The sequence below is a fragment of the Myotis nattereri genome (genome assembly GCF_964212035.1).
Source record: "Myotis nattereri genome assembly, chromosome: 9".
NCBI classification, from domain to species: domain Eukaryota; kingdom Metazoa; phylum Chordata; class Mammalia; order Chiroptera; family Vespertilionidae; genus Myotis; species Myotis nattereri.
In genome coordinates this window covers 73,226,076-73,298,164 of record NC_138084.1, presented here as the reverse complement: position 1 = coordinate 73,298,164, position 72,089 = coordinate 73,226,076, and positions in this window count along the sequence as shown.

Genomic DNA, 72,089 nt, shown 5'->3' with positions numbered 1-72,089 from the left:
ATTACTCATATTTTTGGTGATATTTTTCCCTTCTTCCTCTTCTTAAATAAGACTGTTTAACATGTCTTGTAATACTGGTTTGGTGGTGATAAATTCCTTTAGTGTTTTCTTGTCCGAGGGGCTCTCTATATGTCCTTCAATTCTAAATGATAGCTTTGCTGGGTAATCTTGGTTGAAGGTCCTTGCTTTTCATCACTTGAATATTCCATGCCAATACCTTCTGGCCTGCAAAGTTTCTGTTGAGAAATCAGTGGTCAGTCTTACAAGAGCTCCCTTGTAGGTAACTAACTGCTTTTCTCTTTCTGTTTTTAAGATGCTATATTATTAAACTTGGGCATTTTACTTATGATGTGTGTTGGTGTGGGCCTCTTTGGGTTGATTTTGTTTGGGACTCTATGTTTCCTGGACTTATATATCTATTTCCTTTGCCAGATTAAGGAAATTTTCCATCATTATTTTTTCTTAAGGTTTTAAATTGATTTGTTGAGAAAGAGAAGGTAGAGGGAGAGAGCAAAACATCAATCAGCTGCCACCTGCACACCCCAGTTCTTGAATCAAGCCCAAAACCTGGACATGTGCTCTGACTGGCAACCTTTAGAGGCATGGGACAAGGCCCAACCAACTGAACAACATTGGTTAGGGTCTATCATTTTTTTGTATATAGGTTTTCAATTCCCTTCTCTCTCTCTCCTGCTGCCAGCACTCTCATGATGCAAATGTCGGTACACTTGAAGTTTTCCCAGAAGCTTCTATGCTATCCTTATTTGGTTTTTGTATTATTTTTTATTTTTGTTATTTTGATCTGGTATTTTTCTGCTTCCGTTTCCTAATCTTCTAAAGCTCTGATTTGATTTTCTGTTTCATTTATTCCACTGTTGATCCCCTATAATGTACTCTTCATTTCTGAGTGGTTCTTTTTTATGTTTCCTATCTCCATTTTTATGTTTCCTAAGCCTTTGTTGAAGTCCTCACTTTGTTGAAGTCTTCTACTATGTTCATTGCACATCATTCTAATAACCAGTGTTTTGACCTCTTTATCTATTATATTCTCTGGAGTTTAGTTCTGTTCTCACATTTGGCATGTTTCTTTATCTTTTTATTTTGGCAGCCTCCTTGTGTTTGTTTCTTTGTATTATGTAGAGCGTTATGTCTCCTAGATTTGTAGAGTGGCCTTATGTTGTAGGTGTCCTGTAGAGTCCAGTAGCACATCCTCCTCATTCACCAAGCTGGGCACTCCAGTTGCAACCCCTCCCACTGTGTGGGCTCTGTACACCCTCCTATCATAGTTGAGCCTTGATAGCTATTGGCACATCAATGGGAAGGATTTACCCCCAGGATGATCAGATGCAAGGACTGGCCATGACCACCATGGAGGAGCTGCTATGCAGGGGCCAACTCTATGGAGCAGGACTTGCTTCAGTGGGGCCCCTGCCTGCTGAGTGTGTGGCTTGTGTAGTTTGTTGAATGGTGTTTTGATATGGTCTAGAGCTGTCCACTGAATGCACTGGGTTGTGCCTGGGACCACCTGACATAAGATGCAAAGCCATCTGTAGATGGCCACTAGTTATGGTAGGTTGGAGGTTCCCAGGAGAGGCCAAGCTGCTAACTAAGGGTGGTTGATCCCAGTGTTAGGTCTGGGGCCACTTAGAAAGAGGTATGGGGCACCCAAAGGCCAGATGCTGCTTGTTTGAGGTATTTTAGGAAAGTCTGAAGTATGAGCCAAACAGGCCATTCATATGGAAAAGCCACTGGAACGAGGTTGGGTGGGCCCAAAATTTGGGTGGATTGGAGTCTCAGGAATCACCAGGGCAGGGCGGACAATATTCTCTAGGTTGATGGAGACTCAGATATGGCACCTGCCTGCTGGCTTTGCTGTGGGGAGGGCTCAGAAAAGGAACAAGGGCCTCTGACAACACTTCTGTCTGGGAGAAAGCTACCCCTGCATTTCTTGCCCTGATTCACCAGGGGTGGGCAAACTTTTTGACTCGAGGGCCACAATGGGTTCTTAAACTGGACCAGAGGGCCGGAACAAAAGCATGGATGGAGTGTTTGTGTGAACTAATATAAATTCAAAGTAAACATCATTACATGAAAGGATACTGTCTTTTTTTTTTTTTTAGTTTTATTCATTTCAAACGGGCCGTAGTTTGCCCACTGCTGTTCTACACACTGTAGTTCTTCCCTGTATGCCCCTGGCACCTTTTGAGTGGCTGCCCTAGTGCTACACCAAGTGAATCCAAATAAGTCCATGTGTGGGCCCGTTAAGAGGAATGCCTAGGACTCCAGCAGCTCTTCATCTCATTCAGCCACAATCTCTGCTGGTTTTTACAGCCAGAAGTTTTGGGGCCTTCTCTTCCCAGCACTAGAGCCTGGGCTAGGATCTCTTGCTTCACAGTAAATATATCCCTCAGGGATCTTTATCTGTCACACATCGGTGTGGGACCAGTCCATTATAATCTCTGCTCCTCCTACCAGTAAGTGGCTTCTTCTTTATATCCTTTTTTGTAGAACTTCTGTCCAGCTAGATTTCAGACAGTTATGGATTATGGTTTTTCTGTAGTGTAGTTGTAATTTTGATGTGGTTATGGGAGGATTGGAGAACCGCATTTACTTATCTACACCACCATCTTATTAAACTCTCTTCAGACTATTCTGAAGCAGGTTATCCCATAACATCACCTAAATCTAGACAACCATACTGAAAAAATAACCTTGCGTAATAGTTTTCAGATTTGCTTAATGACCTTTTGATCACCCTTAGGCAACTGTTTTTCTAATATAATTAGTAATTTATGATTATGCCTGGAGACACTTTTTTCATTTTTACAAACAAGAGATAATCCCTTATCCATAAGGGAATTATTGCCATTACATCAATAATTCAGAGCATGTTCTATGAGTACCAGACCCATACAAATTGTACTGTTATTATGTGGCCCAACCATATTTTGAATCAGACAGTATTTAAAAAAATGCATTTAATTATTATTATATTTAATTTATAAGCTGAGGAAGACTAAAATTAATGAAAGTTGACTGCTTAATTTGAAGTACACCTTTTATGAGTAATTGGCTATTGATTATTTTTAATTTATAGCACCATATTTGAACTATAAAGCATGACTGTCTTTAACTTCAGTGCCTCAGGTAATAAGTAGAAAAATTACTAACATAAGTATGATTAAATTATTCATTTAAAAATGACACCTTGTTATAACCATATAAGTAACAATGGTTTTTCTTTAAATTAAAATTGTACAGCAGTAGATTCAGAATTATCTTAAGCAGCTTTGAATAATTTATTGCAAATTTTAATAATTTAAATAAAAATAAAATATAAATATTTATGATGAAGAGATAATACTGTAAGTCATTTTTTTCAAGAGAAAATATGATATTTTCTTCTTTAGAAATATTTTTTTTTACTTGTTAAAACATAATTAATATATTGTATAAAAGGTCCTCAATCATTCACTATCATGCTTTTATTTGCAATGGTTATTTACAGAACTAATGGAATAGGAAAATATTTCTGAAAGACATATTTAGAAAAATAACAATTACTATTGATCTTCATTAGGGCAAAATCCTATAGTTTAAAGAAAACATGATGTATTTCCTATAGATTATTATTCTTTTGGTCCAGTTAAGGTTATTATTTCTGTTTTTCATTTCCAATGCCAATTACCTTCTCCCACTGCCCAGCAGCACAAAACAAATAAAAATATATACCGTTTTACTCTATTCATGCCCTTCAAGTTCTTCAAACTCTTTAACCAGGGAGCAAACTCTCATCCCACTCCAATGTAAAACCAAGCCAAACAAAACAAAACACCATTTCACTTCTCTAACCCTTTCTCTACTGCGTGTTTTTTTAAATATGTTTTTATTCCTTTTAGAAAGGGGAAAGGAGAAGAAGAGAGATCTAGAAACATGGATAAGAGAGAATCATTAATGGGCTGCCTACTACACTTCTGGGGATCGAGCCTGAAACTCGGCATGTGTCCTGACCTGGAATCAACTGGTGATCTCCTGGTGTGTAGGTTCACACTCAACCACTGAGTCACACTGGCCAGTCTCTAGTGCTATATATATATATATATATATATATATATATATATATATATATAATCTCCAATCTAGACAATTTCAACTATGTGTTTAAATATTCAACTAGCCGAAACCGGTTTGGCTCAGTGGATAGAGCATCAGCCTGCAGACTGAAAGGTCCCAGGTTCGATTTCGGTCAAGGGCATGTACTTGGGTTGCGGGCACATCCCCAGTAGGAGATGTGCAGGAGGCAGCTGATCGATGTTTCTCTCTCATCGATGTTTCTAACTCTCTATCTCTCTCCCTTCCTCTCTGTAAAAAATCAATAAAATATATTTAAAAAATAAATAAATAAATAAATAAATAAATAAATAAATAAATAAATATTCAACTAAATATTCTTTTCTTTTCTTTCTACCTTTCTTTGGTTTTGGTTTCATTGGCACTTCGTCCTGGAAGTCTCTCATGCATTCTTCATCTAGCTCCTTCTCTTACAGTATTAAGCTAGCTTTCAAGACATAGGTAAGTGCTACCAATAGCAGGATTCCATCACCTCCACATCCTGAAATGATCATCTCTAAACTATTATAACACCAAATTTATATCATCTTTCCATACATTTATACAATTGTATTTCATACAATTATAGGCAATAATTTTTGACATAATACCTTTATGAAAATATAATTTACAAACATACAAAGAAACCCTGAACTTATTAACAGTCACTCCTCATTTGCCCCCAACACCATTAATCTATTAGCTCTAGGCAACCATTAATCTATTTTCCATACTTCATCTATTCTGGATATTTTATACAAATAGAATCATTGAATAGGTGGCCATTTGTGACTGGTTTCTTTCAGTTAGCATAATGTTTTCAAGATTTATAAAAGGAATAAAATACCATTGTATGGATAAGCAACAGTTTATTTATCCATGACAATTTGGGTTGCTTCCACTATTTGGCTATCCTACCTAATAAAGTGGTAATATGCAAATTTACCATCACTCCAACACACAAGATGACCACCCCCATGTGGTCAAAGATGGCTGCCCACACGTGGACACATGATGGCCACCACAAGATGGCTGGCAAGGGAGGGCAGTTGTGGGTGATCAGGTCAGCATGGGAGGGCAGTTGGGGGGGACCAGGCCTGCAGGGGAGGGCAGTTGGGGGGGACCAGGCCTGCAGGGGAGGGTAGTTGGGGGTAATCAGGGCTGCAGGGGAGGGCAGTAGGAGGGGACCAGGCCTGCAGTGGTGAGCAGTTAGGGGCAACCAGGCAAGCAAGGGGGGACAGTTAGGGGTGACTGGGCCAGCAGGGAGGGAAGTTGGAGGTGACCAGTCCTGCAGGGGAGGGCACCTGCAGTTAGGAGAAATTGGGCTGGCAGGAGAGCAGTTAGGCATCAACCAGGATGGCAGGGGAGTGGTTAGGGGGTGATCATGCTGGCAGCCAGAAGCGGTTAGGGGCAATCAGGCAGGCAGGCAGGTGAGTGATTGGGAGCCAGCAGTCCTGGATTGTTAGAGGGATGTCCGACTGAAAGGTCCCAGACTGGAGAGGGTTCAGCCTGGGCTGAGGGGCAAACACCTCCCCGTGCATGAATTTCATGCACCAGGCCTCTAGTAATGAATAATTATGCAATGAGTAGTTATGTACAAGTTTTTGTCTGAATATATGGTCTCAGTTCTCTTGAGTATGTAACTAGAAGTAGAATTGTTAGGTTTTATGGTTAACTCTATGCTTAACTTTTTAAGAGACTACCTATTTTAAAAAAAATGGCTGTGAAGTATCATTTTACATCCCCACCAGCAATGTATGAGGAATTTAATTTCTCCATATTTCTTATTTCTTGGTAACAATTTGTATTATCTGTATTTTGTTTTAATTATTGCCATCCTAATGGGTGGGAACTGGTATCTCATTATGGTTTTGACTTGCATTTCCTTGGTGGCTAATGATGTTGAATGTCTTTTCTTGTGGTTTTAAACATTTGTATTACTTCTTTGGAGAACTGTCTATTTAAATCATTTGTCCATTTAAAATTTGTCTTTTTATTATTAGGTGTTAGTGCTCTGTTTATATTCTGGATATGAGTCCCTCATCATACCTTGAATTTTTGAACATTTCATCCCATACTGTGAGCTGTGTATTCACCTTCTTAAAGGATTTCTTTGAATCACAAATGATTCAAATTTTGATAAAGTCCAATTTATGTATTTTTCTTTGTTGCATGTGGTGTTGTGGCTTATCTAACAAGGCTTTGACTAACCCAAGGTAACAAATATTTATTCCAATATTTTCCTCTAAGAGTGTACAATTTTAACTCTTATAATTAGGTCTATGGTCCAGTTTGAGTAAATTTCTGAGTATGTTGTGAAGAAGGGAATTAACTGCATCTTATGCATTTGGATATCCAGTTGTCTGACCACCATTGGTTATAAGGGCTATTTTTTCTCCATTGGATTGTTCCAGAACCTTTGTTAAAAGTCAACTGACGATAAATATAAGAATTTATTTGTGGACACACAATTCTGTCTGATGAATCTATATGTCTATCCCATTCCAATACCACACCTTACTGATTACTATGGTTTCTTATTAGTTTTGAAATCAGGAAATATGAAACAATCAACTTTGGTCTATTTCATCATGATTTTGCCCATTATAAATCCCTTGCATTTTCATATGTGTTTTAGGATCATCTTATCAGGTTTTCACAAATGTGGCAGCTTAATTTTATGTTATTTATTGTTGGTTTACAGAAATACAATTGATTTTTGTTTATTGATATTAGACATTGTAACATCACTGATCTGGTTTTATTATTTTTGTTGGGTAAAAAAAAAAATATTTTTGTAGCAGGTTCCATAGGGTCATCTATATACAAAACTGTGTCATCTGAAAATAGAGATAGTTTTAGTTTAATTTTTTTGCCTAATTGTCTTAGCTAGAACCTCGAGAACAAAATTAAATAGAATAGATGAGAGGTTAGACACTCTTGTCTTATTTTTGTTTGTTTGTTTGTTTGCTATTTAACAATGTTTTATTTTATATTTATGTGAGTCCAAGAGTATTCCAGCAAAAAAATGCAATTATCTCCACTACCATGTGTGGCCTAATATCTGTTTTCAGTAAACTTATTTTTGTACTTTGATAATTATAATTTCTTTCCTGAGTTTATTATAATGTACTAGTGACCCGATGCACGGATTCGTGCACATTGAAAGGAAATTAATTAGAAAGTGGCCAGTGGGGCAGGGCTGGGCGAGATGGGACAGACATGCCGTGGAGCCAACCTCCTGCAGTCCCTCCTTGGCCTGCTGCACATGGGGTGGTCCCATGGCTTGCAGGGCGTCTGCAGAGAAAGCGGTGTCCCTCTGGCCGGTGAGGTCCTTTGGTCTGGCCTGCAGGGATTGGGCCGAAACCAGCTCTCCAACATCCCCCAAGTGGTCCCAGATTACGAGAGGGTGGTTCTCAGGTGATGCACCCCAGAATCAGTCTCCCTCCTTTCTGGTTCTGAGATGCTTTACCCAAGAATCTCCGCTGCCAAGTCATAGCAGCTGGGCAGCTCCTGCATTGAGCATCTGCCCCCTGGTGGTCATTGCACATCATAGTGATGGGTTGGATGGCCAGATGGTTGGACAGTCACTTAGCCTTTTACATATATAAATTTCTTTCACTGTTTTTTTTTTTTCTTAAGCATTTTAGACTTTCACCATTAAGTATGATATTAGCAGGGGGGTTTTTTGTTTGATGTTCTTTATAAAGTTGAGAAATTAGATTCCATTCCTAATTTTTAAAATATTTTAGTATTAAAGAATGTGGGATTTAGTTAAATGCTTTTTTGTGTGTCTATTGAAATGATCATGGGGTTCTTATCCTTTCCCATTGATATGGTGAATTACATTGGTTTACTGTCTATGTAAAATAAATCTAACATTCCTGAGATAAATCCCATTTGACTTGTTGTATAATCCCTTTTATATGTTGTTGGATAAATAGTTTCCTTAATTATATTCTTTTTAGTTCTATCCATTACATAAAATGGAAGTGTCTAATTTTGTTGTTGTTGTTGAATTGTGTCAAATTCTGTTAGTTTTTGGTTCATGTATTTTGAGCTCCATTGTGAAGTACATAAATGTTTATGATTGCATTGAAATATTTGCAGCTCCCTATTAAATAGATAGAACAAGTTATTAGAAAGTCCTTAGAAACCAACTACATTATAATAAATAAATAACAATCTGTTTTTTTCTAAAATAAATTTAAGACATGTAAAATGTATATCTAACATTCATTTAAAATATATTTTTCATTTAAAAATATGCTTTTTATTTCACTTACAAGCATGGGTAAATGGGTTTTGAATATAATGATGAAGAGGGGGAAGTTATCAACTCTAAAATTATATTTACTAGTATGCAATACAGGCAAATTCCTCCTTTGTCTGTATTAGTACTAAAGAAATTGTGATGATATTCTATATAGATGCTCTTATTGTCCCATACTCTTATTATTCTAGGGAGCCCAGCAAGAGGACTTGTAACTCAAACCCTTTGTAACTTCTAATTTGTTAGATCCTAAATAATAAAAGGCTAATATGTACATTTTCTCCTCGACAGCAGTCTGACCTGGAGTGTGGCCAGGGGACGGGGCCAACCAGCCAACCGCCCACGGCCTCTCCCCCCATCTGGCCCCGACCCAATCTCACCCACCCTGATTAGGGGTAGGGCCAGTCCACCAACTGCCCATGGCCCCTCCCCCAGCTGGCCTCAGCCTCTCACCCCAGCTGGCCCTGCTCCTGACCCCCACCCCCCGCCCATTGGGGCAGGCCAGCCGGACCCGACCCATGCACAAATTCATGCACCGGGCCTCTAGTTTTTGAATAATTGGTCACTTTAACATCATAAAACATCCTTTTATGTCTAGTAACTTTATTTTTGTCTTAAAATCTATTTTTCTAATGTTAGTAAGGAACTGCATCTTTCTTATGCTTGCTGTTTGTATGATAGTTTTTCTCTTTTTTAATTTCAACCTATTTATATATGTTTGGATTTAAAGTATGTGTCCTATAGATAGCATATAGTTGGATATTGTTTTTTTACCCAATCTGACAATCTTGGACTTTTAAATGAGATGTTTGACCCATTCAAAGTTGCCATTATTATTGATACTAGAGGTCTGATGCACGAAATCCGTGCAAGAGTAAGCCTTCCTTCCCTCAGCTGCTGTCACCAGCTTCCCTCTGGTACCTGGGACCCAGGCTTCCCTTCAGCCACCGGCAGACACCTCCCAGCCCTGACTTGGTCCAGAAGGTCATCTGGAAGGACGTCTGGTCTAATTAGCATATTATACTTTTATTATTATAGATATGAGGATTTATGCATTCTGTTTTACCTTTTGTTTTCTGTGTGTTTATTTGTACTTTGAAACAAACAAATAGAATTTCCTTTAATCATTCTTTACTTTTTTGTTTTTAAGAGAATATTTTCTAGGGTAACATTTTAATTTCTTTAATGATTTTTCACTAATTGACTTATTGTCTTAACAGTTGCTTTAGGGCTTACCAAATACATCTTAACTTATCAGAATCTCCTTCTGATTTATACTTACTGAGTTCCAGTGAGATATAGAAATGTTAATTTTATAAAACTGTATTTTCTTTTCCCCTTTTTTGTGCTATTATTATATTTTTCATGATTTAAATAATTCCACTACTAGAATTATATACATATTGTGATAAGTACAGTTGCTTTGTAAATAAGTAATGAAAAAAAGAAGGAATATACATTACTACTATCTCTTATTATAAAAATTACCCTTAACAAATCTCTTTTATGTGGTTTCAAATTACTTTCTAGTGACACTTTCTTTGTAACATATTTCTTTATATGTTTTTTAATAAGGTGACTGTTAGTAATAAATTTACTCATGTATATTTTTACTTTTGCTTTGTTTCTTTCTATAACTTTTATCAGTTACTGTTTTTTCACTGAGGAGTGGATACACAGAGCTCCTTATACCATCATTCATTTATTCTTTGTATAATTTCATTTGAATGGTTTTCTGTTACAACTAGTTCTGGTATAATGCAACATGTGCAATCCTGAGAATCACTGCACTATGCATAATCATGCAATAAAAAATACAGAGCTGATAGTAAATGTGAAGTTAAAGGCAAAACCCTCAAAAGCTTCATTATTGATACATTACAAAGAAAAGGTAAGAACATCACAAAAATGATAGCCCAGTTTTACACTTGTTAAATGGCTAAGAAAAAGATAAATACTGCAATAAATATTGCACTTTATCTTGGAGCGGGGGAGGTGATTTTTGTTTGTGTAAATAGATGCCTGCTGGATGGATTGAAGCTGTTAGGTTATTGTGAAGTGGTAGATGAAGAGTTACATAATTTGTAATTGTTTATAGCCTTAAAACTTGAGGCATTTTTTTTTTTTGGTCTTTTTGCCTGTGAGATATACTTCCTTCAAAGCATGTGTTTATAGTAGATAACTGTTTCAATCAAAACTGAAAATGTAGTATGATTTATCACCATCTTCAATTAACTTCTGTATCACTTCTGGAAATTCCTTTGCTGCTTTTAGTCTTCACTTAGCCTGTGCACATCAGCTACAGCTTTGGAAAATTGATTGATTTTTGCAAATACCATACCAGACACTTCTAATACTAATAGGAGCTGCCTCTATGGAGTTTGGCATTTTCTGTTTAAGATATTAATTTATAGATTGTGCTTTTTATTTTATTGTGAGAAAAGTTGTTTCTGATTTTTTAATGTTTGGTCCTCAATGCTTGAGCTCCAAAATCTTTCCATTACTTTTATTTCTTTAGGCCCTATTCTTATTGGCTTTGCAGTGTTTGGAGTTGTTCTAATCATAGGTATGTGTTTTATTATTTTTTAAATTTTTACAAAATTGTCTCTGATGGTCCCCAATGTGGATTCCTTTACACTTGCTGCTTGGGTGCTACCACATGTTCTCCTGTTTCTTTCATAGTAAACTTTAAAAAAATACTTAAAGCTTTTTTTCCCCATGTATTACTTCATATTTTTTCAACCAGGACCCTTATATATGTTTGAGATGTTGAAAGAATGTCCACAAATGTTGAAGAATAGCAAAACACAATCTTTTTAGGATAACTCATGCAGTGAACAGTGAGCTGATAGAAGAGATTTGCAGTATGCAAATGTGCATTTGTGTATTCCTCTAGGCTCAGTTCAGCTGGGTACAGTTTTCTGTATCCATCTAGTAGTTTTTGGAGATCAAGTTTCATATAAGCAAATTCAAATCTATTTCCTTTTTTTCCCCTAAGAGATGAATTGCATTGGGACAAATTGGTCCTCTAAACAAGGGTAATAGCAGAATTGACTGCACTTGCAACCCAAAGGATCTTCGTTGAGATACCTACCTGTGTCTATTTCTGTAGGTAGAAATATGAAATGGCTTTAAAATTATATTTTTTTAAATTTTACTGATATTTGAAAGTTGAATAGATTTTGAGGAGTTTTGGAATATGTAGTGTTAAAGTAAGTGATCATCCTGTAGGAAGAGCTATTTTTTGTTTTATGACTTAGAGACCAGACTCCACAGGTGCCTTCTGTAGTTGCATCAGCTTATCAGTATGTAACGTTAGGTAAATTACAATAATAAGTGATTGCTGCTATTATCTTTAGAGTAATCACTAACTCTTTCAACTGACTTAATGGGGAAAAGCACAGTCTAGAAATACCTAATTTTTAAGTAATTAACAATTGAAGAAAGATTATCTTTAGATAATAAAATTATTGTAATAATACATAATAAATATAAAGTTAATGCAAATAAAGAAACTCTTGCTTATTTTAGCATTTACCCTCTGTTCTGTCTTGTCTCCTCTCAAGCTTATCGTGTTGAAATACATCATAAAGAGAGGGAATAGGAACAACCAATAATAAGTAGGAAACTAAGTCCAATAAAATGAAAGTGTCTTGGTATTGGGATAGGACCTGGCAAACATTTTCTTTAATGAAGCAGATATTAAATATTTAAGGCTCTGTGGGGACCATATAGTTTCTGTTGAAAATATTTAAATCTGCTATTGTAGCTCAAAAACAGCCATAAACAATACAAAACTGAACCACTATGCTCGTGTTCTAATAAAATATTATTTATAAAACAGAAAATAATCCATATTTAGCCCCCTAGCCATAGTTTGATAAACCCTTTCAATAAATCATTTAAATTTAAAGTTTGATTTTAGAATACCTAAATTTCTGCGATAATGCTAATCTGTATCAGAGATGAAAAAATAACTTTATTTCAACAATCCCACATTCAATATTACTAGGTTACCTAGATGGACTTAATAATTCAGACAAAACTCTGCTTTAGGGGTTTTCAAAACTATTAACCTTGACCCTTGCAACTGGACCAAACCTGAGCCTCACCTCCATAGTGGCTAACTGGTCTTGGGATGTGGTCCAGGAATCCATGTAAAAAACAAACACACAAAGTAAAACAGAAAAACTATGTGTAACTCAAAGATGCCAGAAAGAATGAGAACCAAAGCTCTAATTATTAAGTCACATAGTGTTATTGAATCGTTTGTCGATGTTTTAGACTGCCATTTGCTACAGTTTCTACTCTACCACTTCTTATGTTTTGACTTTGGGCACATAACTTAGTATGTCTGTGAGGCAGAGACTAGTAAGCAGTTTTGTCTTCAGTAAAATAGAGATGACTTGGCTACTGCATAGATGGATCTCTAATAATCATTCTATATGACCCTTGTGTTTCAGATTAACTGAGACAATGGGGAATTGTATATGTTGCCATTTTCTAGTGCTTGAGCATATTTTACCTAAAGAGCAACCCAGACTTTATGATTTGACTAATCTAATCTAACTAACCTTAACATTTACAGGGTTTCTCACCTCAGCAATGTTGCCAATTTGAACTGGAAAATTCTTTATTGTGGGGGCTTGTTCTGTGACATGCTGGATGCTGAGAAGCATTCCTGGCTTCTACTCACTAGATGCTAACAGGGCATCTCTCCCTGAAGCTGTGACAATCAAAAATGGCTCTAGACCAGGGGTGGGCAAACTTTTTGACTCGAGGGCCACAATGGGTTCTTAAACTGGACCAGAGGGCCAGAACAAAAGCATGGATGGAGTGTTTGTGTGAACTAATATAAATTCAAAGTAAACATCATTACATAAAAGGGTAGGGTCTTTTTTTTTTTTAGTTTTATTCATTTCAAATGGGCCGGACGGGCCGTAGTTTGCCCACGGCTGCTCTAGACATTGCCAAATATCCAGGGCAAAACATCAATTGAGAAACACTGATATTTGTTCAAATAATATCTGCGGTATTTTATGAGAATATTACACAAATGACAGTGGTTGGCAGTTTCTAGGGTGGCCACCTATGACCCTCACCTCCTTGTACTAGTATTCATGTTCTTATGTAATCTTTCCTTGAGTGTCAGATGGACTTAATGATCTGTTTCTAACCAATTGTCCATGACAAAAGTGATGGAATACCACTTGAGACCCAAAGTTACAAATAGACAACGCATTCTGTCTTATCCACTCTCTCTTGCTCTCTCCCTTGCTCCCTGTGAGGAAAAGCAGTTGCCATAGGTTGTGCAGAGAACCAGGTGAAAAGAAACTGAGGAAGGCCTCCAATCAAAAGACCACAGGCTCTGAATTTGACTAACAACCACTTGAGTGAGCTTGAAAGTGGATCCTCCTTCACATGTCTTGAAATGACTGCAGGCCCAGTGACACCCAGTTTTCTGCCTGTGGAAGACTCAATCAGAGCACCCAGCTTCACTGTGCCTGCAATCTGAGCTCAGGAAACATAACATAGTAAAAATTTGAGTCTTAAAGGGTGAGGTTTTGGGATCTTTTACTATGCAGCTATAACTAATGTGGTGATATGTCATTTAGTTAAACAGAATTTACTAAGAATTATTGGAATCCCTGATTTTGTTTATTTTATAACACAATTTTCAGGGATCTAAGTGACCTAGTGCTCAGCTCTTATGCTTTTTTTTGTTGTTATTTTATAGGTTTTTAAATATTGTATATTTATTTACTGAGGTATAATTCATATGCAATATCCTATTAGCTTCAGGTGTACATAACAATGATTTGATATTTATGTATATTGTGAAATATTCCCCATGATAAGTCCAGTTACTATCCGTCATCATTCAAAATTATTATAATACTAGAAGCCCAGTGCACGAAACTTGTGCCCGGGAGGGGGTTGTCCCTCACCCCAGCCTGCTCCCTCTCTAATCCGGGACCCCTCAGACATCCCTCTCGCAATCCTGGACTGCTGGTTCCTAACCGCTAGGCTGCCTGCTGGCCTGATCCCCCTCACTGCCCTCTACCACCAGCCTGATCCCCCGACCTGCCCTCCCCTGCTGGCCTGATCCCCCAAACTGCCCTCCCCTGCTGGCCTGACCCCTCTAACTGCTCTCCCTTGCCAGCCTGATCCCCCTAACTGCTCTCCCCTGCTGGTCTGATCTCCCTAACTGCTCTCCCCTGCTGGCCTGATCCCCCTAACTGCCTCTGCCTTGGCCCCGCCACCATGGCTTTGTTCAGAAGGACATCGGGTCTAATTAGCATATCACTCTTTTGTTAGTATAGATCAAGGGTCCTCAAACTACGGCCCACGGGCCACATACAAATACAAATATTGTATTTGTTCCCGTTTTGTTTTTTTACTTCAAAATAAGATATGTGCAGTGTGCATAGGAATTTGTTCATAGTTTTTTTTTTTTTTAAAACTATAGTCCAGCCCTCCAACGGTCTGAGGGACAGTGAACTGGCCCCCTGTTTAAAAAGTTTGAGGACCTCTGGTATAGATTATTGAATACATCCTCTATGCCATACATTATGTACCCATGGCATATTTATTTTATAACTGGACATTTATCCCTCTTACTCCCCTTTGCTTATTGTGCCTGCCTCCCACGTCTCTCCTTCTATTGAAACCATGAGTTTGTTTCCTGAATCTATGAATCTGTTTCTGTTTTATTTTGTTTGTTCATATATTTTTATGTACTTTTATTTATTTCAGAGAGGAAGGGAGAGGAAGAGAGAGATTGAAACACCAGCGATGAGAGATAATTATTGATTGGCTGCCTCCTGCACACCCCCTTACTGGGGATTGAGCCCACAACCTAGGCATGTGCCTTTGATGACCCGGATCAAACCTGGGACCCTTCAGTCCGCAGGCCCACACTCTATCCACTGAGCCAAGCCAGCTAGGGCTGTTCATATTTTTTATTTGTCAGTGGTGGGGAGCCTTTATTTCCTTTTCCTAATTTATTTAAGATATCTAATTTATGGTCCACAAGACACATAACCACTAATTGAGGTGGGGGTGGGGATATATAGGAAAAGCCAAGTGTTTGTGCCAAACAGTAAAAGGTGGTGTGCATCATAACAAAACAGCAAGAAGCAATTAGTTTTAGTACGTACTAAGTATGTTGTTTCAGTACAACAACAAAATATGAATTTTAAATGAAAAGAAACCTCTTTGATGAATCTGAAGAAGAAATAGTGCAAATGTAAATTCTTGAATCAAGGAGAGAATACAGAAGTACTCTATGTCAATTTTGATCTCATATTATCAAAAAAGAAAATGATTGCTCATTTACTAAAGATTGGGTCATAGACCTAGCTGGGCAGCAGAGGATTGACTGAGCAGATCTAGGTTGCACATTCCAACTAAAGGTCTGTCTTTAGAACTGGCCCTTCTCAATTTCCTGGGAGATAACTTCTTAGAATATTGTGCCTGATGAGAATTTTTTTAAGTGCCTGAGGCCTTGGGCCATAATGTGCAGGATTGACAGATAGTTTCATCCTAACAATATTATTTATGATGAATACCTGTTTCTGTTGTGGGGGTGGCTAAAGTTTGAGTAGTTAAGGTTTGTCAAGAGGGTGCTGAATGCTTACATGACTGACACCCAAAATAATCTCTGTACTCTAAAGTTTAAGTAAGTTTTCCTAGTTGGCAGTAGTTTTCATGTGCTGTCACACATTGTTGCTAGAAGAATTAAGTGTGTTTCTATATAACTCCATTGGGAGAGACTCCTGAAAACTTGTGTCTTGTTTCTTCTATTCTTTATCTCATGTGCCTTTTCCCTTTCTGATTTGAATCTTCATTCTTTGACTGTAATAAATATTAATGTGAGTATAACAACTTTTCTGAAACCTGTGAATCCTTTTAGCACATCTTCAATTCTGAAAGTGATCCTGGGAATCACTGCTAGAAAGCAAATAGAAGAATTATTATAAATGCATTTATGGTTTCAGCTTTAGATGAAGTACACAGTAAAGTACTGAACAGTAACTTGTGAATTATATCATATCAAAACCACTTCTTGAGGTGTCATAGAAAATAAGTACCAGAATAGCTGTTATCATCCAACGTGATCTCAATTTTCCAAAAAATCAATATCAGAAATTACAGATTCTGAGCACACTCTACAACATGCCAAGGAACAGACTGTGAGCTTAGTTAGAGCAAGAATTATAGAGCAGATGTTTTTATAATTGTGGAACCTAGCATAACACATGACACACAGAAGGTGGTCAGTAATTGTTAAAATGGGTGAGTTCGAAGAATCTAAAAAGAGAAGGGATCCCAGATGCAGAGTCAATATGGAAACATAATCTACACCATCGGCTTTTTAAAGAAGGTAGTATCTTACAAGATTGTCCAAGCAAAGGACAGTCACAAAGATTATCTGGATTCCAGAAAAACTTTTTAAAAAATATTTATTGTTGAAAGGCTTACATATATTCCCTTTTCTCTCCCACTGATCCCTTATAGACAGTCCCCCAACCCCATCCCCAGGCCTCCACCACCTTATTGTTTGTGTCTATGGGTTATGCATACAAGTTCTTCGTTTGACCTCTTCCCACCCACTCACCACCCCCCCACTTTCCCTCTGAGATTCCACAGTTTGTTCCATGAAAACTGTTCAAATCTCTCATGACTTATTTATTTACAAGTTCAAAAAAATGTAGGGCAGATGAGAGAAAAATCAAATGTTATCAGAGTCTGATGACAGCACATTCAGATGATTGAATGATGGTTTTCCCGGAGTGATTACATAGGCCACCATCCTAAGCCTTGTCCTATCTAAGAGTTTTGGATAAGAATAAAAATGTGTGCTTATAAAATCTTCAGATGACAAAAAGCTGGGAGAAATAGCTACGATGCTGTATAACAATCAATATTTGGAAAGCTCTTGACAGCAATTTGTGTGAAAAAATTTCAGGATTTAGTTGAATACCAACTCAAAATAAATCAGCTATGGCAGGCAAGAAAGTTAAATAAATGTGTGTTGTATGTAAATGCAGTAAAATATATATATATATATATATATATATATATATATATATATATATATATATATTCAGTCAGTTTAGCTGTTGAAATAACCTCGTACAAAATCAGTGGAGTTATAGAAGCTCCTTAACATAAGGTTCTTGTTTTTCTATATATGTCAGCTATTCTTACACTTATGATTATTATGATTACCCATGGGGGATATATAATAATAATTTAGGATTCACCAATGTCTAAGAATTCTAGTGTGACCAAGAAAGGTGTTGTCCTAAATGGCTTTATTAGAGCTCACTTCAATAAATATGTATCAACTTGTTTTAAGTGACCCATTTTAGTAAGAGTCGTATGCTGGTGGTTGCTTTAAGGTCAGAGAGGTGGGGGGATGGGATGGATGACCTGCTACAGAGTCACCTGTAGCAGGAAGTGGGAAGCTGGAAGATTACCTAAAATGTTAAGAGTAAAAAAGATCCCTGTGTGAGAAGGGGAAGGGAACAACCCACATTTCACCTTAAAGGCCTCAAAATTAATAAGCAAATAGGTGTGAGAGGAATAAGGAAATATCAAGTTTTTAAATATATGCTGGAGCACTGGAGAAAATTATAGCACATGAAAATGGTCTCTCTGTGCCACCCACCACACTCCATTAAAATCTTTTAGGCTCATAGCCTGGCTCCCTTGCTGCAGAGGACCCTGCAAGGCAAACAGATGAGTACGTGATGACCTTGGCTGCTAAGGGCCTGGGGACGACATCACAGGTGCATCCACCCATTGTCTGCAGAGGCAGCCGGCAGGAAAGCTGTCTGTGACTACGTCAGCAAGTGCAGGGGACAGTTCTTACTCAATGAAGAGTGGCTCTGCTTGTTTTAAAGAGAATAGATCCTGAGAAAGTCAAACCAGCATGGTTGGACTGGATCAACAATCTCTGTCCTAACATGTGACAGCAAATTTGGTTTGTAAATGCTTGGCAAGGGAAGTATGACTTAAAGTCTCAAAAATAATAATAATTATTATTATTTCAATTATAAAATGTTTACAAAGTATTATATGTATAATAAATTATGAATAAAATGTGATTCTCTGTAGGGTTACCCTTTGAAGGTGGTGCTATAATTGCTGTTTCCAGCTGTCTGAATGAAAGTTAAAAGTGCATTTATCCTTACCACATTATTTGAGAGTATGAGAGAACTAAATAGACTTGTTAACCTCCTGGGGCTGAGAGTCTAAGGAGAGAAGAGAAGGAAGTCCAGGTTTTCCCTGCTCTGCAAAAGTAGAGCGTTCCCTATAAAACCATTTCATAAGCTGAGAATGGCTAAATCGAGGAAGCAGGTACTTTAGGACGCATCTTGCTAAGAGATGCAGAAAATAAATCGAGATGAAAGCACAGATGCTCACAGTCACAGATCAAAGCTATGGCAGCTGGACGCTGGGTGCTGAGTATAGTCCGGGTAAGGAGCGTGGCCTTGTCCCCACCCTGCTCCAGGTGTGCGCTGCCTCCACAACAGCGCCCTGCGAAACAAACGCTCAATGCTCTTTTCACTTTTTGCTATTTTGTGACCTTTTTGTAAAAGTGAAAACCCCCCTTTGATATCTTTTGGTGAGCACAAACAGATACTAATGTTTACAAGCAAAGTGGCCTAAAGCAAACTTTTGAAAAGCAGGGGCTACCTGTACATCCTCAATTAAGAAATAGTCACTACCAATAAATTGTAACTAACAAAATCCTACTTTCCTCAGTAATCTGTGTTGGAAGGGAAAGAGGGATAGATGAGAGACAGAGATAGAGGATTGGTTGAGTTCTTTTTAAAATTAAATTACCTTATAATGTCATCAAATCACCGTTAAACAAGGTAACTCCAAAAAAAAGAATTCTCAGTACTTCGCTGTAGCGGATTTGCCTGTTAGCACAGAAAGGGAATGGGATTTGGAAAAAGAAGAGAAATGTATAAATAGCTTAGTTTAAAAAAATACTAGTGAATTTTTACAGAATTAAGTGTTGTCCGAAAGGATTCATTTCAACCTTGTCTTAGACTCATTCCTTGGAAACAAACAGCTGGTGATTCCCAGGCCAGAGGTTTATGGTGAGTTTCTTAGGAATGGCACCTTAGGAGCTGAGGAAAGAAGAACTGGGTGAAGGGAGAATTTGAACTGTAGCCCAGTTACCATAGAGGCCCTAGCTCAGTGATTCTCAACCTTGGCTGCACATTAGAATCACCTGGGAATCTTTTTAAAATCCTGATTTCTGGGCCTCATCCTCGGGAAATTCTGTTTCTTTGTTATGGGGTGAGGCCACAACATTAGTAACAGAGAAACAGAATTTCCAGAGGATGAGGCCCAGAAATCAGGATTTTAAAAAGATTCCCAGGTGATTCTAATGTGCAGCCAAGGTTGAGAGCCACTGCCCTAGCTCCGTGGTCAGCAAACTGCGGCTCACGAGCCACATGCGGTTCTTTGGCCCCTTGAGTGTGGCTCTTCCTAAGCCTTAGGAGCACCCTAATTAAGTTAATAACAACGCACCTACCTATATAGTTTAAGTTTAAAAAGTTTGGCTCTCAAAAGAAATTTCAATCGTTGTTCTGTTGATATTTGGCTCTGTTGACTAATGAGTTTGCCGACCACTGCCCTAGCTGCTCCTGTTGTGTCTAAATCAGGGAATGAGATGCAAGACACCTTAATAAGCCAATTAATAAGGAGTCGTTTATTGTGTGTGGCCCAGAGGGAGGTGTTTCTTCCAAATCTCTGAGCAACACATACAGGAAGTTTCCCGTATTTATACTTTTTGAGCTTCTTTGTCTGCAGATTTCACAAAGAGCTCTGTGTGGATTATTGTTACAGACAGTTGTAACCTTGAATACACAATGAGTTAGTAAGTGGCATAAGAATATGGGAATTATTATCAGTATTAGTCTATATTAGTCTATTACATTGGATGGCTAGCTTGCAAGGTCAGACAGTTAAGTTTTTATCTTTTTCTATTATTCAAACTAAAAACGAAGTCATTTTATAGAATAAGAGACTGTCTTAAAATGACAGAGTTTACAATGACAGAGTATACAGGACTAGGGACTATCTAACAATAGCAGAGTTTCAAACAGCAGTTTTTTTGTTTGTTTGTTTGTTTTTGTTTTGTGTTTTTTATACAAGATGGAGGAGGTTACTATGCTTCAATCCCAAATGGAGGTTGTAGTAGCCTTTCTGAGCTGTAATAAGTTGATGGCAAGGGCTCCAAGCATTGCACCTGGCCCCACTATGCAGTTGTTGGATATGGGCTGCCCCTGGGTAAACAATGCAACAGTGAGCGAGGGAGCTTTCTTTCACTGAAAGCAATTTCAGGGAAGGGATATTTGAGCAATCAGTGGTCAGCAGCTGGGAAATATGTGTTGAAGGTTGGGGTAAAGGAGGGACCACCTGGCCTGGACATTGCAGCATCCACTCTAAGCATCTAGATAAATCCCATTACATTATCATTCAACTCTCCCAAAATTTGCATGTTTAGACAGAATGTTCATCAGCTTCAAAGAGCCATAACTCAGCCTCTCAAAATTCAGCAAGATACTCAAGCATAGACTTGGTAATCAAAAAGCATTTGGAGGTAGTTTAGAAGATGAATTGCAGGGGGAAAAGGTAGAGATTTTGAAAAGAAGAATCTTGTCACAGGAAACAATAGTGGAGCCAACATCTGTAGGTTTGTGCACAGAGATAATGCAGGAAGAAAACTGCTTGGGGAAAAAAAAAATTCTAGACCAATTTTTAAAGGTGCAACAGACAAATTACAGAAGATAGAATTAAAATTGATTCAGCCCATGGGGTTTGCCTCTATTCCACCTAAATAATACTGAAGAGCCAGGAGCAGGCATAATGAGAATTCATAATTTCTCAGCTGAAGGAAAGCCACAAAAGTCATCAGAATGATAAACCTACAAAGAGAGAGAGAGAGAGAGATGTGATTTATTTTTTATAAAACTCCTCAGTGCAACTCAAAATTAAAGTGAACTTTTCTTAGAGGCCAAGGAATAGAGAAGTAAAGAAGGCCTTTGGGAAAGATAGAAATTCCCAGAAAAATAACAGATCGTCTAAAAAAAAAACAACCATGTATCACCTCAAATGTTCCCTAGAAAAAGATTTAGTTCATGCAACCCCTAATTAAAGATTGTATATCTGGATAGAAGATTGATATCTTTGATTTGCAAATGCATATGAATGATCGTGAAATACATTTTTAGGGTGTTTTTAAACTGTGGAATTGTTGCAGACTTCTCTTTGTTGTAGGATTACATAATTAGCCCAGCGGTGTTGCTCAGTGGTCGTGCATCACAGTTAGATTCCTGGTCAGGGCACATGCCCAGGTTTGAGGCCCTGTTCCATAGAAGGAGCCGTGCAGGAGGCAGCCAATCTATGATTCTATCTCATCATTGATGTTTCAATCTCTCTACCTTTCTCTCTGAAATCAATAAAAATATATTTTAAAATACATAATTAGACATCCAAATTTATACTTAATAAGCACTAGGATCTTCTTGCAAATGGGGTTATGTGAGGATAACTGCATCTTACAAATTTACAGGAGCACAGAAATCCCAAAGAGTGGTTAGTGGAAGAAAGATGCTGAAGTGTAGTTTCCATGGGGTAAAGTAGTTAATTTTATTGTCTCTGGAGCCTGGATGCCTGCCTGGATTCAGATCCCACATTTACCACATACTAGGTTAGTTCAAACAAGTTACTTAGACTCAAGACTCAGTTTCCAGATCTGTAAAATGGGAAATATTCTTTGTAATTGCCTCAAAGGACTGTTAAGAATATTCAACACTCTAATGAATGCTTGGAGCTTATTAGTGTATAGCATATTTAATTATTTCATTCATGACAACTATTATTGTTATTGTTATTAATTTTTGTAATGAGCAAAAACATTATCAAACTTCTTTAGAAGAGAAATATCTGAGAATGATAGTAAGTGTAGTTATTGAAGGGGTTTGTGAGAGTTTTGTGAATAGAATCAATTAGGTTTCAGTAAAAGAAAGTTGGCATATTTCTCCTTTTGAAATTCGTTTCTATCATTATTTTGAGAAAGCCCATATGTATGCAAGCACACGCGCAGTACTTTGATGGAGTAATGGTTTGATGGTCCTCAAGGTTCTTCACATTTAACTATAATAGTAAACAGTGACGAGTTGCTGCTATGTGGCCGGTGCTGTTTTAAGTAAAGATTTATCTCCTCTAACAATTAAAAGAAATTATTTTTCTTTTTTCACTCATACTAATTTGTTAAAAGAGAAGTATGTTTGATTTCTCACTACGTAGTATACATTCTAACAGAAATTAAAATATAAAACTAAAATAACTGCCTTGGCCAGTGTGTCTGAGTGGTTAGAGTGTAGGCCTGCATACCAAAGGGTCATGGGTTAGATTCCCAGTCAAGGACTCTTACCTGAGTTGCAGGTTCATCCTTGCCCCAGTCAAGAGTTTTACTGGAGGCAACCAATCAATGTGTTTCCAATCTCTCACATCCATGTTTCTCTCTCTCTGCCTCACCCTTCCTCCCTTTCACTCTCTCAAAAATCAATGGAAAAGTATTATTGGGTGAGGATTAACAATTACATACATTGAGTGGCCAGATTATTATGACCACCTGATGTCTGTAGGCAAATTAGCTATAACTTCGCACTGAAGTTGCTAGAGGTCCAGGCCATTATAAATAGGGAAGCAGGTTGTTTACTATGACAGTAGAAGTGATTTTTTTCTAAAGATATGGGTAAACAATGCAATTTAACAGCCTTTAAACGTTAATATATATATATATATATATGTATATATATATATATGTATATATATATATATATATATATATATATGTATATATATATATATGTATATATATATATATATATATATATATATATATATATATATATATAAAATAAAGTAGGGGTCCAGTGCACGAATTTGTGCACCTTGAAAGGAGCTGTGGGCCACAAGACTGGTGGGCACAGGGGTGGGTCTTGGGCCATCCTCCGTGGCCCAGCCCAGCCCCTCCTGCTGCAGCCCCCAGTCCCCTGTCAGCCAACAGCCATGCTCCTACTGCCACCACTCCCATGCACTGACAGCGCTAGCTCTGCTCACCTCTCAAGAGCAGGGGGAGGTGGAGAAGCCCTCAAGCGTGATTGGGGCTGGCAGCCACCGCTCTCACCCACTGATGGCACTGAGAGATCAGGACTGGTGCTGGACACCGGGAGTAGATGCTAGCACCGGGTGGGGTGGGACTGCGGCACACAGGAACAAAGAATTTTCAATAACCGCCAGATGCTGGCCCCAATGACAGTGACTGGCGCCCTGCCTTGGTCTGGCGCCCCTGCTCACCTGCTCCACCATCCAACCAAGGCCAACGCTTGCCATGTTCTGGGCACCACCTGGTGGTTAGCGCACGTCATAGTGATCAGTTGTTCAGTTGTTCCACTGTTTGCTCTATTTGCATATTAGGGTTTTATATAGATAGATAATAACTTGATAAATGAACTACCTATATTATAATTTGTTTTTACAGTAAACTTCATATTAATTGATTTAAAAGGTGTGTTTTTTCTCTGGACTCTTCTGTTTCATTGATCTGTTTACTTGTTCTTATGCCATTATTATGCTGTTTTGATTACTATGTCTTTGTAGTATAGTTTGATATTAGGTAGTGTGATAACTCCAATTTTGTTCTTGTTTCTCAAATTGAGTGATTCAGGGTTTTTTGTCCTCCCATATATGTTTTTGAAACATTTGTTCTAGGTACATAAGATGTGACAGAGGTATTTCAATAGGAATTGTGTTGAATTTATGGATTGCTTTGGGTAGTATGGACATTTTAATGATGTTCATTCTTTCTATCCATGAACACAGCATATGCTTCCACTTATTTGTATCTTCCTCAATCTTTTTCTTTAGTATCATAATTTTATAAGTACAGGTCTTTTACTTCCTTGGTTAAATTTATTTTTAGGTAACTTATTTTTTGTTGCAAAAGTAGATGCTATTGTTTTCTTAATTTCTCATTCTGATAATTCTTTATTGTTGTATAAAATTGTCATAGATTTCTGAATATTAATTTTTTATCCTGATACTTTACCAAATCATTTATCAATTTTCATACTTTTATGTGGATCTTTGGGGTTTTCTATATACAGTATCATGCCATCTATGGCTACTAGGAATGACAGTTTTACTTCCTTCTTTCCAATTTAGATGCCTTTTATTTCTTTATCTTGTTTGATTGCTATGACTAAGACTTCCAGTATTATCTAGAATAATAAAAGCATAATATGCTAATTAGACCAGACAGCCAAATGACCTCCAGACATCATTCCGGATGTTCTTCCTGACAAAGCCACTGCGGTGCGGGCCGAAGCAGATGCAGTTAGGGGCAATCAGGCAGGCAGGTGAACAGTTAGGGGTGATCAGGCAAGCAGACAGAGTGATTAGGAGCAATCAGGCAGGCAGGTGAGCAGTTAGTGGTGACCAGTTACTTATTTATTGCCACTTTATTCTTTCTTTAAGTATATTTTTATTGATTTCATAGAGGAAAGGAGAGGGAGAGAGATATAGAAATATCAATGATGAGAGAAAATCATTGATAGGCTACCTCCTGGACACACACCCCTGGGAATTGAGCCCACAATTCGGGTATATGCCCTGACTTGGAATTGAACTGTGACTTCCTATTTCATAGGTTGAGGATGAACCACAGAGTCACGCCAGCTAGGTGCCATTTTATTTCTTACTAGAGGCTTGGTGCACGGATTTGTGCACTAGTGGGGTCCCTCGGCCTGGCCTACAGGGATCAGGCCGAAACTGGCTCTTTGACATCCCCCAAGGGGTCCCAGATTGCAAGAGGACAGTTCTTGAGTGATGCACCCTGGAATCGGGCTTTCTCCTCTCTGGTTCCAGGTGCGTTGCCTGAGAACCGCAGCTGCCAAGTCGCCACAGCTCAGCAGCTCCTGTGTTGAGTGTTGCCCTCTGGTGGTCATTGCACATCATAGCTACCAGTCAGACAGTCGAATGGTTGGACAGTCACTTATGCTTTTATATATATAGACTAGAGGCCTGGTGCACAAAAATTTGTGCACTCGGGGGTGGGGGGTCCCTCAGTCTTGCCTGTGCCCTCTCGCAGTCTGGGACCCCTTGGGGGATGACCACCTGCTGGTTTAGGCCCACTCCCTGGGGAATTGGGCCTAAGCTGGCAGTCAGACATCCCTCTGGCAGCCCGGTAGCCCTCGGGGGATGTCCACTTGCCAGCGGGGAGCAGGCCTAAGCTGCAGTTGGACATTCTTAGCACTGCTGAGGAGGTGGGAGAGGCTCCCACCACCACCACTGTACTGGCAGCCATCAGCCTGGCTTGTGGCTGAGCAGAGCTCCCTCTGTGGGAGCGCACTGACCACCAGGGGGTAGCTCCTGCATTGAGTGTTTGCCCCTGGTGGTCAGTGTGTGTCATAGTGACAGTCATTCCCAGCCTTTCTGCTGTTAGGGTCAGTTTGCATATTACCCTTTTATTATATAGGATAGAGGCCTGGGCATGGGTGGGGGCCAACTGGTTTGCCCTGAAGAGTGTCCCGGATCAGGGTGGGGGCTCCTGCTGGGGTGCTTGGCCAGCCTGGGTGAGGGGCTGATGGCTGTTTGCAGGCTGGCCACACCCCCTTTAGGGTGGGTGGTCCCCATTGGGGTGCCTGGCCAGTCTGGGTGAGGGGCTGAGGGCCATTTTCAGGCTGGCCAAGCCACCGGCGACAGAAGCTCCCAGCCTCTCCTTTTTTCCTTTTTTTTTTATTCTGGGATTTATTTACCTTCTATAATTGAAACTTTGTTGCCTTCAGTGGAGCTCAGAGCTGGCCAGGAAGCTTGGCTTCCTCCATCACTGGAGCAACCAAGCCTCCTGCTCGCTTCAGCTCCGTGGCTGCTGACTGCCATCTTGGTTGGGTTAATTTACATATATTTACTCTGATTGGCTGGTGGGCATGGCTTAAGGGATAGCGAAGGTATGGTCAATTTGCATGTTTGTCTTTTATTAGATTAGATAGATACCTATATTACTCTCTATTGCTTTTCTTCTGTCTTTTTCTTAAAGCAGACTCTTTATCATTTATTGCTATACTGTTTTGGAATGAGCTCCTTTCATTTTATTTTTTGTTGTTTTCTCTGGGAAGCACTTTATTTTGACTTCAGTTTTAAATGATAGCCTTGCGGGACAGAGTAAAGTAGTTTTGGTTGTAGGTACTTGCTTTTGCTTTTGCTTTTCATCATTTTGAATATCTATACTAATAAAAGGGTAATATGCTAATTAGACCAGATAGACCGGGCATCTTCCGATCATCCAGTCTTCCTTCCAGACAAAGCCACAATGGTGGGGGCCGAAGCAGAGGTGGTTAAGGGCAATTAGGCCGGCAGGGGAGGGCAGTTAGGGGCAATCAGGCCAGTAGGGGAGGGCAGTTAGGGGCAATCAGGCAGGCAGACAGGTGAGCACTTAGGAGCCAGCGGTACTGAATTGGAGAGGGTGCAGGCTGGGCTGAGGGACCTGCCCCCCCCCTGCACAAATTTTGTGCACTGGGCCTCCAGTTTCATATAAAACCTTACTGGCCTGAAGTGTTTCTGATGAGAAATCAGGTTGCAGCCTTATGGGAGCTCTCTTGAAGAAAGCTTACTATCTCTCTCTTGCTGTTTTTAAGATTCTCTTTTTGTCTTTAACCTTTGCCATTTTAATTATGATGTGTCTTGGTGTGAGTCTCTTTGGGTTTTTCTTGATAGGGACTCTCTGCGCTTCCTGAACTTGTGTGACTTTTTCTTCATCGGGTTAAGGATGTTTTTAGCCACTATTTCTTTAAACAGGTCCTCAGTCCTTTCCTCTCTCTCTTCCTTCTGGTACTCCTATGAATCCAATGTTGTTATGCTTGATGCTGTCCTAGAGGTCCCTTAAACTTTCCTCATTTTCTTTTAAATTCTCTTTTCTTTTTGTTGGTCTGCTTGGGTGCCTTCTGTTATATTGTTTTCTAAATCACTAATTTAATCCTCTTCTTCACCTAACCTGCTGTTGATTCCTTCTAGTGCATTTTTATTTCAGATATTGTAATATTTATCTCTGACTGGTTCTTTTTATTGTTTCTATGCCCTACTTAGTGTTTATTATCTTTTTGTTTAAGTTTCATTGAAATTGTTCATTCTTCCCCGAAGGTCCTTGAGCATCCTTATAACTATTGATTTAAACTCTACATCTGGTGTCTTGCTTGCTTCCCTTTCATTTAATTTTTTTTCTGGGTATTTCTCTTATTCTTTCATTTGGTGCATATCTCTTTGCTTCCCTATTTCATATACATTTTTTGTGTTTGACTCTGTATTAGGTTGACCTGCTATGACTCCCAAGCTTGTTATAAATTCTTTCTGATGTAGGTACCCTATGGGTCTCAGTAGCACCATCTTCTAGGTCACCTGAGCTATGTGCTACACAAATGTTTCTTGTGTGGATTATGTACCCCCTCCTGTTAGTCTTGAATGTTGTTGGCCCATTTGTGTGTGGAGTTAACCCTCAGGTTGACTGACTATAAGGATGGAACTAGTTCACCATATATGAGTCACTGTTCAGGAAATTTCCCCAAGGCAGAGTTGTTCTCAGCAGGATTCCCCCGTTGGCTGTGCCATGTGTGTGACTAGTGAGGTTTGAAACCCACCACTGGTTGTATTGTTTCTGAGTCCACTTGGTCGGAGTTCCAGTGCAGGTTGGTGTGAGATGTTGTATGTAACTGGCTTTGGGCTATCTGTCTGGAGCTATCAGGCCATTTAATGATTGTGGTTGTGTCTGCTGGGCCTGGGTGTGCATTGAAAGCACCAAGCTGTGTACAGTGATTAAGTTTCTGTAATTCTGAGTCAGGGGTAGTTCGATAAAAGGTCCAAGACACTCCGAGGTTGGTGTCCACTTGTCAGCTATTCCATCACCCCCTGAAGCTGTCTGGACTCCCTCCAGAAACTTTTGAAGAAAGAATGTAGAATGGGCCCAACCTGACCATGTCCTACTACCCCTTCCACTCAGTGAAAGCTCAGTAGGGCAGGGCAATTGGGTCAGGAGGATAGGGCTAGTGGATCTCCTTCTTGGAAGCAGTGTGGTGACTCATCCAATGGGAAGAATGTGGCCTCTGCTCCAGAGCCATACCACTCAGTCTCTCCTACAATCTTCCATTGCGAGAGGGAGTGGCTGATTCCCAAAGGAGGGAAGCAAGCACTACGCCTCCCCTAAATGATGTAGCTGCACCATTTGAGCCCTGGACCAAAATCTCTGAGGGAGACATGCTTTGAAGGTCCCAGTCCTGAGTGGTATTCCCTTCTTCTTACTGAGCCCAACTCAGCAGAATGTGGCCACGAAGACTTGGGAAAACAGATCACGACATTTTGCATTGGGGATGGTGCTTGCTGGGCTAGCAGAAGTGGGGGGGGGGGAGGTAGGGGTAGGGGCATGGAGACTGGCCCCCTTTGCAAAACCTCATGGTTCAATGTCTGAGTGTCTGCATGTAGTTTCTTCAGAGGAAGAGCACACTAGTGTTCCCTGTTGGGTGCAGCTAACAGTACTTTCTACTGGACTGAAGCTTGGCAGGGTAGTCTTGCCAGTATTTAGAGACCAGGTTAATGTACTTACTCCCCAGGCTGGTGCTGTAAGAATAGGAGCACATGACCCTAAAAAGATGGCACCTGAGGGTGGTGTGGGATATTGACCTCTGTCTGGGACCTTGTACCTGACTCTCCAGATCTCTCTTCAAGGCCACACCACACAGAACTTCTCTTTATGACTCCTGTATGCGCTGAGTCACCTACCCACTACTGGAACTCTGGATGGATGCTTGAGAGAGCGAGCTCCTATGTGTTGGCCCTTTAAGAGAGTTAAGAGACTGTAGCAGACACCCTCTTCTTCCCAGAGGACAGAGTCCACACTGATTTTCAATGCCAGATACTATGAAGGCTCCTCTTCCCAGCCCTGGTGCTATGGGTTGGGGGTCCCAGCATAGGGTTGAGACCTAGCTTCTCAGGAGGAACTTTTGCAGCTGAGATATTTCTCTGGCTTCTTAGTCACCACATGGGGTATAGGGGTCAGCCCTCTCCTCACTTCTGGCCTTCTTACCAGCCTCTATGTAGCTTCTTCTACAAATCCTTGGATGTAATACTCCTGTTTCAGTTAGTCATTCAAGTTGATTATAATTTAGCTGTAATTCTGGTTTAGTTCTCAGAGGAGATGAGTGTATCTTCTACATACTCTACAGGCATCTTGAAAAAAATCTTACTTTTTTTCTAATATATATTAATTATCCAGAGCTACATTAAAAAAATACCACCAACTTGGTAGTATAAATAACAGAAATTTATTTTCAAACTTTTTCTGGAGGCTAGAACTAGAAGGTCCACAGGTTGGCACGGTTTCTTCTGAGACTTCTTTCCTTTGTTTATAAATAGCCACGTTCTCCCTGAGTATGTCCATGGTCTTCCTTCTGTACATGTGCATGTCTAAATTTTCTTTTCTTATAAGAACACTGGTCACCTGGGAGTAGGGCTCATCCTAATAACCTCATGTTAACTTAATTACCACTTTAAAGACACTATCTCTAAATACAGTCACCTTTTAGGTAGTAGGGGTTAGAATTTCAACATACAAATTTTGAAAAATTTAAGTTTATAACATATTGGTAGTAGAGTGAAAAATACACTACCCTATCTCATAAAAACAATTCATTTCTATAGTCACCCAAACCTACACATTCCTACAATCCTAGTGGAAGCTTCAAAGTAGAAGAGGTGATTTTAAACTTCCCTCAACATAGTCTGCTAATGAGCTAGCTGCACAAAAGTGAGACGGAGTTTCCTCCCTTCATAGCCTTTTGTTCAGTTGATGGGGGTGAGTGGTGACAAAACAAAAAGCTTCACAATGACAGACTTCATTCTGTATGCTTATTGGAATCAGGGAAGAACTCTTATTGTGTACACAAATGAATAGGATCACTGACCTTGCTGTCATTTTTATGAGAAGGTATTTTGTTTTTCATCTAGCAGTAGCTATGGTTACACTTATCCTATTCTCTGGAAGGAAATGGTCAGAGCACTTGTGTATCCAAATACTCTCAATTTTATTCATCTGTAATATAAAAGACTAGATACTAAATTTATAATACATTAATGCCCTTAAAATACTATGAAAGAATGAATGTAAGATTAAATCCAAGTTAAGGTAAAAAAATTGGTGACAAGAAACTCAAACCATAATTTCATTGAGCAATATTTGTTAAACTATACAATAATGAAAGAACCATTCTTTTCATGTATCATAAATGCTTATCTCCACTATTTTAGTTCTGTGCTTCTTTATTTTTACCACTAAGTATATGAGAAGAAGAAAAGCAGATGAAATACCTTCCACGTTCTTCCTTGTGGCAGTGATAAAAACATTATTATATTATTTAAAAAATATTTTATTGATTTTTCACAGAGAAGAAGGGAGGGGGATAGAAAGCTAGAAACATAGATGAGAGAGAAACATCGATCAGCTGCCTCCTGCACACTCCCCACTGGGGATGTGCCCGCAACCAAGGTACATGTCCTTGACCGGAATTGAACCTGGGACCCTTGAGTCCGCAGGCCGACGCTTTATCCACTGAGCCAAACAGGCTAGGGCTAAAAATATTATTATTTAAATAAGGATATAAGGAGTAAACCTGAGCCAACATTAGAACTCCAGTGAATATAGTGGAAAACCTTGATAGGCTTAAGAAAGAATTTTTAAATATCATATTCAGGAGAAACTTTCCCATAGATACAAACATAGAGAGGATAGTGTAATGGCCCTCAATGTAACCATCACAGCCACAATGATTATGATAAATCTTTTTTTTTTTTCTTTCTTATAATGCTCCCTCACACTCCTTGTCCCCTGATTATGTAGAATTGAGTCCCAGGCATTCAGTATTTTAGAAATAGTATTTGAGTATGTGTCTCTATATTATAATGGTTCTTAATGAACATAATAACAGTAGTATGCTCCTGTAAATTAAAAATAATTTGTTAATAGACTTTATTTTTTAGAGCAGTTGTGAGTTCACAGTAAAATTCAGAGCAATGTACCTGAATGTAGCCTATGTGCTCCCCGCTGCTACTCATGCATAGCCTCTCCTCTTGTTAATACCTGCTACTATAGTAGTAATTTTATTTTATTTTTTAAATTTCTATGAATCTACACTGAGACGTCATTATCACTTAAAGATCTTGTTTTACATTATGGTTCATTATTGGTGTTGTACATTTTATGGGTTTGGAAAAATGTATAATGATGTGTTTCCATCATTACAGTATCTGTATACTACATGTGCCAAGCTGGAGTGACTATAGTGACAGTTAACCCACATTTGAAATAATTCACTTGAATAATCCCTGAAATACTTTCTTCACAAATGTTTTATAGCTAAATAGCTGAGTTATGAGGTTTTTGTTCATTTTGTTTGACTTTGTTTTGTTTTATGAAAAATGGGAAAGACAGCCTGGCTAGTGTTGCTCAGTAGTTGTGTTGACCCATGAACCAGGAGGTCACTGATTCCTGATCAGGGCACATGCATGGGTTATGGGCTCAATTCCCAATGGGGAGTGTGCAGGAAGCAGCTGATCAATGATTCTCTCTCATCATTGATGTTTCTATCTCTCTCTCCCTCTCCCTTCCTCCCTCAAATCAATAAAAATATATTTAAAAAAGAAAAGAAAAGGAAAGACAAAGTCAGAAAGGAATATACAGTGGCTCAAACTCTGTTGGTAATAGTTTATTTTCTGGATGGGGCAGATACATTATTGGTCATTGTATTACCCTTCATGTATGTTTCTATGCATAAATTACTTCCTAATAAATTTAAATTGAAATCCTATATAATAGAAGCCTAATATGCAAATTGTCCCCTCAACTGGGAGTTCAACTAGGGGGCAGAGCTGGTGGCCAACCACCGATGGCCCCTCTCCCTGGTTGGCCCTGACCCGATCAGCCTCCCAACCCCAATTGGGGGCAGGGTCAGCCCGTCAACTGCCCATGGCTGACCCCCCCCGTCACCCCCCCACCCCGATTGGGGCCAGGGCCTTTCTGCCAACTACCCATGGCCCTCCCCCCGGCAGGCCTGGCCTGATAGGCCCTGATCGGGGAAGGCAGGGAGAACCCCACCCATGCATGAATTCGTGCACTGGGCATCTAGTTTAATTAGAATTAGCTAGTACTCAGTAATAATACATCTTTAACAAAAATAGGGAATAATTTAGTTTCAGGTTTCAGCTAATGATAAATGGGAGTTGCATAATGTGTTCATGATAAATTATATTATATTTATTGGTTACAAACATCTTTACTTCCTGTTTCTCTGCTCTTTAGCTCTTTAGTATCTTCTTTTTTCCCATACATCTGAAACCTTCTCTACCTTTAAGAATTTTAAATCTCCTTTTCTGTTAGAAATGTCATATTGATTGAAATAATTGAGGGAGTAAGGTCAACATAGATATTACGGCATGGCTCTTCTACTGCAGCAATATTTGGCTGGAGTTAGCCAGTTATTTGTTTCTTTGTTTATTTTAGATCATTAAGGGCTGGAAATTTTTTAAAATTAAATTTCAAATATGTTCTCCTAGTCAAGATTGTATTGTAAGTAAAAATTATCCACAACAGTTTTAATTAATAGTACTACAGTTTTCAACCAATTTTTAATGAATGATATTAGACATACTTTTTATATGCTTATATTACTTTATTTAATTTTTTTCATAATTATTAATGCCAACTTTGATGTAAATCACTGAGATATAATGATTCCAGCAGATGGGCAGAAATGTGTTGAGATTTTTACTAGCTTCTTCATTCACATATGAGAAATAAGAAAAAAAAAATTGACATTGTTTGACCATGTCTGAAGCTATTCCTTTTGTTCTGAAATCAAGTTTGGTTGGAATTTTCTGGATTCACTAATAAAATAAATTAGTCCTAACTGATAGAATTTCATTGGTGATATTAGAACTGAAGGTGTTCTGTTAAAAAGAATTCACTGAAATATTTTTTTAATTATAAATATTAGGATTTTTTAAAAAATATGTGAAGTCAACTTTTTAAAATACTATATAGCTATTGAACTCAAATGTTTAATTTCTATCTGATGTCGAAGTGGCTCCATCCCAGCATCTACATTCTTGCCACATATTCAAAGCATGTAGCAAAACTTTAAAAAAAGTCAGTTAGTTTAATTTTTACTACCTACTCTGTTTGAGTCACATTGCCCTTCATATACCATATACATTCTATGAAAATATTTAATCTAATGGACTATTGATTTTTTTCACTTAACTATATAGCTCCAATACTTTGTTCAACATTTTATAAGTCACCAGAGTTTAGAAATACCATCTTCGTAGTATTAGGCATATACTGAAGAGTCTTTCATATTACGGGCAATGTCTTTTTTTTGATTGCCAGCTGCATTAGAGTAAAAAACCAACAACACTCTTATTCCCAGGTTGCTGTTGGAAGAACTAATGCTGTGACAGCTGCTGTCTCTCTCTGTCTCTGACCTCGAAAGCTGAATTCTGATGAACAGCATCCTAGGAAACAAGGCTTGACATGCTTGCTTGCTTGAAATCAGTTGAAAAAAGTAGTAAAAAGCACTTTAGGGATACCTGCAGTTTTTACTTAGATTTATTGCTTAAATGTTTATTTATTTTCTAATAACTAATTCACTTCCTGAATTGATGGTTAGGCCGAGAGATCCATGTGTGCTCCAATATGTAAAAGTAAGAATAATAATTGGTAGCTTAACATAGACATAATCTCCAGCTCACACAGTTTAGTTCTTCCTGGATTTTGCCATGGATTAATGCACAGCTACAGACCTTTCACTGTAATTCTCATCTATGCAATTTGGTGGAGGCTATATTTTAGAGTCGTCCCTACAGATAATGACATGCCATCTGCATATGGAGAGATAAGACATGGGAACACAATCGCCTAAATTTATAAGGAAGCCAACACAGAGAGAACATCTGGCGATAAATGCATTAGGAAGCAAGCTGGGTTATAATCCAGTTAGAGCAGGGCAGCTTCAGAGCAGTGATGGTATATGAGTTGCACCCCAGATACTGGGCCGGATTAGAGAGAATTATGCATTCCCATAGGAGTGGAGGTGGCATGAACCATAGAAACAAGGGTATTCGGGAGCAGTAGATGAAGCCTGGTGGAAGAAAGTGGTCATGCTGAGAAGTGTGACATTTAAATAGAAATAAAACCTGAGCACACCATTGTAGAGGGTGTACAATGACTGTCAGTGAAAGAGTTTTGGAATTTATCTTGTAAGCAGTAATTTTTCTTGTAAGCAGTAAAAAGTCCACCATCCCACCGCACTGATATGGTTTTTTTTTATGGTTTTAGGTCTTTGCAGGTAGCCAATGAGAAAAAACAATTAGGTTGACATTCATTGTTTTTGCTTCTGGAAAACCAAATTAGTGAACATTAAACAAGCTCTTTTCAGCAGAATAGCTGATTCTAAACTGAGAAAAAGAAATAGGAAGAGGGCAATATTCCAATCTGACTTTGTGGAAATGATAGAATTAAATTCAATTACAGTATTCAAATAATCTGCCGGGACTGGGAAAAGGCACTGTTGATATCTCATTCCCTTCACTGACTACAGGAGGGAAGGCAAAGTTATGCCTACGTGGCTGGGAAGAATTGCTGAGATAATATTATGCAACATTGTTGAGATGCCTTAAGGTTATAGCAAATCATAGCCTCACATGTTAAAGCATAGCACAGAGATGCTTAGAAGCAGTGACAGTAGACAAATGAATATGCCATTCAGCAGACAAGATGAAAGGAATCGAGTCAAGTCCTCTTTGCGATATAAAACAGTAATGAAGGTCTAAAAATGCCAGGCTTAGCACAGAATTACCACTCAGATCAGAGACCACTGTAGGTTTGAGAAATAAAGAAATATTAGTCAAGCAAAGGGCAACAGTATTCGGAAGGGTGAAAGAAAGTGCATCTAGACCAGCGATTTTCAACTGGTGTGCTGCAAGAATTTTTTAAAATATGCAATCCCTGACTATTTAGTCAGGGGCACTGACGTCTTTCCCTTAGATTGTCAAATTAAAAAAAAAAGTTTTGAATGTCCTGTCTGAATTGCATCTTATTGGTCATGTCGCATAATAAGGTTGCATTTGATTGGTTAATTCTTGGTACCAGTCACTTTGTAGCAAAAACGGTAGGTAGTTCTTATTTTTTTTTTTTTTGGTAAATCAATCAAATTACACATATTTTTGTCAGATTGGCAAAAAATATATTTTTTGGTGTGCTGTAGAATTTTAGTAATTAGTTTATGTGTGCCTTGAGATGAAGCAGGTTGAAAATTGCTGTTCTAGGCTCATGCAACATGAGAGAAGGTGTAACATTGGCGGAGTCCATGGTGCATTACAGAAATGGAAAGACATGAATTGTGCCTGTAGAAAAGCTAGAAGATGTGAGTCTAGAAATGAGTAGCCAAGTGTCAAGGCTTGCAGATTTTACAGTCACAATAAACATTTTCCCATGTGAAAGTTACTTAAAAAGCTAACATAACAACATGACTAAATTTTCTTTCCAAATATCTGTACCTGTGTTTCAAAGGGGCTATTGTTTAAAATATTTTATTATATATTTGACCTTATCTAATAAGTTTATATTTTTATTTTGTTTTACTATATTCAACCTAAAACTTAAGGCAATATATAGTTTACCAGAATGGAAAACTTTGCTACTGCAGCATGTTTACTATCCTATTTTAAACTAGGGGCTCAGTGCACAAATTCATGCACCTTGAAAATATCTGTGGGCCGTGAGGGGTGGGTCTCTGCCTCTCCCAGCATGGCCTCGATCCCCTGTCTGCTGGCAGCCCTGCTCCTGCCAATGCCACTCCACACGCTGACAGCACAGAGCGATTGGAGCTGGCGCCAGCAGCGGGTGCGAGTAGGGCCGGCACCATCAGTGGGTGTGAGTGGTGGCTGTTGCCCAGTCGCCCCTCAGGAGCAGGGGGAAGTGAAGAAGCCTTCAGGAGTGATCAAGGCTGGCAGCTGCTGTTCACACCCACTGACAGTGCCAAGCGATTGGGACTGGTGCCAGGCGCTGGCAGTGGTTGTAAGCAGGGTTGACGCCAGCAGCAGGTGTGAGTGCTGGGTATGTGGGAGCAAAGAATTTTTAGTAACCACCAGAGGCTCACCCCGATGACAGAAACTGTTGCCCCAACTTGGTCTGGTGCGCACGCTTACGTGTTCCACCATCCCACCACACTGATATCAGTCATGTTCCATGCTTTTCCGCCTGCTGCCTATTTGCATATTAGCCTTTTATTATATAGGATTAAATACACTTATTGACTGCTATCTATGTGAAAAATTTTGTGTTAGTTAGTGGAGCTAAATAGATAAAAATAATTAGAGAAAGTACAAAGTCTAGAAGGTAATATCAATTTCTAAAAAAAGTCATCTAAAGGCAACTTAGTGAAAGGTAGAAAGAGAAGGAAGTAATCACAGTGCTGAGAGTTCTTGGGTGCTCAATTTTCAATACTGGTTTGTGAGGAAAGGTCCCTCAATATTAATTTGGTAGGTTATTTGATGAAATGTCCTACATAAGCATTGAGAATAAACTTACAAGCTGACAAAAATTTAAAAGTACAGGGGAAAATGATAGAGCAAGATATGGTGGAAAAACACAAACACTGAAATCAGTAAAGTTTGAGGTGAAATATTTAGTAATGTGCTAGGCATTCTTAGATGCAATAATGATTAAAAAAGCCCTTGCCCTATTGGATTTTACATTCTAGTAGGGGATTAAGCAATCTATTCTAATAAAAGGGTAATACGCTAATTAGACCAGGAGACCTTCTGGACATCCTTCCAGACAAAACCATGGTGGTGGGGCTGAGGCAGAGGTGGTTAGGGGTGATCAGGCCAGCAGGGGGGACAGTTGGGGGTGATCAGGCATGCAGGGGGTGGCAGTTGAGGGCAATCAGGCAGGCAGGCAGGCAGGTAGGCAGGCAAGTGAACGGTTAGGAGCCAGTGGTCTCAGATTGTGAAAGGGATGGCTGACTGCCGGTTTAGGCCCCCTGCAGGATCGGGCCTAAACTGGCAGTTGGACATCTCCTGAGGGGTTCCAGATTGGAGAGGGTGCAAGCCGGGCTGAGGGACACCCTCCCATGCACGAATTTCAAGCACCAGGCCACTAGTCCTATATGATAAAAGGCTAATATGCAAAGTGTCCCTATGGATGGGACTTTGACCATCCAGGAGTTAAACCTACACTGAGCACCAGGGGATGGTGTGGAATATGGCGGGCATTGGCAATGTGGCACTGGCAGCGGGTGGCAGTGGAGGCACTGCTGGTGCCAAAGGGCCCTGAAAAAAGCAGGACTAAGGCGGGATAGTGGAACAGGTGAGTGGGCAGCGTCAGGCCAAGGCATGGGCGAAAGGGAGGCTTTGGTCAGTGGCGGCAGCAGGCAGATGGGGGAAGGGATGCCCTTGGCCTGCAGCCAGTAGCCACTAGGGACCCTAACCATGCATGAATTTCATGCACTAAGCCTCTAGTAAATAAATAAATAATTATGACATCAGGTGATGATAAGATTTATGAAGAAACAAAGTAAGATTAAGAAATAGAGAGTACTAGGATGTTTTAGATTATATGTCAGGGAATGGTCCTCTGAGATATTTGAACAAAGATGCCCAAAGAAGTTTTAGAGGTATATCGTAGAGTTGCATTGGTATTGAAGGGGATTAGAACTTCAAGGTTCCATGAAAAGTTCAGGGCTCAATATTAATAATTCCATAGAATTAACATGAAATAACTCCAAACATTCATATTGGTATATCTACATTTTTAAAACCCTATTTTTATCCTGGAGCAAAAATCTCAAAAGACTAAGGCACTAGACCTTAATGCCAAAGAAGATCAGCCAGAAATGAATGAGTTCAACCAATTTAATTTACAGATGAGAAAACTATGTGCAGAAAGCAAAATTATTGGCAAACTGGAGCTGGAACGAGAATTAGATCCCTTTAACCTTAGGCAGTTTGTTCTTTTCCCATTGTCCCTGCTGACACCTAAGAAAGAAAAGATCTCAGGAGCTGTCTCGATATAGAATCTAGCTTAGACCTGAATACAATAAGCTGCATGATTCATGCACCTTGTTCAAAATGTCATGACAATTCAGAACTTTCCAGTCATTTTCTCCCTGAAATACCACATATATTTCATTGAGGGAACAAAGCCACATTTTTTATATAGTAAAACTACTTTACAATTAGGCCTCCAACATGAGTAGCATATAAAATATATATTTTTTTGAATTTAGGAAAAATTGGGTCTCATTTTTGAAAGGAACTTTGGCTACTTTCAAAAAAGCATTGCTCAATATATTCCTTTGAACTCTTCAGTAACATGATGATGACTTTTTGCTTATTTTTGGTTTTTTTGAAGTGTGAATCAATTTGCCATTTTCTATTCCTTTGATCTTTATTTGGATTTTATATTTCCTTTCTACAAATGTCTCTCTTTCGTCAGGGTGCTTTGAATCATTTGCCTCTGCTATAGGTGCATTATTTTTTTTTCTAAATATATTTTATTGATTTTATAGAGAGAAAGGGAGAGAGATAGAGAGTTAGAAACATCAATGAGAGAGAAACATCAGCTGTCCCCTGCACACCTCCCACTGGGGATGTGCCCGCAACCAAGGCACATGCCCTTGACCAGAATCGAACCTGGGATCTTTCAGTCCACAGACTGATGCTCTATCCACTGAGCCAAACCGGTTATAGCTACAGGTGCATTATTAAACCCTCACTCACCAGCTACTACAGCAGGGCTGGGAATTTGGTGCTGACCTAGTGTTGTGACTCATGTAAGACTCTTGGCCTGTCATTCTTTTGGCCCTGCTGTTCCAAACAATGTTAATGTGCATCTCTGTCAACATAACATTAACAGTGAGCCATCTGACCATAGGTGATAATAATTTGACTGGAGTTAATATATTTTTGTTGCAGAAATCTATATACTTTTTAAAAACATATTTTATAAAAACTTGTAAACATTCTTAAAGAAAAAAACAGTTATAAATGGTGGTAGCTTCTTCTTTATGCTAAAAATAGCCCATTTAACTTATACTATAACTAGAGGCCCAGTGCATGAAATTTGTGCATTGTGAAGGAAGTTCCCTCAGCCTGGCCTGCGCCCTCTTGCAGTCCAGGACCCCTCGCTTCTTACCACCCACCTGCTTGCTGCCTCTTAGCGCTACTTGCGGAGGCAGGAGAGGCTCCTGCCACTGCCGCTGTGCTGGCCAGGCATGAGCCTAGCTTCTGGCTGAGCAGCGCTCCCCCTGTGGGAGTTCATTGACCACCAGGGGGCAGCTCCTGCTTTGAGCATCTTCCCCCTGATGGTCAGTGCACATCATAGCCATTCGGTTGATTTGCATATTAGCTTTTTATTATATAGGATTCTGCTATAAGACTAAAACTGTCATCAGGCAATTAATGTAGAAAGAAACAAGCACATGAACAAAAGGAGGAGACATTGTGAAGAGTGAGTTTGTTTTGTGCCCCATTCCCAGTTTTGGAAATGGCAGTACAACCTCCAAAGCAGTGAAACTTATAATTTGTACATCATGTTTACTCTCTTTCTGAGAGCATGTCATCTGGAGGTTAGTTATTTCAGTGACTGGGATGGAATGACAATGCACCCAGCTTATTTTATACTCTTCCCATTAGCAGGTGGGATCCAATCCCCCACCCCCTTGAATCTGGGCAGAGCTTGTAACTACTTAAACAGTATAATACTACAAGAGGCCCGGTACATGGATTCGTGCACAGGTGTGGGGTCCCTTGGCCTGGCCTGTAGGGATTGGTCCAAAATTGGCTCTCCAACATCCTCCGAGGGGTCCCAGATTGCGAGAGGGTGGTTCTCAGGTGACACACCCTGGAATCGGGCTCCCTCCTCTCCGGTTCCGCGTGTGTCACCCAAGAATCACAGCTGCCAAGTCATTGCAGGTGCCAAGTCACCACAGCTGCTAAGTCACTGCAGCTCAGCAGCTCCTGCATTGAGCATCTGCCCCCTGGTGGTCAGTGCATGTCATAGCTACCAGTCAAATGGTGAAAGGTCAGACGGTCACTTTGGCTTTTATATATATATATATATATATATATATATATATATATATATATATATATATGGAAGCGATGCCATGCTACTTTCCACAATTTGGCTTAAGAAACTTAGGTAGCTACCACTGCCTTTCTCTTGAATACTCATTCTTGGAACCCACCTGCCATGCTCCGAGGAAGCTCAACCGCCCTTTAAGAAAGTCCTTTCTAGAAAGAAAGCGAGCTACCAGCTGACAGACAGCATCAATTTGCCAACCATATCGGTAAACCCATCTTGGAAAAAAATATCTTCTAGTTTCAGGCAAGCCAAGTGAAGTGAAAAGTAAGGCATTCCTCCCATGCACAAGTGGCAGGTTAATGAGAAAAATAAATTGTTTTAATTTTAACTCACAAAGTTTTGGGTGGGTTTTTATGAAAAAGAATAGTGTCCTTTTGTGATCATCTACATACCAATCAGGCTTGCAGTTTCTGTAACAGTGCTTGGCCCTTGCTTGCACTAAGGGAGTAGTACCTTCTGCAAGAAGCCACTTCCCAGCACTCCCAGATGAATGTCTACCTTTAGAGCAAGTGGCTAATTAGTTGTTAGAAGGAAGCAATTTGAATTAAGTAAATTGCACTAAGTCTTGAATGACTAATATGTATTGAAGAAAACTTTAACTGGCAAAATTTCAATAAGTAGAATATAGCAAATGGGAAAAATAGTAGGCAATATGGAGAGAGGTATTCTCTAGTGAGAGCATAGTTTAGAGAGTACAAAAGACAGACACCTTATGTTGTAGTTTGCAAACACTAAATTGAGTGGTTAGGTCAAGGATTTGCATCTTGTGTTGTGATAATTACTAGGAAAGGGGCAATATACACAGTGCATCGTGTTGTATTTTAAAATAATTGAATCTTTACCCCAATGGCTTCCACCACAGATAGTGCAAAGTATTTTGTGCATTTCAGGTGTTCAATAAACATTTTATAGGAAATAATAAGTAGTATTCCTATAGAAATATTTACCATTTATTTGGATGTCAAAAAGTGCCCAAATATCATATCAATATAAAATAATCAACTTAATATATATATATATATATATATATATATATATATATATATATATAGAGAGAGAGAGAGAGAGAGAGAGAGAGAGGCATATTTAGTATATATGTATAAAGAGGCAAATATATATATATATATATATATATATATATATATATATACTTACCTCTTTATTCACTGGCTAAAATGTCTAGTACAATGCTGACTATGTTGAATAATTTTAAAATATAATACTTTCTCTATATTCCTGAAATAATTCTAACCTAGTGCTCTTGTATGATTTATTTAATGTATTTCTTACTTTCTATTGCTCATATTGTATTCAAGATTTTTGCACCTATGTCTATGAGATTGGCCTCTGATTTTTTTAAAAATCATAATTCTTTAGTCAGGTTTTGTTACCAAAGTGAGGCTATCCTCATGGAACAAATTGAGAAGGATCTATATTTTCCTAATTTTTGAGATAACAATATATGGTAGCAATGGGGGTGGAGTTCTTTTAATTAACTACTTAAATAGTGTCTTTAATATCACAATAACTAAGTATGGTGATAGATGGTTACTCAACTTATTGTGATGATCACTTTGTAATGTATATAAATGTTGAATCATTATGTTGTATAGCTGAAGTGAATATATTGTGTGTCCACTATTTTTAAAAATAAAATTTTAAAATAATAAATAAATAAATAAATAAATAAATAAATAAATACTGTATTTAATGTCTTAAGTAGTCCTAGGACTGTTTATCATAAAAACTGGAACGAAAAAAATGTATTTACAAATGATATTATATTTGTAGAATCGTAGAAAAGAATCTATAGATTGATAACAGAAATAATAATTTGGTTTAGAAGCTTGCTGTATACAATTTTAATACAAACAAATTGTAATATGCAAAAAAAGAGAGAATGAAACTTAATGAAATATCTCATTTCAAATAGCATCAAAAATATAAAATACTTAATAACAAATTTAAGATGTATTTTAAGACCTCTATACAGAAAATTATAAAATATTTTAAGAGCATTTAAAGGGGACCTTAGTAGCCCTAGCTGGCTTGGCTCAGTGGATAGAGAGTTGACCTGAAGACTGAATTCTGGTCAAGGGCTGGGTTGTGGTCTCCATCCCTGGTCACACTCATCATTGATGTTTCTATCTCTCTCTCCCTCTTCCTTCCTCTCTGAATCAATAAAAATATATTTTAACAAAAGAATATCCTACTCCTAAGTAAAAAAACAACAAAACTTAAAAATAAAATAGATAAAAAATAAAGAGGACCTTAATAATTAGATATATCATATAAAATGTTTGAAATAATCCATTGTATAAAGATGTACATTCTCTAAATATCAACCTATAATTTTAAAGCAATTGCAATACAAATTTTATCAGCTTTATTCCTGTGTTTAACCACAACTGGTTCTAAAGTTTAGAAAGATTTGTAAAGGGCCAAGAGTAACTAACACAGAATAAATCAATAAGCAACATGATATTGATAATGCAGAAAACGGTCTAATATTAAAGGGATACTTCACTTACGACAAAAGTAGAACTAAGAAACAGGAAGTGGGAGGTATATTTGTATTAATTGTTAGTATAATAGAATATCCATATTTTTTAAAATATGAAACTTTTTTACTTTTGTACTCTTCACAATAGTTAATTCCAGAAAGTGTATAGATATTAATGAGAAAGGGAATAAGAGTAAAGCTTTTTAAAAATGACATGAGCTCCTTGTTATGAATTTGAGGTAAGTACAGAAGATTTTATAAAGAGAACAAATAAAGCACTATCTATAAATGTAGCTTGAGAAACTGGACCACATTAAAATTAATAAAATTCTGTTCATTCAAAATAAGTGAAAAGGGCTTCTGCCTCCTGCATGCCCCCTACTGGGGCTCGAGCCCACAACCCTGGCAAGTGCCCTGGCCGAAAATCCAACTGGTAGAACAACAGAGCTTGAACTGTTGTATAACTGACAAAAGGTTTATATTCTAAATATAGAAAAAACTCCCAAGAGTCAATAAGGAAATTACAGAAAACCTCATAAAAATAAGCATGATACTAGAATAGACACACTAAAAACAAGATATTTACATGGCCAATAGATATGTGAAGAGATTTTCAATCTCATGGCAATCAGGGAAATTTTAATTAAATCTCAATTTGATACAATAAGTAATTAAAACTAAAAAGATAACATAAAAATCACTGGATGTGGGGCAACCAGGATCCTCATGCTCTGTGGTTCCACAATGAAACTGTCACGTTCACTTTCAAATACTCTTTGACCTGTCTCCTGGAATATGTATCAACTTTATCATGATCCATCAGTTCCACTTTTGATCAGAGCCCTGCTAGTGTAGCTAAGTGGTTCAGCACCAACCTATGAACCAAGAGGTCACAGGTTGGATTTTCAGTCAGGGCACATGCTCGGGTTGTGGACTCGATCCTCAGTGGGGGCATGCAGGAGGTAGCCAATTGATGTTTCTCTCTCATTGATGCTTCTATCTTTATATCCCTCTCTCTTTCTCTATCTCTCTAAAATCAATAAAAATCACACAACTAGAAAATTAAAACATTTTAAAAAATCATTAATGATAGAGAGATGACTAGAAGAAAAGAATGTTCATAGCAGTGTTATTTGTAATAACTCATATTTGAAACAGCCATTCAATATAATAACCCACATTAAAAATGTCTACCTGACGTGGTTATTCATATAATGGGAAATTATACAGTAATGTAAAAGAATAAACTATTGATCAATACGACAACATTAACAAATTTTCCAGATATAATACTGAACACAAGAAACCAAAGAGAGTTTATATTAATTGATTCCATTCAGAGTTCAAATGTATAAAAATTATACATAGTACTGGTTACCTTATTAGGCTATGATCAAGACTAATAAGGGACACAAATAATTTTCCCACACCTTTGAAGAGCAGCTAATTTGCAGTGCTATTCAAACTCTTTCAATGCATAGTAAAAGGATGATAATTTTTAAATTAGTCTCTAAATATAACAGTACAATCATAGTAAAGCCCAAGAAAGATTTCAGAGAAAAAATGTATATTTTATTTCAGAATATCAAAGCCAAGTCCTAAAGTATTAGCTTCAAAACTCAAGCAAAGATGGCTCAAAATTATAACTCTTTCAATATCACAGTGATAGTTATTTAATGTAAACTGATAAAATATAAAAGCTTATTTCTTAGTTGGAAATACACAAAACAATATGTCTTCTGCCCTAAGTTGATTGCATTTATATCAATTCCAACAACAGCAACAACAAAATATTTCCAACAAGTTTTATTTAACTACAGAAAGTAAATCTTAATGTTTTTTTTTTTTTTGAAAAATCAAGTACGAAAAATCTGGTAACCTCTGAAGAAGATCAATGCTGGAGGGGCCAAAGTAGAGGAAAACATCCCTAAAATTTTGTAAGATGTACCATGCAGCCTAAAATATAATGGGGCATTGCCACAGATACAGACAAACTAAGAGTAGAAATAGAAAACTTTATTTTATGTTGCAGATGGCATTCAATAAATGATATATTCAATTTGATATTTTTATCTCTATATATAATAGCCTAAGCAACAGTTACAACTGTACGACCAGTCAACCAGTCACTATGACTCACACTGACCATCAGGGGGCAGACGCTCAATGCAGGAGCTGCCCCCTGGTGGTCAGTGCACTTCCACAGCCAACCTCCCGTGGTGGGCCAACATCCCGTAGTTCCTCCCCCAAGCCAGCCAACCTCCTGCAGTCCCTCCTTCCCACCCAGGTGGCCGGCCCCAGTCAGCCCAATAGGGACTGGGTGAGACAGCCCTGATCTTCTCAAATGCCAGCCAGGCCGAGGGACCCCACCCATGCACGAATTTGTGCACTGGGCCTCTAGTATATAATAATATGAAATAATATTAGTTGTCCTAATTCCTCACATAATCATAAATATTCAAAACTCAGTAAATATATATATATATATACAACTATATATATACAACAAATATATATATATATATACAACTATATGCATATATACATATACATATACATATATATCAACATAAAACAAAAACTATGGCAGAAAACATAGAATTTTATTTATCCTCTGAATTAGGAAGTTTTTTCTAGCTATAACATAAAAAAAGGCATCAAGAGGAAAATGAATCTGGTCAATTAAGTAACATGAAAATTGAAATATTTTTTATGATGGGAACTAGTGTACCAGACTCACTAAGTCAACTAAGACAATTGAGAAATGTGTATAGTCATCATGAAAAATTGTGATCTTTTAAAAATATGTGAAAACAAAAATTGGCAAAGGACATGAAAAGTATGGTAAATACAAGTATAAAAAATTACTGCAGTCATAATAAGAAAAATGCAAATTAAATTAATAAGATACCACTTAGCTGTCAGATAAACACTGAATAGCTTAATATTGCATTATCATTAAGAATATGTGAAAATAGATGCTTTTATATTGCTGATATTACAGTGAGGAAGCAAATAGCTTTCATTGCGATGTAGGAAAGTTGAGAAATATCTTTTAAAATCACAAACATGTATACTCTTTGACTCAGAAATTCCACTTTTAGAAATTCCCCAAACTGTACATGAATATTTGTGAAAAATTATTCAGTTCTGTGTTACGGGAATAAGTGCCAAATCATTTTAAATTAAATGTTATAGAATGCAGCTTTTGTGTGTGATTTTAGGAGGAAATCATATGCATATAGCATCTATTTTATAACACCCTCAATATGATTTGGGATCGCACCCCTATCCAAATTATTACTATTTTACAGTAAAATGTTTGTATATTCACACTAAGTAGCATAAACAAAGAATATAAGTAGTATAGTTTACGTATGGTTCTTTTTTTGTAGTAGTAACTAGTTTTTTGAAATAATAGAATATAGAACAGTGTTTCTCAAATGAAAGCCATGCATAAGGATCACCCAAAAACTTATGAAAATTAAAATTGCTGAGTTCCAACTTCGGAGTGTATAATTCAGTTCATCTAGGTAGGATCCTATAATTTGCATTTTTATCAGCTTATCAGGTGATTCTGCTGCTGTCAGTTCTAGGGATGACATTTTGAAAACATCGATATAGACCACCAACATGCTGTGCTTCTTTTGTATATGAATAATATTCAACAAAACTTCATTTAAATTTAATGCCTGACCTTAAACATTTCCTTATACTGAATACTTACTATATCTATGGGTGGCATGACTTGGAAAAGTTGACACATTAGCATGACCTTTGTAATCAGATTGGAATGAAATATCTGAGGATGGGCCAGAAGCAAATTTCTCAAAAACAGACTAGAGCTTTATTAAACCTCATTATGGGAGACATGATAAAAAACTTCTGTAGTCTTTTGTCTCATTACCATGGATTTCTGACTAAGAAGTCTTTATTTAATTATAGCTACAGAAAACCAGTATGACCTCTTGCATGTTGTTCAAGGACAGCAATTAAGTGATCAAATATCCCCCCAATCTATAATAATAAAAGCATAATATGCTGATTAGACTGGACAGCCAAATGACCTTCTGGATGTCATTCCAGATGTCCTTCCAGACAAAGCCACGGCAGCAGGGTCCAAGGCAGAGGCAGTTAGGGGCAATCAGGCAGGCAGGTAAGCAGTTAGGGGAGATCAGGCAGGCAGGTAGAGGAGTTAGGGGTGATCAGGCAGGCAGGTGAGTGGTTAGGGGCAATCAGGCAGGCAGGTGAGTGGTTAGGGGCAATCAGGCAGGCAGGCAGGTGAGAGTTAAGGAGCCAGGGGTCCTGGATTGAGAGAGGGTGCAGGCTGAGCTGAGTGACCCCCCTAACGCTCCCCTGCATGAATTTCACTCACTGGGCCTCTAGTCTTTTATAAAAAATTTTGCACTTACACAATTTTCAGATAATTCACATAACACACAACACATGCTTTTATGTAACTTTTCAACACTGTTAGCTGATTAACTTTAGTCTCAGTGATGAGGTTTGATATAATCTCTTACCATTATGCAAAGAATCATTTAAAGTCTCCATCAGCATGGCTTTTGATACAACACTGTAGCCTAATGACTGTGCCAAGCATTTGCCAATATTGACTTATAAACAGAATTCCAAACATTAGCATCAGTATAATTAGCGTCCTACACACTGAATGCTCTTAGAAATCTTGGATTCTTCAACCTCTGTTAATTACAGCTGCCTTACATTTAAAAATGTCTTTACACTTGCCCTTCATGTTCCAGATGTCACATTGGAGTAAAATATACTCATCCACAAATAACATTTTAAAATATTTTTTCTGGTCCTAGTGTTCTGAAATGACTTGACATGACTGCAACAAAATTATTTTTGAACAAGTATGAAAAATATGTATTTGGTTATGCTTATTATTTTGCACAATAATGCACAAGTTACTCAGATATAACTTTCAACTGTCTTAGATGTTAAGTTTTCCAATCACTGTTTATTTAGCTTTTGTGTTCCACCCAAGAAGCTTTAACATGATTTTGCATTTGTGTTATTCACTGGTGTTCTCTCTCTGTAGTTATTGTTAAAGTGTTACTGGGATTTTAGCACCATTACCATTCTTACCATCTACATTATGAATTTGTTCAAGACTACATTTCCATTAGGTATTATCTTAGGAAATTTGTCAAAGTACCATTCTCATCATAGATTTTTAACCATGGTGCTTCTTAATACTTTGGTGTCAACCTCTTAAAGATCCATGATCACTTTCATTTTTCAAATTTTCATTACAAACAAACTGGCTTCATGATAAATAAACCAGTTGCAGGTATGGATTCACTTCTTATTGTTTCATCCATACAAGCAACACATGGTCATGACTAATACTTTACGCCATGCAATGTTTTTCTGTTTCCTTATCTCTTGCTCATAATTCTCAGAGTCAACACAAAGCATGATAATCATCACAACTCATTCATTTCTGATTTTCACTGTCATCAGAATACTAGATTTAATTATGAAAGTATTTTTACAGTTTCATCAAAGTCAAAACATAAGAAAATGTTACGGGCTGGCCAGTGTGGCTTAGTTGGTGGAGCATCATACTGTACACCAAACAGTGGGGGCGGGGGGGGGGGGGTCGATTCCTGGTCAGGATGCCTATAGGAGGCAACCATTCAATAGGTCTCACATCAGTATTTCTCTCTCTCTCTCTCTCTCTCTCTCTCTCTCTCTCTCTCTCTCTTTCTCTCTCTCTCTCTCTCCCTTTCTCTCCTTTCCTTTCCTTTCTCTAAAATTAATTAAAAATTGAAAAAATAATAAATAACAAGTAACACATTATCAAAAATGTATTAGTATGTTAGCAAATAGAGACACATATGACTGTTGGGAGCACAGAAACACAAATGATGTCTCTTATCAAAGTAAAGATGAAATTTTGTGACCAAATGAGTTATGGGAAAATTATTTTTAAAAATAGCATGATCAAATTTTTAAATATTGAATTCAAGAATATGAAATGCCATATAGCTCTTAAAAGGAATGAGGATGGTCTTTATATTTTTTATATACAAAAAAACCTAAGTGTGACAAGCAATATGCTAAATATTTATAATCTACATATTTCCATTCCCATAGAAAAGGAAGAAAGATTATATACATACACTGCATAGGAAAACAGAAATTGGTGTAAACAGAAATGAGAGACGGAGGGTGGGAGAGAGGCTTTTTATTATATGCTTCCCCCCACCTTGATAATTTTACTACTTAAATATGGAAATATGGTATACATTATATTAATTCTATTTAAGAAATTAAATGCTTTAAAAAGATGGAAGAGAACTCTGTTAAGAAAAGTGTAGAAAGCAAGGTATCTGTTGTGTGACCAAAGCCAAAATGTAGCCACGGTAGCCATCCAATTTAGGTAAAGTCTCCAATATCAATGAAATCAATCACTCTAGCCTCCTGGCTTAGACTAATTGCAATACTTTATTCAAACACCAACATTAACATTTACAGTGGAAGGCTAATGGGATTTCTGTACTTCATCAATGGAGAAATGTTGGAAAGGAGACTGGGAGTCCAGGGACTGTCCATCGACAGTATAGCTAGTGTTTTCCAAAGTATTTGATCACATCTCCAGTGAAGTTCTGATCACTATAATTGAAATATGAGGGCTCTATAACAGTATATTCAGGGGATACATTGTTGCTTAAATATTATTTTCAGAAAAAAGTTGTTTTTTTAAAGGAAAAATTGTTGGTGGGATAGACAGAGTTCTGTGTAATGTTTTAAGTTTTACATCCTTCATCTGTTTATTTTATAATGATTTATTGAGAACCCACCAAATGTGAGACTCTGCTAGTCTCCTGGGGGAATACATCAAGGGGACTGTTGAACATACAAAATCATAGCCTAAAAGCGTTACTACTTTGGAAGCTAGAATTCTCTCACTTCTCTGGACTTTGAGTATAGTGTGTGTGTGTGTGTGTGTGTGTGTGTGTGTGTGTATTTTCCCTATTTTTCTTCAATGTATTCAAGCAAAGAGCATGGCTTACCTTCTCAATGAGGATCTTGTTAGGTTCCCTTTTCTCTTAAGGCCTAAATGATGTACAAAATGTTTTTATTAGGACGCTAAATATTTATGCTAAAATATTTATATTCCGGTAAACTACTCATAATTATATCAACTTAGAGTTTTGACAAATGTCACATTCCTAGTCCAAGAAATGTGAAGTAGTTGAAGAAATATACAGTATTCATGCATTCTTTCTTCTATTACTTATACTGGAGCCAATGGAGTTTTATTTAATTTTGGATTTGAGCTAGGTATACAATGCTCTGATATTTCAAATATGGTCTTAGGTCTGAGATCTTGAAAGAGAATACACTATATAAATCAAAGCACTATTTTTCTGAAGTTGTTTTTTAAGGAACATTTGCATACTAAAAGTTATCAAGTAAATCTTTAATAGGTATTCAAAACACAGCATTTTGGGAGATTTTTCTATTCATTAAACACAACGTTTTCCAATAGAGATCCTTAAAACAGTTACAGCTACCTTCAGAATTATTATAGCTAAAGGTTATAGCACATTATACTATCTTAATAGTAAACACTTATAGATAGATGATTTTAAAAGAATCATCTTCTGCAGACTATTGACTCCTGTAATCCTAGAGAATACACACAATCTTCTCAGGACAAATTCTGAAAAATAAATTATAAATCCCACAGGGTGGATATAGCAGACTTTATATAAGTCAGACAAGCCCTTGAGGTGGGAAGGGGAGCATTCAATCATCTTGCTCCAAAGAACTTAAGAAGAATTATTGTGTTCAATTCAAATTTCCCTTTATTGATTACCTACTTGGCACTGAGAAAGCCAAACAAGTTACTGAAATATACTATACTCAGAACTGTTTCTGAAGTTGACATGTGAAGTCTCAAAATGATTTAATGTGTTGGTGTAAGATGTATTTTTGATACCCACCTCAGATTGACCGTGGATAGGCATTCCTTTCATTTCTCACTCATTTGCAACAAGCCTAAGGGTGCAGGTAGATACCTACACCCTCTGTAAATACTTTTTGCTCTAGTTTGAGCCAAAACTTTTGGAAAGAAAAGGGTAATATAAGTATATTTCAAAGACTCCACAACTATATATAACAAGTAACCTCAAATTCCTAGTGAATAATAGTGGCAGGATATTGGACTAGTGCCAGATGAATCTAGCTAGTATGATGCCTGAAATATATACCACTCAACTCCACTTTCCAAATACAAAAGTATGTATGAAAGATAAAATTTACTTAAAATAAAAAAAATTACAAGTTATAAATTTTGAAATACTTAAAAATCTTGTTTGAAAAATCTTCCAAAATAGTGATAATATTTTTCTTATTTAACTTTCTAGCACATCTGCTATACTGCTAGTCTTACCTTTTTGGCTGTCTGCTATTTAATTACTTCTTCCCAGGACAACAGTTTTGTAAAACCCTTTCTCAAAAAAAAAAAAAAAAAAAAAAAAAAAAGGACAGCTAATTCCACCTGTATTTTAGCATAATGGTTTGAAATTTGCTTTTATTACTAATTATAGAAAAAAGAAGTACAAAAGCCCTTTTAAAAACTTGGGGAGGAGTCATAGCAATTTGTTCACTTTCTTTTTATTTTCTAAATTCAGCAAACCTAAGCTATTGGAATCATAGTCAATTCACACCACTGACTCTTTCTACTTAAACTTCTCCGCCATCACTGGACCTCATATCAGGTGGCATCTCTATGAATTTAGGAAGTTTTAAAATCCAGCGAGGGGAAGTTTGGGGGATCCATTCAGTTTGGGGTTAGTAGGATGTATCTCTATGCTTCACAGTCATTTTTGTTAGTACTTGGATCACTGCGGCACATCACAATGTGAGAACAGCTTGCAGCCATACACCTCAGAGTGTGTAAGTCTGGTCAACACACAGAAACAAATGCAATGCCTTCTCAGTGTAGAGCTGATACATGAAAAACAAACAACAACAAAAAAAAAAAACCCCAAAAACAAACAAGCAAACAAAAAAACTATAGATAGGTTTCCCTAAATATGACAACAGCCGTAACATTTACATGGTATTACTGTTAATGAATTCTGAAGCTGCAGCTGAAAGTAACAATGGAAAATTCAGAATGATAAGAGACAGGAGTCTTGACCAACTTCAGTTAAAATATCTTACATTTTATGTTTATTATTTTAATATATTTTTATTGATTTTTTACAGAGTTGAAGGGAGATGGATAAAGTTAGAAACATCGATGAGAGAGAAACATCGATCAGCTGCCTCCTGCACACCCCGTACTGGGGATGTGCCCGCAACCAAGGTACATGCCCTTGACCAGAATTGAATGTGGGACCTTTGAGTTCGCAGGCCAACACTCTATCCACTGAATCAAACCGGTTAGGGCTAAACATCTTACATTTTAAAGAACATTTGACTCTGTTGACTACTTGCTATAGTTCTTGTGATATGGGATTTGGGGACTGGAACACTCGGTGTTTCCCTGGGCAGGATGGTTCCCTGGATTCTTTCTCCATTGGAGTTGAAGAATGAATCCATGGACTGAAGATGGTATAGTAAAGGTGGGGATTTATTGAAGAACAAGCATACTAGTAGACTCCCACTTGGGGAAGGGAAAAGAATCTCACAGCGACTGTGAAGATGGCGGCGATATAGGCAGACGCGTCCCAGGTCCTGTCCCGGAGCAAATGGAGAGAGCAGCTGAAACTAATAGCATCCACCCCAAATTGGCGAAATTGCTCAGCTGGTGAGACGGTTTGCAGCCGGGAAGAGAAGAACTCCCCTGGAAAGGTAAAAAAACCAGGGTTTTGGGCAGGAAAGTTTGCCAGACCTCTGAGCCCAGAGAGTCGGAGTGAGACCGCGTGGCAGACAGCCGCGTTCCTTGGGACAGGCACAGCCCCTGACAGGGGAAAGGAGATCCTCGGGATTCCTGGCGCCGCCGGGGGAATTGAGAGCTGGGTTCTGTGATCACGGAGGACTGAGCCTAAAGGGGGCAGCCTGAAGAGCTGACCAGACCATGCAGTCCCGGTAAGAGAAGAAGCTTACAGAAACCAAGCCTTTCCCGTTTCCGCGGCCGGCGTTTGTTTGATTGTTTTCACTGAATCCTGTTCATGGGACATTTCGGATACAGACACTCACCTGTGCTGAAGAGAGGGAGAGTGTGCGGAGGAGTGGAATCTGGGGAGAGACTGAGGAGAGGGGGGGGCCGGGAGAGGTGGCAGCGAATTGAGTGCTGAGACACCCCTGAGCCCAGGACTGGGGCAGCCATTCTCTCCGGAGAGTGAGACTCCTCCCCCCAGCCCCCAGGCAAGGAGCACAGCCACACCCAGATTCCACCCTGTACAAGATCAAGGATTAAAATAACCTGCTCAGTCCCTGGGAGTTAACAGGGTCAGGCCTATGGAGGGATTTTCAATCCCAGCAACAACACAGCGCTGGTAACTAACTATTACGCAGCCAGCTCTGGGCAGTGAACTTCCACTGGACAGAGAGGCCCTATAGCCTCAGAGGCCAACCCCAGAACACTGCCACCCAGAGGCTGACCCACAAACTGACTCTTTGCTAAACACAAAATAAGGCAGTCTGGGATACAAATGCGGCCTGCTTTAAAATAAGGACTGTGGTTTACAACACAGAGGAACAGTGTATCGCAGGGAAACCCAACACTCTCCTGAATACCTGGCAGGTCTAAGGCGAGCCACACTGAAGAATAGAAGAACCAAAGGACCTTCACTACTGCAATTCTTTTTTTTTCTTTTTTCACCTTTTAACTAAGAAACCAATTTTTTTCTTCCTCTTTTTTTCTTTTCTTTCTTTTTTTTTTTTCTTCTTTTTCCATCACCTCATTTTACCCTTTTAACTACTACCTTCTTATTTTTAACCAGTATTATTACTGCTACCATTTTACCATTTTTTTAAAGTGCCATTTTATTTTCTCTTTATTTTATTTTGGGATTAGTGTTCTCCATTCTATTTTCATCGTTATATTATTGGTTGTTTCTAGTTTGCATTCATCTCCAGGGAGCTGTTGCTGGAATTTGTTGGGATTAATGGCTGTTCTATAGGAGTATTCTCCTCATATTAAAAGTCTCTTCCCCTCTTCCACTTCATTCTCTCTTTTCGCTCTTTTATTTTCTTTTTTTTTTCTTTTTTCTCCTTTTTTTTTCTTGTCTTTTCTTTTCTCGCTTTTTTTCCCCCCTCCTTTTTCCCAATTTCATTTTTGCACTCCTTTTTTTGGTCCCTACTTTTCTTTTCTTTTTTCTCTTTTATCTTTTTCCCTTCCATCCTCCTTATCCCCTAATTCTCTTAATTCGGGTGGTCACCTTTATTTGGGGTTATTAATATCGTGAATATATTTGTGTATACTGCCGGGTACGTGGTGCCTTGTTGTGTTGTATTTTGTGCCTTTAAATCAACGCAGCAGATCGAAGCTACAGCAACCTCCAGAGCACCACACCCTCTGCTGAGGAACAGCAGCTGTATGTGAAGCCTTGCCCCACCAGCCAGAAGAGCCACCTCAGCTGTGAACAGCACCCACCAGAGGAGCTGCTGCCAACTGAAGAGCAGCTGCTACTGCAACTGCCCGAAGAGCAACCACAGACCAAGGAGTCACTGCCACCAAGGGAGCAACCACTGAACGACTCAACGTCTAGATATGTCAGTGAGATCAAACATGGGTAGACAAAGAAACCCCCAAAGGAAAGAGAAGGAGGACTCTCCAGAAAAGCAGCTAAGTAATACAGAGGCATGCAACATGACAGACAAAGAATTCAGAATAAGGGTCCTAGAGTGCATAAACCGGATGGAGGAAAAAATCGACATCCTCTGCAAGAAGCAAGAAGAAACAGATGAAAAAATCGATAACATATGGAAGAAGCTAGAAGAAACAGATGAAAAAATCAACAACTTAAGTAAGACCCAAGAAGAAATGAAGAGTGATATAGCTGCAATGAAAAACTCCATTGAAAGTATCAACAGTAGACTAGGAGAAGCGGAGGACCGAATTAGTGAATTAGAAGACAAGGAAGCAAAACACACCCAAAATGTACTGCAATTGGAGAAAAAAATTAAAAGACAGGAGGAGAGCCTAAGGGAGCTTTGGGACAACATGAAACGAAACAACATACGAATAATAGGGGTACCAGAACAACAGAAGGATGAACAAGGATTAGAAAACCTATTAGAAGAAATAATATCAGAAAACTTCCCTGAGGTGGGGAAGAAAAAAGTCACACAAGCCCAGAGAGTCCCAAACAAGGTGAACCCGAAAAGACCCACACCAAGACACATCATAATTACCATGGCAAATGTTCAGGACAAAGAGAGAATCTTACAGGCTGCAAGAGAGAGACGGAAAGTTACATACAAGGGATCTCCCATTAGATTGTCAAATGATTTCTCAACAGAAACACATCAGGCCAGAAAAGAATGGACAGAAATTTACAAAGTGATGCAAAGCAAAGGACTGAATCCAAGAATACTCTATCCAGCAAGGCTATCATTCAAACTTGAAGGGGAAATAAGAAGCTTCACAGACAAAAAAAGGCTAAGGGAGTTTATCACCACCAAGCCAGCAATGCAAGGAATGCTAAAGGGACTGGTATAAAAATAATAAAAAGCTCAGAAAGAAAACAGCCACACACACAAAAAAAGAAATGGCTACAAATAAGTACCTTTCAATAATAACTTTAAACGTAAACGGACTAAATGCTCCAAACAAAAGACATCGAGTGGCTGAATGGATAAAAAAACATGACCCATACATCTGCTGTCTACAAGAAACCCACATCATTAGAAGGGACTCACACAGACTGAAAGTGAAAGGATGGAAAAATATCTTTCAGGCAAATGGAAAGGAAAAGAAAGCTGGGGTAGCAATACTTATATCGGACAAAATAGACCTCAAAGTGAAGGCCATAACAAGAGATAAGGAAGGCCACTTCATAATACTAAAGGGATCAATTCAACAAGAAGATATAACCCTGGTAAACATATATGCACCCAATGCAGGAGCACCCAAATTCATAAAAAAACTCCTGGAAGATATCAAAGGAGAGATCAACAACAATACAATCATAGTAGGGGACTTTAATACACCACTGACAGCACTGGATAAGTCCTCTAGACAAACAATCAGCAAAGATACAGCAATCCTAAATGACTCACTAGATCAGATGGACTTAATAGACATCTTCAGAACACTTCACCCCAGTGCCACGGAATATACATTCTACTCCAGTGCTCATGACACATATTCAAAAATAGACCATATATTGGGTCACAAGCAAAGTATCCCCAAATTCAAGAAGATTGAAATCATAAAAAGCATCTTCTCAGACCACGATGGCATAATATTAGAAATAAACTACAATAAAAACAACCCAAAATACTCAAACACCTGGAAGCTGAATAGCATGCTATTAAATATTGATTGGATTACCAATGAAATCAAAGAAGAAATTCAAAACATCCTGGAAACTAATGACAATGAAAACACAACAATCCAAAACCTATGGGACACAATGAAAGCAGTCCTGAGAGGGAAGTTTATAGCTCTACAGGCCTATCTCAAAAAACAAGAAAAAATGGTAGTAAATCAGCTAACTCTACAACTCAAAGAATTAGAAAGAGAGCAACAAGAAAACCCCAGAGTGAGCAGAAGGAAGGAGATAATAAAGATTAAAGCAGAAATAAATGACATAGAGACCAAAAAAACAATACAGAAAATCAATGAAACCAAGAGCTGGTTCTTTGAAAGGATAAACAAGATTGACAAACCTCTAGCCAGACTCACCAAGAAGCAAAGAGAGAGGACCCAAATAAACAAAATCAGAAACGATAGAGGCGAAATAACAACAGACCCCACAGAAATACAAATGATTGTTAAAAAATACTATGGTCAGCTCTACTCCAACAAACTAGACAACCTGGAGGAAATGGACAAATTCCTAGAAAAATACAACATTCCAAAACTCAATCAGGAAGAATCTAAAAATCTCAACAGGCCAATAACTATGGAAGAAATTGAAGCAGTCATCAAAAAGCTTCCATCAAACAAAAGCCCAGGACCAGACGGCTTCACAGGGGAGTTTTACCAAACATTCAAGGAAGAACTAAAACCTATCCTCCTCAGACTACTAAAGAAAATTCAAGAGGAAGGAACACTTCCAAGCTCATTCTATGAAGCCAGCATCACCCTAATACCAAAACCAGGTAAAGACAACACAATGAAAGAGAATTACAGGCCAATATCCCTCATGAACATAGATGCCAAAATCCTCAACAAAATCTTAGCAAATCGGATCCAGCAGTACATCAGAAAGATCATACACCATGACCAAGTAGGATTTATCCCAGGGATGCAAGGATGGTACAATATCCGCAAATCAATAAACGTGATACATCACATAAACAAATTGAAAGAAAAAAACCACATGGTCATATCAATTGATGCAGAAAAAGCATTTGACAAAATTCAACACCCATTTTTGATAAAAACTCTCAGCAAGGTGGGAGTAGATGGATCATACCTCAACATAATAAAAGCCATATATGACAGGCCCACAGCCAACATCATACTCAATGGACAAAAACTAACACCATTTCCCCTAAGAACAGGAACAAGACAGGGATGCCCCCTCTCACCACTCCTGTTCAACATAGTACTGGAAGTGTTAGCCATTGCAATTCGGCAAGAAGAAGAAATAAAAGGCATCCAAATTGGAAAAGAGGAAGTAAAACTGTCCTTATTTGCAGATGACATGATATTATACATACAAAACCCTAGAGACTCCATCAAAAAGCTACTAGACTTAATACATGAATTTGGCAATGTAGCAGGATACAAAATTAACCCCAAGAAATCTGAGGCATTTCTATACACCAATAGTGAACTTTCAGAAAGAGAGATTATAAAAACAATCCCGTTTACCATCGCACCAAAAAAATTAAGCTACCTAGGAATAAACTTAACTAAAGAGGTAAAAGACCTCTACTCAGAAAACTACAGGACGTTGAAAAAAGATATAGAGGAAGACATAAACAGATGGAAGAACATACCGTGTTCATGGATTGGTAGAATCAACATCATTAAAATGTCCATACTACCCAAAGCAATCTATAAATTCAACGCACTTCCCATTAAAATACCAATGGCATACTTCATAGATCTAGAACGAACTCTCCAAAAATTCATCTGGAATAAAAAAAGACCCCGAATAGCTGCAGCAATCCTGAAAAAGAACAAAGTAGGTGGGATCTCAATACCAGATATCAAGTTGTATTACAAAGCCACTGTTCTCAAAACTGCCTGGTACTGGCACAAGAATAGGCATATAGATCAATGGAATAGAATAGAGAGCCCAGAAATCGGCCCGAACCAGTATGCTCAATTAATATTTGACAAAGGAGGCAAGAACATTCAATGGAGCCAAGATAGTCTCTTCAATAAATGGTGTTGGGAAAATTGGACAGATATATGCAAGAAAATGAAACTAGACCACCAACTTACACCATACACAAAAATAAACTCAAAATGGATAAAGGACTTAAATGTACGACAGGAAACCATAAAAATTCTAGAAGAATCCAAAAGCAACAAAATCTCAGACATATGCCGAAGCAATTTCTTCACTGATACAGCTCCTAGGGCACTTGAAACTAAAGAGAAAATGAACAAATGGGACTACATCAAAATAAAAAGCTTCTGCACAGCAAAAGAAACCATCAACAAAACAATGAGAAAACCCACTGTGTGGGAAAACATATTTGCCAATGTCATATCTGATAAGGGCCTAATCTCCAAAATTTATAGGGAACTCATACAACTTAACAAAAGGAAGATAAACAATCCAATCAAAAAATGGGCAAAGGACCTAAATAGACACCTTTCAAAAGAGGACATTCAGAAAGCCAAGAGACATATGAAAACATGCTCAAAGTCACTAATCATCCGAGAGATGCAAATCAAAACAACAATGAGGTACCATCTCACACCTGTCAGACTGGCTATCATCAACAAATCAACAAACGACAAGTGCTGGAGAGGATGTGGAGAAAAAGGAACACTTGTGCACTGCTGGTGGGAATTCAGACTGGTGCAGCCACTATGGAAGACAGTATGGCGTTTCCTTAAAAAACTGAAAATGGAACTCCCATTTGACCCTGTGATCCCACTTCTAGGAATATATCCCAAGAAACCAGAAACACCAATCAGAAAGGATATATGCACCCCTATGTTCATAGCAGCACAATTCACCATAGCTAAGATCTGGAAACAGCCTAAGTGCCCATCAGTAGATAAATGGATTAGAAAACTGTGGTACATCTACACGATGGAATACTATGCTTCTCTAAAAAGGAAGGAACTCTTACCATTTGCAATGTCATGGATGGAACTGGAGACCATTATGCTAAGTGAAATAAGCCAGTCAATGAAGGAAACATACCACATGATCTCACTCATTCATGGATAATAGAGACCATTATAAACTTTTGAACAATAATAGATACAGAGGCAGAGCTGCCTCAAACAGATTGTCAAACTGCAGCGGGAAGGCCGGGGAGGGTTGGGGGGCAGGAGGTAGGGGGGTAAGAGATCAACTAAAGGACTTGTATGCATGCATATAAGCATAACCAATGGACATAAGACACTGGGGCATAGGGGAGGCTGGGGGACTGTCTAGGGTGGGGTGATAAAATGGACACATATGTAATACCCTTTGTAATACTTTAAGCAATTAAAAAAAAAAAAAAAAAGAATCTCACAGCACAGACTCCCATGTGGGGAGGGGGAAAGAGTCCCACAGAATGGAATCCCAGGTGAGGAGTGGTAAAGAGTCCCACTGACTTCCTGTTTCTAAGGCTTATAAAGGCTGCAAGTCCTGTGTCCTAATATCCCTTCTGATTGGTCAATATTCCCTTTTGAATTGGTTACTATAGTAACTCTTAAGGCCCTCCTCCCTCATTGTCCTCCTATTCCATCTGGGCTTTCTTCCTCCTTTATTTTGTAACTATAGACCTTTTGGCTACTCCCAGTTCCCTTGTCTTATGGAAATATAACTGCTGCCTCTCCCAGCTTTCTTGTCTTATGGAAATGTAACTTCAGCTGGTTCCCTGCTCCCTGTCTTATCGAAATGTAACCTTTCACAACTCTGTAGTCTTGTGTTTGTTTTTTCATGAACCCCCTTAATTTAAAAAATTCCCTAAACCTGCCTCTAGCCCCTGAAAATTCCTATTTCATTTGCTGAAACTTAAAGGTTCACTGGCTTCATGACAAACTTGCCTGTGCTTGTACAATAAGGAAATCTGGGGCTTTAGACAGAAGCAGGTTTGGTTTGAACTTCTGTCTATCACTGAAGAGTTTAGTAGATGAATACTGCAGGTTTGGTTTGAACTTCTGTCTATCACTGAAGAGTTTAGTAGATGAATACTGCTTTAGTAGATGAGGATTAGTTTCCTCATGCATTAAATTCTTAACTTGAAGAGCTTGAAGAACTCCTTTGTTCCTTTATCGATTGTGAGCAGGGAAAATGGCAGTGCTGGGAAAGAGTCGGGCATGTGCCATGAACTGAGAGAAGTTCCAGTTCCATGTGGCTGGTAAGCAGGGAATGAAGGATCAAATCTTAAGTCAGAGCTTAAGGGGCCCCACACATGGCAAAAAGGTTAATATTTATTTCTGTTGCAAATAACTTACTTTAGGATTTTAGCTGGAGAGTGACAAGCTGCGGTGTACTTTGTTTATATAGAGATGTAATAATGAAAACAAAATTGTTCTAAGGAACCTCCACAAGGTGCCAGGTATGGTGCCAATCAGAAAAATATGCTTTTTCGTGTATTCCTCCTAAAAGCCTATTGTGGTAGTATCATTACCTCCAACTTGCAGTTGTGGAACCTGAGATTTTAAAACATTAAATAATTCACTGAGGCCGGGAAGTTAGATTTTTGACAAAGTGGGATTCAAACTCAGGTCTCTACTACTCTAAACCTCTACTGCAAATGAAAACTAACCTTTTTCCACATTGCAGAAGTCAGATCACTTCAGTGTCACTGAGGTTAAAGGAAACGTCTGCACTATTTGGATGAGTATTATTGGGAACTTCTTGTCTGCGCTCCAAATTTTTCTGTGGGGAAAAATAGACTATCCTTTAAACTGAGAACATTTTCAAATGTTTTGGCAGCGTCTCAGGAAAGAAAAGGTTTCCCTTTGCAGTTAAATTGGAGTGTGGCTTTTTATAAAAGCGGTGGTATTTTAAAATGGTTTATTCAAAAGAAGTATTTTCAGAAAATAGCAAGCGAGAATTAAAATTCTCATAATCTGAAGCTGAACTGCAATCTTAATGTACTCCTAAAATATTATTCAGTACAACAGACGTTTATTTATCACAATGCACTTCAGAATGTGGGTAAGAAGTGAAGAAAGATAAAAGCAATAACACAAATTCCTATCCCATTACCATGTGCCAGGGGTTCTTTAGATATTTTCTATACACATAGTCTCTTTTCATTCTCCCTAATGCCTTCCTTTTTCTTTCCTCCAACATCTAATCTCTATCAGCAATTCCTACATAAATAAAAGTGTTAATCAGATAAATGAAACAGGATATCTGCTATGAGAAGTTGACTCTGTCTACGGCCATACCACCCTGAACGCGCCCGATCTCGTCTGATCTCGGAAGCTAAGCAGGGTCGGGCCTGATTAGTACTTGGATGGGAGAAGTTGACTCATCTCTTAAAGGTTCTTTCATCTGTTAAAAATATGGAGTCCTATAGCCTATGGAAGATAACCGTGTGCTTATTAGGATTTCCTTTATCTAAATTGACTGAATACTGTCCTCAGTAGATAACTATGCGACTTGCCTAAGGGTGACATTTTGTATCCTGCCATACTTCAATATAAGTTAATTTTAAAGAGCATTTTAAGTAATGTTTTTACTACAAACTTTTACATCTGATTAAAGCACATGGTAAATGCTCAATGAGTTCCAGTTATAGAAGCAAAATTATTTTTGAGGATGTGTAAAAATGTTTATCAAGAAGCTGACAATTTCAATTGTTGATCGTCACTGATGATGGTACCTGATGTAAATCTCAGACCTCAGAGATAGCTACTAAATGGGCAATTGCTATGATTTCTGCGACTGAGTACATGCTATGCCCAAAAAGTTATTCTCTTAGGCTGTGATGCCCAATATAATAGTTGCTAAACACGTGTGGCTGTTGATCACTTGAAATGTGGATATCTAAATTTAGATGAACTGCAAATATAAAATACACATTGGTTTGGGAGACATTTTGAAAAAAAATAATGTAAAAGTCCCAACAATAATTTAACTGAATACAGGTTGAAATGATAATATTTGGGGTATATTGAATTAAATAAAATATATTATTAAATTAATTTTACTTATTTTTTTTAAATTTTTTTAATGTAAGTCCTAGTGAAGCAGGAATTTCGGGGGAACATAGGCAGGCTTAGGGATTTTTTAGAATTGGGGTCCATGGAAAAGAAGGAGGAAGAAAGCCCAGAAGGAATAGGAGAACAATGAGGGAGGAGGGCCTCACATGTCCTGAAGTATGGTAGCAACCATCTCAGATAGAAACTGTAGCTTAACTCTAACCTTGCTGTTTGGCTTAACAATAGAAAAGTTATTTTGATTTTCTGAATTGTATACATCATCCCATTCGATTGAATGACTATCTCATTTATTGTTATCTTACTGGTTTTAGAAATCACATTCTTCTGTACCTGGGAAACAGAACAGCACAATTATCCTAAATTGTTTTAGTGGCCACAGATAATGTGTTCCAGTTGACTCAGTGGTCCCAAGACCAGGACAGCGCAATTACTCTAAATTACCCCGATGGCTCTAGATAATGAGTTCCTGGCAACTCAGTGGTCTCAAGACCAGAGGGCTCTAGATAAGGTGTTTCTGTCAATTCAGTGACCCCAAGACCCAAAACTATAATTAACATGCTTAATTCTGCTTCTGTAAACTGCTTTTTTGCAAACCAGGTTCCTCATTCCAAACCTTGAGATATAATCAATACCTTTGTGATCTTTGCTTATATAAGTCTGGTTTTGCCACCATCTTATCACTATGAGATTTGGGGAATGGCCCCTTATAGTCCCAGATTGCAATAAATGTGACTCTTTAATTCGACTTCTTGAGGCATCCTTCTGTGTTTCGCGGGGTACATTACAACAGTCCCATGTGAGGTTTGACCTTTGAGCTCAAGGGTTGTTATATTGACCAAATCAGAAGGGGATACTGACCAATCAGAGGGGATATCAAGGCACCAGGATCTGCAGCCTTTATAAACCATAGAGAAAAGGAACTCAAGGGTTCCCTTCCCCGCTCCCTACATGGGAGTCCATTCTGTGGGACTCTTCCCTCTCCCCGCGTGGGAGTCTGTACTTGTTCTTCAATAAATCTCCACCTTTGCTATACCACTTTCTGTCCGTGGACTCATTCTTCGATTCCGGCAGACAAAGAATCCAGGTTCCAGTCCAAAAATTTGGTATCACTAGAATATTGAAAATTATATGTGTGCCTCATATTTATATTGGACAGTACTGCTCCAAGGAGAATGACTGATGCAAATATATTGTTAAAGGGTAAATTAAAATTCCTTTGAGCAGTTTAGCAATTATATTAACCTTAAGAGCACATCTTAGAAGCTTTTCTATGCTTTATGCAGTAATTCTTTTTTTTATATAAGTGGTAACTGTTAACATATACACAGTAGACAAATGAAACATGCAGATGCATATACACACAATATCCTCAGAAGAAGAAAATAAATGGTACGTTAGAAAGAAAATTAAAATAAGAATTAGACAATCCTGATTGTGCTGTAAATTTCTATAAACAACTGTCTCTAGTGACAATAGACATGTATTTGACCTGAGCCTCAGTTTCCCACCTATATGTTTTAGAGAATCTCAAGAATCCTTGACTGCTCTTACATTCACAAATTTCTTAAAAACATGCAAAAGGAGTAGGAGTGACATGAAAATTGATTAGGAAACTGAACTTGGGTGGAAAAGTCGGAGAGAAGCCATCTCGGATACCCAGAAAAAGCTCTTTAACAGCATGGATACAGACATTCCCAGGAAGACATCTTGTTAGCTTCTACCTACTTCTTGTACATTTTATCTTCACTGAAAGAAAACATATCCTTCTCCTCCTGAGGCTATATTCTTGTTAAGAGGATTCCTTTTCCTCCCAACCACCATGAATCATATTCTTGTCCTTACCACATTCTGTCCCTCTGGTTATTTGGGGTGGTAGGTACCTCCTTCTGCCCAAACTTGTGTGTTCTCTCTTACTTTCAGGCAGGAAGTTCTCCTGTCAGCTTTTTGCAGCCTCCTCCTGTTGCTCTTTAGACTACTATTATTGTTGGTTGAAGTAGTTCTTGGGGTGCCGTGAGGAAAATCATTTCCTGAGGCCATCATGGAAGGATGGGGTTTCACAGAAAGCTTTATTGATGATGTAAAATTAATGGGGTTTCCCTCCAAGTTCCCATCTTTGTCCATCCTGCCATGGAAGAAGTCTGATCTTGTCTCCAGCAAGGCCAGAATGAAGGCCACTGCCCAGAATTTCTGTTCCATATTAAAGTGCAGTCCAGTCCAGCATCTGGCTAGCTTAGCTTGTGTCCCCAGGTTCAGTCCAGTGTGAGTGGTATCTGCACAGCTATGGACCATGAGGCTGCTGAAGGCCTCACGGCCACGGGGAACACACACCTGAATGCTCAGGCAGGTTTGAGTCACGAAGATTAAGTGAGGAACAACCAAATGGAGGGAACTCTTTGGGGATGTTAACCAGGAACTTAGATTTTGCAAGCTTTGGATGGGGCCCACCCCCTAGTCAATCCATTGATTCCCAGACCAGATTGGCAGGCAAGCACCTCCCCTCCATCACTCTGACTTCACTGGGAATGTGCACATCTCCCCTTTTCTTCTATCTCTTCCCCTATTGGTCTGCAGGGAATGGGCTGGTGGTTCCCTGGGGAGCAGAACTGCAACTTCCTGGTAAAGCTGCCCAGATGACCATGATTATAATGTCTGGCCTCTCCTTGCTGTCTTATTTTATTAATATTAACTAGCTAATTATGCCAATAACATTATATCCTAGCATTACTGCTCCATGTAAGTTCTGAATCTCATTGGAAAGTAAACATTTACATCTGAGATGGGTGGAAGGTTTGCAGGAGGAGAGGTTTTCCATTGTAGACAAGAAAGATAGGAGAGGAGCTAAAGTAAGAAGGATGAGAAAGAAAGGAGAAGTGCCTCCTTGACCCACAGCATGAATGTCTCCTTCCTTCACTTATTGATCTCATTTCTTTAATTACCTTTACTGAATACTTGACTATGGTCTGAGAGGTATGTATGTGCAGACAAATAATATTCTCTTCCCTTGGAAATCTTTATATTACAAAATCATATAAATCTTTCTTTTGAATCAAAATAAGGGGAAGGTCAAGGGAGAAAAAAAGGAGACATATGTACCACTCTTTGTAATATTTTAAGCAATAAAATAAAAATACATGTAATAATTAATTAATACTTTGTTCCTAATTACTCTCTATGACTTTGCTCTACCCTTGAACACATCTTAACTTGGGTTAATTACATCAAATCAGATAGCCTTTGGTTTAAAAAATACAGTTTCAAATTATATTGATTGAGCAGGGCATGTCTTTTATATTTAAGCATTAGATAATCTCTGACTTCTGAAAGCACTAAACATAATATGGTATGACTTAGTTTTGTCATTGTTTTAACTTTGCTTTTCACCTACAAGTTTATAGTTTCCTCAAACACACACATATATACACAAAGTTGGTCATTGGTTATTCTCATTAATGTTTATATTTTTTATTTAATTCAAAAGGAAGTTATAATCTCTTGCTACATCACTATGCTGCTTCCAAGATCCTCATGTGAGCCCAGAGATAGTGTTAGCCTAATTTAGACTTGATTCCTCCTCACGACTCTCAGAAAGTCTTTAATTTTCATTGCTTTGGGGACTCTCCTGGTAGCTGTATCACCATGTTGTAATCACCTAGGTCTTAAAAATGAATTCGTCTTCACAGACTTTTCCTATGAGGACACCTTAACTCTGTCTCCATCTGACAAGGATTTATAATAAGAGTATTCAGAAGAAATGCTTCAAAAAACCATGAAGTTTTCCCTATACTGATCAAAGATTCAGAGGCTTTCACCTCTTTTAATAAATAAGAGTGTAAATGCTCCTCAAGACACATTCATGTATAACTTTATAACATAACTAGAGGCCCAGTGCATGGATTCATGCACATTGAAAGGAAATTAATTAGAAGGTGCCTGGCGGGGTGGGACTGGGCAAGACAGGCCAGACAAGCCCTGGAGCCAATCTCCCAAGGTCCCTCCCTGGCGTCTATGGAGTGAGTGGGGTCCCTCAACCTGGCCTATGGGAATTGGGCCAAAGCTGGCTCTCCCACATCCCCCGAGGGGCCCCAGAGTGTGAGAGGGCACTCTGCAAAGTTGCTGTCGTACAGGGTGTGGAACAGGAACACAAGTGTGCAGTAAACTAGACTGGGGCAGACAGTGACCCAGCAACAACATAACCCACGGCCGAAGGTGGAATTGCACAGCCCTGCGAGGAATCGGGCTCCCTCCTCTCTGGTTTCGGGGTGTGTCACCCGAGAATTGCTGCTGCCAAGTCACTGCAGCTCAGCAGCTCCTGCTTTGAGCATCTGCCCCCTGGTGGTCAGTATGTGCCATAGTGACCAGTTTGATGATCAAACACTTAGTATATTAGCCTTTTATATAGATAGACTAGAGGCCTGGTGCATGAAATTCGTGCACTGGAGGATGTGGAGGTCCCTCAACCTGACCTGCACCCTCTCCAATCTGGGAGTCCTCAGGAGAGCCCTCTCCAATCTGGGAGTCCTCAGGGGAGCCCTCTCCAATCTGGGAGTTTCTGTCTGTCTTTGCAATTATATGAGCGAATTGTCGAGACCCCAACTGTGGGGAACCGATATAGGGTTGAGCCCTCTAAGCTGGGACTTGTTTGTGACTTTGCCAGCGGGTCAGTCCGAGGCTCAACCCTATATCGGTTCCCCACACCCAACTCAGTTTGGTTTGTTGCTCACAGAATAATAGTGGCATTTTTTTTCTTTGGTTCATTGGTGGAGATTTCCTGGAAGTTTTACGGTATCTTCCCTTTGATTTTTCCTAGACACTCTGATTTTACTTATGTCTCTCACCTTTGCCTTCCCTCCATCCCCCACCGCAACAGTAACTTGCTCCAGGTTCACTTTGCTCTAGGGCAGCGGTTCTCAACCTGTGGGTCGCAACCCTTGAAAATACATCCTGCATATCAGATATTTACATTACGATTCATAACAGTAGCAAAATTACAGTCTGAAGTAGCAACGAAAATAATTTTATGGTTATGGCTCACCACAACATGAGGCACTGTATTAAAGAGTCGCAGCATTAGGAAGGTTGAGAACCACTGCTCTAGTGTCTAGTGTCTAGGACAACCTTCTGGCCTTTTAAATACAGTTCCTCATGTTGTGACCCAACCATAAAATTATTTTCGTTGCTACTTCATAATTGTAATGTTGCTACTGTTATGAATCATAATGTAAATATCTGATATGCAGGATGGTCTTAGGTGACCCCTGTGAAAGGGTTGTTCGACCGCCAAAGGGGTCGCGACCCACAGGTTGAGAACCTCTGGTCTAGGAGGTCCATCTGCCACCAGAACTATGAATCCCAGCATTCCTGGTGCTCCCCATGCTCTGGGCTTCTGCTTCCAGTCCTGGTACTCCCCACGCTCTTGGTTTTCCCTTCCTGCTCTGTCTCTGTCCCATGGCCTCCCACTCTGCCAAGTCCTCAAAGCCGCCAGCTCTCCCACTCTGCTCTCCGCCTGGCACCTGTGCATGCAAATTAACCCCATCTTTGTTGGGTTAATTTGCATGCTCACTCCTGATTGGCTGGTGAGCATAGCGGAGGAATAGTCAATTTACATGTTTCTCTTTTATTATATAGGATATTAATATATAAAAATCAACCCACCTCATCCCCAATTTTTCAAAGGGAAGAAGCTTGTAAGTTTTATAAGACAGGGCATCTTGTCACTTGATTATATACTCTGGAAATTCTGGTTCCTAGTATTCATACCTAGTGAGTATGGCTTCCAAGGAATGGGTTATATAGGGGAAAATGCATTAAGCACGGTGACTGAGGGAGTTAGGGTTGTAGTCAGGGTTGTGGTCTCAACTGATTGGTGGGGCCAGTGTAGGGAGTAGTTGACCAGTAGTGCATCTGGTCCTGATGTCAGCCATCTGCTTTCCCAGATTTTCTGGGCCTGGAGCTGAAATACATTGAGACCTAGATGTTATGTCTCATTTCATTGAAACTCTGTCTCTAAGGTCAATAGACCCAGGGCTTTGTTCCTAAAATTATGTGATGTGGACCAGAACCTCGTTGTCCTGAGGGCTTGATGCTTAACGCAGTGGTGGGAAGAGAGAAGGAGGCAGATGAGTCAGGGTGCTGGATGAGGCCAGTTTGAATCAAAAGGAAAGAAAAGAGAACAGGTCATATTAAACAAATAAATTTTCTATGTCATTACAATTTAAAGTGACTGATTATTATTAATGCATGGGTCCCTTGGTAATGAATGGGAGGCCATTCTCAAAAAGACCCATAGCCATATATGATTCATAAACAAGAGAGTCCTTGGGTCTCTTCTCCAGGTTACATGAGAAACCAGTATCATGTGTTTGGCAATTACACCTACCAGAGCTGCCTGACAGAACTGCTATCTTTTCCTTGACTGACCTACAGCTCTTTAGGGGAGAATGGAGGAAGAGGGAAGTGTTGCAGACCCCCTGTTGGATAAGGGGTTTTTGGTTCCACATTTGACCCTCATTCTCCCCTGGGCTATAGAATGCCTCCTGTTCTTCAGTGGCAAGAAGTGCTGGGTCTTATTTGACTCAGAGGAATCAAAGTATAATTTTCCAGATCAAAATTATTTCAATTACCTTGAACCACAGTAAAGAAAATGAAGACCCAATAGGTTATGGATAAACTATTTTACCCAAGAATAGTTCCAAATAAATGCATTGCAGTTAAAAGTCAGAACCAGGAAAAGCCCAGTTCTCCAATTACATTTTATTTCGTAGTTCACATATATATTTTTTATTTTTATAACTTGAGTTAGTTCAAACCCCTTTATTTGCTGTTTTGGCATCTATTGGTAAGAGCACACTGGTCTATACAGTGTCCTTATGTCCAGCTCACTTTCAGGTAAGAAATCCAAGAACAACTTGCTTGATTTTATTGCTAAATAAACCCCAAGGCTTCATTTTTACTGCTATCATATGTTTCCAGCTCGAGATAGTGAATATAACACATTATTACAGAAAAACCAAGTTTAGTTTTCTGTGGTTACAGCTAAAAATCAGTCAAAATGTCAGTCCACTTTTCTCTAATTTTTATCTGGTACTGTAGCATTAAATCCGCCTTGGTGTTGAGGGGTGGTATGGAAAACACCTTTATGTTGAACTTCATTGAAGAAGTAATTTTTGTTTTTCCTTGAATTGTGTCTTTAAATATGTACAAACTCTATAATTACGTCATGTAGTTATTTAGTTACTTAGTCGACCACCACTAGTGAAGGAACTAGTATGGCACAAAAAGGATTAGAAGAAGCACATGGAGGGGAACGCTTTGTATAGTGCAAAGAACAGGGATGTTATTTTTCAGGCTTTGAATTTCACTGTAGTGTTCTCAGCAACTCAGGGAGCCCAGTGTCCTGCTAGATGCATACAAGAGATAAGAAAGACACCCTTGATTCCTGAGGCCATTGCACTGTTGTCCCAAACAAACAGCAATGAGCAAGGGAACAAAAGAGAAGCCTAACCAAGGAACCCTGGGACATCAGCCTCCACCAGAAGATGAAAGTCAAACCTAGCTGCAAGGTTTGGGAAACAGAATTAATTTCCATGTGCAGTGGTTAGTTGCTGTATGAGATTTTGCGTAAGGACTGAGCAAATACAGCAATCTGTAACATTCATTGCCTGATAAATTGAATAGCTAATAGGTGGTATTGTATTTAATGTGCAACATGATGGCTGTAGCTAATACTGACCTATAATATATAGGAAGTTGCTAAGAGAGTAAATCCTAAGAGTTCCCACCACTAGGAGAAAATATTTTTTTCCTTTTATTTCTTCTTTCTTTTTTCTTTAAAATTTTATCTATATGAGTAGATGGGTGATTAGCTAAATAGCTGAATAGCTGAGTGTTACCTGATAAATTCCTCCTTGATTTCAAAAGAGAAGGGAATGGAGGAGGGGATTATGTCAGAGAAAAGATGTGATGATTTCTTTGAAATGCTTCTGGTGGGAGAGTTATCTGATGATAGTGCTTACATCCATTCCTCCTTGAAGCAGTTCCTTGGGCTGGTGGGATATATAGTCTATGATCCCCCCTCCCTCCATTGTGTCATTTCTGGACAGCAAACCAGAAGGCAGAAAAAGGAGCAGAGTTTGAATGTGCCACTTAAATAGAAATGAGGGAATACCAAAATAAAGCATTTTTTTTCTTCATATATAGAGATTTTAAATTCTAGGGAAATTATCCCTGGTAACAATGTGACTACTGACATATATTTTACAATACTGTGCAATAATTAATCACTCTATGCTTGGATATCACTGTTGTGGCATTTATAACAACAACAACAAAAATCTCTCCTTGGTCTTTATGTTGAGGAGTAATGCGATTACATTCGAATATTAAATTGTGTCTGTTGCTCATAGGTTGATTTGGATCAAAAAATGTATTTTTGCAAGAATATTACACTATGCAAAAACAATGGGCATACTGCTGAGAGATATATTTATATATTAGATAAAATAATCATTGCTTTTGCATCCTATATAATAAAAGCCCAGCGACTGAACTATGGAATGACCAGAACAACCAGTCGCTATGATGAGCACTGACCACTAGGGGGCAGACACTCAATGAAGGAGCTGCCCCCTGGTTGTTAGTGCGCTCTCACAGTGGTGGTGCTGCTCGGCTGACTGCAATGAGCAGCGCTCCCACAGTGAAATGATCCCCGAAGGCCATGCATCCCACCAGTGCATGAATCCAATGCTCTGGGCCTCTAGTGATAAAATTACTTTGTTTACATGGGAATGAGGAGAGAAGAAGAGGGCTTGGTAGAGAGGGACAGGACCATGGGGCTGGGAAGTGGAGCATTGCAGATGCAGGCAGAATAGGTCTGCTGACTTTTTTCTGTCCTGAGAAAAACCACAGAGACAGACAAAATAACCTAGAACTAGAGCCATCTGAGCAGGGAAAGATGGGTATGCTTAAACTGTTACTACTACAGACAGTTTGCAGATAACCAATCACAAGGCAGTGAGGCATATAACCAACCCAAAGGATGTTACTAAGACAGAATTCCTTCAAAGGACCAATCAGGCTCTTGCAAGGCATGTATCTATCCCTAGACAAAAAAGCACTCTCTCTCTCTCTCTCTCTCTCTCTCTCTCTCTCTCTCTCTCTCTCTCTCTCTCCTGCTCTCGCTCTCACTCTCTTTCTCTCTCTCTCTCTCTCTCTCTCTTGTGCACTGGGTTCCCATGGCAGGGGATATACTCCCCTGTGCCCATGTGGCTGATGGCCATATGCGGCTCCACACATGGACTAATGGACTTTAATTAGCTTGGATACTGAACTATACCCGGCTGCAACATGGAGCAGAAGCTCTGAACACTGGCCTGCTTTTTACTCTCCTGGAACTCCAGTGGCACCTTTTCCAGGACTGGCTTCTCTCACTCAACTTTGTTTTCACTAACTGTTTTTG